General features: G+C 34.2%; 1 protein-coding gene across 1 annotated transcript; it reads right to left on the reverse strand.

Moving 5' to 3' along the window:
- Positions 1–33,384: 33,384 nt before the first annotated feature.
- On the reverse strand, positions 33,385–58,432 carry LOC107876619 (potassium channel KAT3). The gene is made up of 13 exons (XM_016723505.2): positions 58,036–58,432; positions 55,734–55,949; positions 50,239–50,400; positions 40,542–40,599; positions 37,877–38,194; positions 37,180–37,419; positions 36,997–37,095; positions 36,874–36,906; positions 35,990–36,175; positions 35,761–35,838; positions 34,982–35,042; positions 34,095–34,244; positions 33,385–33,701 (listed from the first exon to the last, which is right to left on the reverse strand). The coding sequence occupies exons 1-13, from the start codon at positions 58,242–58,244 to the stop codon at positions 33,598–33,600; spliced, it is 1,914 nt and encodes a 637-aa protein (XP_016578991.2). The 5' UTR covers positions 58,245–58,432; the 3' UTR covers positions 33,385–33,597.
- Between the last annotated feature and the right edge of the window lie 13,657 nt (positions 58,433–72,089).

Below are 72,089 nucleotides of genomic sequence, written 5' to 3' on the forward strand. Positions count from 1 at the left end.
CTTTTGTTGATGATGTACATGTTTTGAGTGTGGATACACTAGTTGATCCTATTGATAACCAAATGGACTCTTCTTGTAAGATCAATTTATGTCCATCTAGTGTTAAAGCCTATATGTTGAACGAAAGTACATCGTCTTGTATAATTGGTGTTGATCAACCTATTTGTGAAAATTATCCACCAATTGAGTATTTGTGTGATGTGATTAATCAAACTTAAGTGAGTGAAGTATTTGAAAAAGTTGGTCAACAAAAGGGCAGTGAACCCGAGATCTATTCTTGGGACAATCTTGTGCTTGAAACCGCTTTGAAACTTGATATTGAACTCTTAGAGCATGAGGAACTTGCTTGTTCCAAATCTGTCCGTGGGTTGGATCGTGCACTCTTTAGGTATAATGTCTTGTTTGAAAATGATATAAACACTCCTAATGAGTCTAGTGGTGAAAAAAATGGTATAGCTTACCTTGGAGGCATAGCCTATATGTTAACCCACTATGGTGTGACAACATTCCTCCTAAATATGGAAATCTCTTTTTGGAAGATGAGAGTACTCTTAAGGGTAAGGAATGTGTAGTCTTGGAAGTTACTCCTTCTACTTTGTGTGACTTTATTGTTGAGACTACTCATGGTGATGATTGGGAAACTAGTAATGAGTACACACATGAGGGCACCTTAGTAGAAGTCAACTTGAGTGATACTTTTCTCTACTCTCTATTTTCTTTCAATGATATGTATGCTATTGTAGAGAGTATGTCATTTAGTTTGGGTGAAGACCATGGAAAAGGGGAGTGTTGTCTAGACCCGTGTCTATGGCCACTCTTCCCGTTTGACCCCGGTGCCAAATATGAAAATAGTGATGTTGGTGCACCCAACTTGTTTCTTGGTCTACATAACAATCAAAGTGTCACTCTTGGTGAATCCCATAACCAAATTCTTCATACATTTTTAATTGAGTTTTTAATATTTCATTTAAAGGATCCTTGTTTATATTGCAAATATGTGCAACCTTGGCATGTTGAGATGATCTGTTATGCTAACCGTAACCCTCATACCATGAGGAGTTTGTATTTGTTTGTCCTGTTTTTGGTTTTGCAAGGTTTGGATTCGAGGTCGAATTCTTTTCAACAAGGGGAGGATGATATGGGACAAATGGTCATCTTATCATTTGATGACATCTTTAGAGGCCAACACATAGAAGCTCAAGACTTGGTCACCTCGAGGATACGAGAACATGCATGGAGGATCCATTTTTAGCATGCCATTAAACAAACCCGTGTGTGGAAGATTGAGTGGGGGCTTACATTTGATGCTAATTCGAGACTACAAGTTTTGAAGTGTGACCCCATGGTTTTGGAGTATTGAAGAATCACCTTTCATTAAGGGTATTTTGGGGTTTGCACATGTTAAAGAAACAACCCATGACCTCTCCTTTCATTAAGGGTATGTTGGTTCATAAGCTAGGCTATATATAGTCTCTTATTAGGTCTTTTCTATTTAGTTTATGAAAGATAAAATATTGAAATACTTAAAATCCTCTCTCTTGAGAATAGACCAACTTAGTGTAGTTTTAGTATAGGGCTTGGAAAAGCTAATATTGTTCTTTGCTTGGAAACGGTGGATCTTGAGGTGAGTTGATTCCCTTGGTGGTCACCGTAAGTGTGTGGTTTTGATGATTACATTCATTAGGGGTTTCTGAGTTTAATACACTCTTTAGTTCTTAATCTTATAATAATCTTGGTCTCACTATCTATCATTTACTTTTGTTGTTGTTATCTTATGTAGTGGACTATTTTGTGTCATTTATTGAATCTGAAACTTGTATTATTGTTGTTCATATTGTTCAACACGTTTTATAGCTATTTTGGTGTTGAAATACACCCTTGTATCTTGTATTCTTATTGTTGGTAGCGAATCCAAGTGTGGTGTCCATCTTGGTCCTCGAATCCTTAAGATTAGTAGACTGATTTGGAGTGTGTTTTTTGCCATCCGTGGTCATTCTTGTATCAATATGAGATCATATACACACCTCAAAAGGCCTTGAAGGGGCAAGAGCTTACCAATTTCCTCGCTGATCACCCTTTGCCAGCAGAATAGGAGGTTTCAGATGAGTTTTCTAATGAAGATGTACTATTTACTGAAGAACTGCTACCCTGGATAATGGTCTTTGATGGATCGGCACATCGAGATGGTGTAGGAGAATGTGTTGTGCTAATATCACCAGAAAAATTAATCTTGTCATTCTCGTTTGTTTTGGGTGAAACATGTTCCAATAATGTTGCAGAGTACCAAGCTTTAATTGTTGGTCTTGAAATGGCATTAGACACAAACATTCCACAATTGGATATCTATGGTGATTCTAAGTTGATCATAAACCAACTTTTGGGGAGTTATAAGGTGAAGAAGGAAGATCTTTTCCCATATCACCTGTATGCCATTCTTTTGCCTGAAAGGTTTGATCAGGTATTCCTAAATCATGTCCCAAGAGAAGAAAATCGCCTGGTGGATGCTCTGGCTAACTTAGCCACCACATTGGCACTCGGAGAGAATGAGTCAACAAAGGTGAAAGTATTTCATCGATGGGTTATTCCTGGTTGTCTCGATCTTTAAATAAATGGAAGCCATCATACATCTGTTCGAGCAGTAGAAGAAGAAGATTGGCGAAAACCAATAATTGAGTATCTCAATCATGGAAAGCTACCTGAGGATCGACGAAAAAGAGCAGGATTAAGAGAAGGGCACCACGAATCATCTTTCATGAAGGAATATTATTTTGTTGTTATTACGAGGGATTATTCCTGTGGTGTCTTGAAAAAGAAGAATCTCAATAGGCAATGGTAGAAGCACACTTTGGCATGTGTGGGGCACACCAATCAGTGCCTAAGCTTCATTTCCGCATCAAAAGGATGGGTTACTATTGGCCAACAATGGTAGCGGATTGTCTAGAGCATACCAAAAGGTGTCAAGAGTTTCAATTCCATGCTAATTACATCTATCAGTCTCCATAGCCTCTTCATCCAACTGGGGCCTCATGGCCTTTTGATTCCTGGGGACTAGATGTGGTTGGTCCTCTTCCAAAGTCGTCAAAAGGGCAAATGTACATCTTAGCTGCTACTGACTATTTCTCAAAGTGGGCTAAAGATGTGCCATTAAAAGAAGTGAAAAAGGAAAATATTGTTGATTTTATCAAGTCAAACATAATTTCAGGTATGGAATACCAAGATGCATAGTTATGGATAATGGAACGCCCTACAACAATAAACTCATGAAGACTTTATGTGAGAAGTTCAATTTTAAGCAGCACAAGTATTCAATGTACAACGCACCTGCCAATGGTCTTGCCAGAGGTTTTAACAAGACGCTTGGTAACCTATTGAAGAAAGTTATTACAAAAAATAAAAAGGATTGACATAAAAAGATCGGTGAAGTTTTGTGGGCATATCGTACAACCTTCAGAACTGCAACGCAAGCAACTTTGTATTCATTGGTGTATAGCGTAGAGGCAGTCCTTTTATTAGAACAACAAATTCCATCATTGCAAATTGTGATTCAAGAAGGGCTTACAACTGAACATAACTCTCAACTTCGTCTAGCAGAGTTTGAGGCATTGGACGAGAAGAGATTAGAAGCGCAACAAAGGTTGGAGTGTTATCAAGCCTGACTTGCTAGAGCTTTCAACTAGTGGGTGCGAACATGATCATTTCAAGTAGGTGACTTGGTCTTAGCAGTTCGAAGACCCATAATCCTCAACAAACGCATTGGTGACAAGTTTACATCAAAATGGGATGGACCATATGTAGTGAAAGAAGCATATTCAAGTGGCGCGTATAAGATTATCGATCAATATGGTGTAAGAGTTGGCCCCATCAATGGCAAGTTCCTGAAGCAGTACTTTCCTTGAAGGTTGGCTACACTCCTTAAGGCACGAGTATAAACTGCATGTCCACTCATGGCCCACATGAGTCTAAACTGTGAACGTCTCCAAAAATAGAGAAAAAAAAATTATTAAAAAAAAATAAAATTAACTCATCATTCTTGAACTACGTTATGACTTGATCCTTCCGAGGTACGTAAGCATCTTAGAGTATTTTTACTCTAAGTTTAGTCATATGAGTTAAAAAAAATTAAAAAGGGGGGGAAAACGCGTGTCATTGTTTGAGCACGGCAATAATACTTTGAATTGACATAGGTACCACATGAGAATAGACGTTCCTTATCTAAGCTTACCGCGGACGTGAAAAGGTGAAGAGACAAGCAAGGCAAAATGAATTTTGAGAATGCATTTGTATAAATCCGTAAAGGTGTTCATCATCATTTTTACATATGTGGTAGATCTTAAATTCTTCCTTGTAACAAAAAAAAATGGCTCATGATTCGAAAGCTCCTACACCAAGTTATGAATTTTCAATCATAGCCGCTCAAAGTAGCAAAATAAGCCATCAAATTCTGAAATAAGCTGACTTTGATGACTTATCTGTGTAAATACGTAAAAGATTTAAGTGTGGTTTTTAAATATGTGGTAGATCTGTGAATCTAATTTCCAACCAAAAAATGACACTTAATTCTGAGACACCTACATCGAGATACGGGATTTATCGTGACGCTGCGCAAAGCTGATAAAACTAGCGAACCAAGATTAGAAGATCGGTTTTGAGATAATATTTAGGATGATTCGGGTGTAATTTGATTATAATTCCCACGTGAGACGTAGATATATGAGTCTAGTTTTCAACATAGAAAATGACACCTAATTTCGATACTCCTACATCAAGATATGGAATTTATCATGACGCTGTACAAAGCTAATAAGACTACCGAACCAAGATAAGAAGAGAGGTTTTTGGAGCAATATCTGGGATGATTTGGGTGCAATCTGATTGTGATTCCTATGATACATGTATCTCTACGAGTCTAGTTTTGAACGCAAAAAACAGATCTTGATTTTGATGTTCCTATGTCAAGATATGAGGATTTTTGTGAGGCTGCACAAAACAATCAAAAAGTGACGAAAAGAACTGAAAGGCTGATTCCAGAAGGGTACCTGGGTAAATCCAGAGAACCTTTGGCCATGATTTTTACGTACACTATATTTACATGAGTTATCCTGCCAGCTGAATAAGAGCTTCGTGATTTCAACCCTCCTAGTTTGAGTCATGAATTTTTTTTACTATAGCCATTCAAAGCTGAAAAAAATTGGTTGTAACGAAGTTTAAAAGATTTAGACAAGTGTAAAAAAAATCTTTTGACTTTTGTGTGCATTATAGTTCTGAGAATTTTCATTCCAACAACACAAGTGACTCATAATTTTGAATTGTTTATCTCATGTCACAAATGTCAAGGCATATGAGTTGGGAAGGCAAGTAAAAGAACATGATGGTGTGTCAAGTTAAAAAAAACTACAGATCACGAAAGACAATAAAAAAAAATGTCACTTTTATTGCTACAAGAAAGACTGTCATTACATCGTGACAAGATCCAAAGTAAAACTAAAAAGGAAAAAGAGAGTATTCTTAAGCAAAAAAAAAAATTAAGGGAAAAGCTTATGGCCAAGAATCTGAAGGCGTCTTGTCTTAGTGATTTCCTTTAGATTAGCAAGCTCTTTGATTTCTGTTTCCGACAGTGGGCTGATTTTCTCAAGGGAATGAATCACGCCTTCAATGTTGGTGACACTCTCTTGATTTTTGGATAATTTCTTTTGATGTTCTTCAATAAGCAAAATGGTCTTCTTCTTCTTTGACGTCCTGGCTACTAACTCTTTTTCGGCTCTCTCAAGGACTTTTTGAAGCTCTGTGAAACGCTTGGCCATCTTGACTTGTCTTCATTTGCAGCACGAAGATGATGTTGCACAATGGAAAGCAACTCCTGATGAGCATCTCTAGTTATCTTTTGGGAACTAGAAAATTTTGCAACATCATAATCTCCAAACTTCTTTAAAAAGTCTGCAAGTAGAACCTTCAAAGAAGAGAGGTCGACGAAGTTAACCGCCCGAAGACCTTTAAGAATTATAGCAACACCTTTATCTAACTCCTTGATGTTTTCAAAGGATTCAACAGAGAATTTTATAGTACTACATTCACACAAGGTACACTATAATCCGAAAATGTAGGACAACTTGAAAGCCGAAATAGCCTTTTGTGGTTCGAAATATGGGGCAATTAGTTGTAATGGCCGAACCAAATCCTTGGGGATGTTTGAAGGTCTATTATCATTTGTTTCAGCCACCATATCAGTAGTTGAAACATTTTAAAAAGATTCAGTATTTTCGGGAAACTTTGCCGATGGATCCTTATTTAAAACTTGAGTCATGGCATTGTCAAGAGAAAGGTTGGGACTCTTCAACACACTTGGAGGATTTGGGATTGTGAAACAATCCTCGCCAAATATATCATCACCAAATATATTGCCCAGAAACGTCCACAAGACCCAACTAAAAAAAGAAGTTAATATTGAGTAAAGCGGCAAGTTCTGATATTAAAAAAGTAATCATTACCTAATGTGCCAAATCAGCCAAGGGCATTGTTGAACCAGTGACACCATTTTCAAAGATAGCAGTGTCAATACTTATGGAATCCAAATCAGCAAACTCATGATATTGATCGCTTAAGTCCTTATATTTTTTCTTCAAACGCTTCCAGTGTGGTTCTTGGCTAGCATTGCTTTCATTCGAACTAGAGGCGGCACTACCAATAGCAACTCCATTGAGTGAAACAAGTGGTTTGGATGCGTCACTACAAAATGGCACAATGTCCAGCGACTTTTCAATGCCCTTACCCGTCGGGCTAGAAGATTTCTTTCTTTTGTGATTAACGTTGATCACTTCGGAAGTGGATATTGCTACTGCCTTGGGAGCCGATAAGGGACTTTTTACTCTTTTATCCACATATGTATCCTTTCCCTTTGAATTATTAGATTTAGTAGCAACTTGGACAGATTGAGTAGGATTACCCGTTACCACCTTGGACGTTGAAGAAAGAGAAAGCTTGCCTTAACCATCCAGCAGAAGTTGGTCTCCTTTGGTTGATCAAGGGGCATCATTTTTCTTCAGACCTCTTAAAATAATGTGGGTATTTCGTCTTAACATAGCCTCCCGATGGGCTGGCCACCAATCCGAATATTCTCGAGTCATAAAAGGTCCATTGTCCAATGGACGCATTGATATTTTAAGCTTTGACAAACTTCCAAGACGAACACAAGAATCCCAAAGTTAAACCAAAGCTATCAACGAACAATCAAAATGATGCTTTGTCAAAATGTTGGGAATGCCTTGAAAAAATACAAATTGGCGACTAAATCGATGAGGGCTATAAGGCTCCACGATCAGATCATCATCATGTCTCAAAGTGACAAAACTTGAACGAAGGCCTATGAAGAAGTCACTCCAAGAATTGGACAATTTTCCATTATCATCAATTTGTACCTCTTTTCCTTGTAGCAAGACCAAATAAGGAATTTTTTTTACATTGACTTGTTGAAATAATTTGCGAGCAGCAACAAGGTCAAATTGCTTTGTCATTTTTTCTCCTGAAATTAGCCACATTTGCACCCCTCGTTGGGATGGTATACATGGTAATATGTTTCAAAATACTCACTTGTCCATCCATAAACATAATAGATGGGGAAGAGTGCATGGCAGGACCCCAAGTTTGAAGAAGTAAAGATCTCCCGGAGGCCGCGATAGATGCTTGCAAGAACTGGGACCAGAAAAAAATTCTCAATGAGCCATCAAGCTTGCGACTTTGAAGAATATAGCACGAATAAAACCAACATTCTTGTTGGGGAGTAAAAATTTACAGAGCTAGCATGCAGGGAAAGCTGCCAAATAAGTTTCATCTCTGAGTGATTATTCCACGCCTAACTCAACAAAAGGGGCATTCTCTTCTTCGGTTCGTGGTAAAAAATTCATGTCAATATTTCTCAACATATTTTCTTGGTCCTCGAAACCAGAAATTAGTCCAATCAAGAAAAAAGACATCATCAATGACATTTTTTGTAAGACGGTAGAATACCAAAAATAAGTGTGAGCAGCTTCTAGGGAGAAAAATTTTCCCTTTGTCATCCACATGTGTCAACGCCTTAGCCAAGGGAATAACTTCATCATAAAATGACCCATGAATATGAAGGCATCCGATGTTTCTTAAGTCCCATAAAGATATGGACAGCTCTCCAATAAAAGTAGAAACTATGTTGGTAGAAGGACGTCAATTCTCACAGAAGGCCTAGAGCACATTATCGTTATGGTCATACGTGAACAATAAAGCAAAAATAACATCATAAGTATTGTTGCGCTCTAAGGTCTCCTTATTATGGGAAATGACGTCTTCTATCCACTCCAGTATCCGGATGTATATCGAACCTCCCCAAAGCTAGAGGAAGGGACACGCCAACTACTAAGGCTTCCATTGTGACTAGGAAAGCTTGAAACAACACCATTTTTATGTGTAGAAGACTTGAGAACCTTTCCAGTCATAATTTTGCCCAAAAAGTTATCCATGACGTCCTTAGTTTCCATCATTGACCATTTTGTCAGATGGAGGGAAGTTTCTAGCAGCTTTCTAACAAGCAGAAAGGCGCCAATCACCGGAGGATGAAATTTCAAAGTGAGGGCTTTGGCATGTGAATCTGAGTTGTTTTCCACGATCACAAGGCAAGGGTATGGACTTTCATGGTCGTTGAAACAAGTCATTGTTGGAGACTAGAAGCACCCTACACCATTCTTGAGGATTAATAAAAGAATAGAGATTAACTGTTATGAACACATAAGTTAAAACAAATACAAAACAAAAGAACCTGAAGTTGAGTGTAAAAAAAAATGAATAGCTCACGATTGTAGTCATGCATTTCATATTGCAATCGCGCAAATTTGAGAAAGCAAGAGGAAATAGGCTATTATGAAAGTTACAGTTACCTGAGGAGCAGTTTGTGGAGTCAATCATATTGGGCAAGGTCACAACTTTACCATCCAACGATCAAGCACAATCAAACACTTTTTTTTTGTGTGTGTGGCCACCTAGTGCTTTGATGAATTTTCTCTACAAAGGAAAATATCATATAGAAGTTTTGAGGAGAATCTCAATTTCATATATAAGGGAGGTTGTAGCAAGATTGGAAGAAAAGATCCCTAGGAATTTCAAGTTTTCAAGTAGCTAAAAGAAAATTACCATGTTTTAAAGATTTCTTTGAAAAAAAAATTGATTCTTTTTGAGGACCAAAGGAAAGTTAATATTTGTTTGGTTCAAAAGTTCAATGCAAGAATCTTTACTAACATACAAGGGGCAGTAAGTTAAGGATTTACTCAATATGGTCATATTTCAAATCCATATGGAGGGGCCTCAATATTGTCTAGTGTGTAATGACTTGGATAAATATTAGAAATCATTTATTTCACGCTTAACCAAGAGAAGAACTTTCGCAACGTGAAAATATGTGGCAAAAATTTTAGACCACTCACAAGTGGCGGTCTGCCTAGAAGTCAACAACAAGAAACAAGTTCCTTTAAAAAAAATGAAAAATGAAAACACATTCATAGGTACTTCAAGTCTCGTCACCAAGTTTTCGGCCAACCTATAACATCGACAAGTCTCGAAGTAAGGGGCATTTGTAGACATACAAAATTCAACGGGTCAAATTCATACAAAAGTTGAATTTAATTCATGATCATTTGGGTTTATTAACTAATTTGGACACTAAAAATTAATTAGTCCATTTTGTTAAATTCAAGCCCAAGGTTCATTACACTTGGAAGCCCAAACTCATCAAGTGACGTGGCATCCCAGTCAAATCCAAGACCAATGAGACACCGCCACATGTACAAATGATGTGGATATCTCATTCAAATTCAAGAACCAGTCAAAAGTCACCAAGTGTTAAGATGACATGTTTCGGCCAATCATAAGCAACCAAGCCTACCTCCTATAACTATAAATAGGGGGTAACATGAAATGCTATGGGGGCAGAAAAAGGAACACTTTGACAAACATTGACAACGTCAGTATTGACTAGCAAGTTCTTGCAAAGAGCAATCAACGGAGTTCTTCCCGGAGATTATTCCAAAATGATAAAATACTTTCCGACGTCCCAAACGATTGAAACACATCTCTAGGAGTTCAAATAATACAATGATTCGGGAAACATGCTACTGAAGGCCCTCGAATCATTGCTATATTTAGGAGAGAAAAATCAAGAGAATAACAGAATTGTACCCGCAAGATTCATGTTAATAAAATTATTATTTTCTTTTATTTATTTTTGCTTCCAGTTGATTTTCCATGCACAATGAAAATTTGTTGCGAACAATAAAAAAAATAGGAGAGAGTAAATATTACATACCATGACGAAGGTTCGGACAGCTGTATGAACAATAAGGTTAGTCATGTTGCCAATTAAGTAGGCAGCAAAGCCAATGTTGAAAAGCATATAAAAAATGATGAAAATCTTTTCTTCAATATTCACAGCATGGAGATCACCATAGCCAACTGTTGTGAGGGTGACAATAGACCAATACATGGAATATGTGTATCCTAGCCAGATGCTTCTTGCCGTGAAATCAGGTATATTTACTCCCAACCATGTAGAATCTGAATTGTGCTATTATGTTGCCAGCCAGTAATAGAAACACCCAGCTGAATGAACTGCAAATAGTGTCACCTGTCATGCAATACATTCATATACAGTTAGACTTCTCTATCGTATTCATCCTTGATGTTGGAATGCGAAGGTTTTACAGTAGACAAAGCAATGGAACACCAATGTAGCAGAACAGATGCAAGAAACAAGTTGAACGACTTGGTCGATCACCACTAGCATTACCTGCAGATGTTGATATTCATTGACTTTGATGACATAACCAATGTAAGTTAAGTAAATTATGATTCTGATTCGACACATGAATTTCTTCTTACAAAATGATACCAAAAATAGATGAATCCTTGGAAGGAAAGGAATTAAAAGGAAGGAGGAAAACGTGACCAAATAGGAATGGGATCCCTTAAAGAAGTTACCATAAAAGAATTAGATTCCTTGGAAAGAAAAGCAACCCGACTTAAAGAAAGAAAAGATCTACATCTATAAATACACAAAAACTTTCATGAAGTCTTTTGCACACTCATAACTAGTAAAGACAAAATCAATGACTGAGAATTGAGGTGTAGCGTGAAAACTCTCAGAAGGAATAGATGCACACATATCAAAGTCTAGCTAAAGTTTAGCTTGATTGTATTAGGATTGTTCTTCAAGTTGTAATCGTTTTGATTGCATAGTTTCATTGTGTTATAAACCGGAATAGGAGTTAGTCATCAAGTTTGGATAACTTGAAGACTTGGGAACACAAGACTTGGGAGGTTTGTATGTTGATAAAAATTAGAGTTTATAATTTCTTTGGGGTTACAGAGTTATTGAATTCAATAGCACTGGGCTAATACGAGCCCAAACACAGACATGAAAAAACCGTAATATTCTTTGTACATTTAGCCCACACCACTACTAATTGTATTGTCTATACTGGTAATCTCAACAGGATGTGTGAACAACTCCCAGTAAGAACAAATGCATACATAGCAAAGTCTAGCTAGAATTTATCTTGATTGTATTAGAATTATTCTTCGAGTTGTAATTGTTTTGATGTCATAGTTCAAGTGTGTTATAAACTAGAATAGGATTTAGCCATCAAGTTGGAATAACTTGAAGACTTTGGAATACAAGCCTCGCTAGAAATTAGAGTTTATAATTTCTAGTTATTGTTAGGAATTAGAGTTTATAAATCCTTTGAGGTTTTAGAGTTTGTAATAGTTGTTTGAGAGGCTCATTGATTTAGTGAATTTTGGGTTTAATCCTATAGAGATGCAGGTTGTAGTTGTCTACACCTATTGTGAGTTGGGTGTTTTCCATGTGAAAGTTGATATTCTTAAGTTTACTGTTTTTATTACGTTGGTGGAACACGTTAGATAAGCGGATCCATTCGTAGAAAATAATTATCGATAATTTACTAAACTTGTAGTGCATGTAGAATATCACTTAATAATAATATTTCATTATAACAATCATATTTTATGTGAAACCAATATCAACGTTACGTTACATATATGTTTTCTATGATGCTGTTGTAATAGCCAAAGAAATCCAAAAACAAACAATATCCATATGAAGAGGTCTGACTATATATGAAGATGAATACAGTCATGCCTGTATTATATTAGTTTTCTCCCTATTTCAATTTAAGTTTTTTAATTTTACTTGGCACAAAATTTAAGAAACTAATAAAAAGTTTTATGTCTTGTGGTTTTAATAAAATTAAAGATGTATGTAATATATGATATATCAACATACTCTTTGAATCTTTTAATCTTAACATGACAAACAAAATTAATATTGAAAGTAAAAAATTACCAAATATAAATCTTTTAAATTAGAGAAATAAGATACTTAACATTGGAATTGAGGGAAATTTGAGTTTAAACGTTTTCATTGTACAAATTTTTTTACACTATAATGTCATCAAAAGGGAATCTATAATTAAGCCTTCTTAAAATGTCAGCATCATGATCTTGTAACAATGGAATGGAGGGAAATTTAAGTTTAAACATTGTCATTGTACAGTTTTTTTACACTATCATGTTATCAAAAGGGTATTTGTATGTAAGTCTTCTTAAAATGTCTGAATCATGATCTTGAAAATAAGATATATTATCACTTATCTGTTACAACTGATAAAAATGACCTTATTGAATAATTTTTTAAAAAAAATTTATAGTATACATAACTCAAACATATATCATATAGGTTTTAAATTACACACACTGAGAATACAAATATTTTTCTTACATTATCATTAAATTTTACATAGCAGATTAAATCACAATTTCTACAGGGATTACCAATTAATGTTTAACACAAATATTAGCCTACATACTTGAAGTGAACTCTATCATAATATATGATCAAGTAAAACCAATAAATGTAGTGTATATCTAAGACGATGAGCACTTACACAAATAAGTTTATTGTATCTCATCTAGAAATACCTGAATCGAGTGTCTTTCTCCAACCTGGAATGAAATACAAGAGATTAGATGATCAAGATGGCATTTGACCAAGCTTATAAGTTAAATAAATGACTTATAAATATTTTTTCAGCTTATTATGTATTTGAGAAATATTTAAGTGTTTATATGTCAAGTAGTTATATGCAGACCAGTGCTTATTATTGGGGTTATGAGGATATCTGCTTAATCTACAGACAACATACACTATATCAGGCCTGATAAAATTCATCAAATGCATTTGAATCCCAATAATCTGTGCATATTTAGATTGGGTAACTGGGTTATCATTATTCTTTTTCAATTTAGATTTAGCATCATAAGGAGTGGCTACAGGGGTTACCTCCTATCATTCAAATTTCCTAAGAATCCTTTCAACATAATGTTCTCGCGTTAACATTGTTCCATCTTCACTCCTTATAGCTTTATATCTCAAGATCATATTTATTTCACCTAGATCATTTATATCAAAGTTAGTAGACAAAAATAATTTGGTACTTTCCACAATATTTAAATTTATACCATATAGAAGCATGTCATCAACATATAAGCAAATTATCACATAATTATTGTCTACAACTTTAGTATAAACACATTTATCCACTTCAACATAAGAAAATTCATCTTTTATTAAAACTTGATCAAAATCTCCATGCTACTGTTTAGGTGCTTGTTTAAGGCCATAAAGAGATTTAATTAATTTACAAACTTTATTTTCTTGTCAAAAAGTACACATCTTTCAGGTTGAACCATATAAATTTCTTTTTCTAAATCATCATTTAAAAAAGCTATGTTTACATCCATTTGATGGATAAAAAGCTAATGAATCGATGCTAAAGCAATTACTATTCTAATAAAAAAAATTTCACTGGTGCAAATGTATCAAAATAATCAATATTTTATTTTTGAGCAAAGCCTTTAGCTACTAAATGATCTTTACACTTCTCTATAGAACCATCAAGATTCTTTTTGAAAATTCATTTACAGCCAATAGGTTTTGCACCGGAAGGTAAATCAGTTAAAAATCATGTATTATTTTTTATGATAGAATCAATTTCAAATTTTATTGCCTCTTTTCAAAATTCAGTATCAGAAGAAGATATAGCATCAAAATAATTTAGTGGTTCATTATCGACAAGAAAAGTTTGGAAGTCATTTTCATAAGAAAAATATTATTTTCTAGGTCCTTTACTCCTTCTCAATTCCTCAATATTAGAGTTAGTTTCATTTTCTCTTTCAAAAGGTTCATGAGATATTTTATCATACAGTGAAAAAATATTTTCAAAGAATTCAGCATTCTTTGTCTCAATAATAGTATTTCTATCAAGAACATCACTTTTCAAAACAAGAAATCTATATGCAGCACTGTGTTCAACATATCTAATAAGCATGCAATCAGCAGTTTTAGAACCTATTTTACTCGTTTTAAATTCAGGCAAAAGAACTTTAGCAACGCACCCCCATACTTTTAAATATTTCAAATTTCAAATTAGGTTTATAACCTTTCCACAATTTATAAGGGGTTTTTCCAGTTCATTTATGAGGAATTCTATTTTGTAAGTGACATGCAGATAAAATAGCTTCACCCCATAAATTATCAGGTGCATTAGAGCTAATTAACATGGAGTTCATCATTTCTTTTAATGTTCTATTTTTTCTTTCAGCTACACCATTAGACTAAGGTGAATAAGGCATAGTTACTTCATGAATAATTCTTTCTTTTTTACAAAAAGCATTTAAAGATGCATATTCTCCACCTCTATCAAATCTAATTCTCTTGATTTTTATACTAAGTTGATTTTTAACTCATCTTTATAAGAAATAAAATCATCAAATTTGTCATCTTTATTTCTAAGTAAATACAACTTGGTAAAATCTAGATAGATCATCAATAAAGGTCATATAATATCTTTTTCTGCCTCTAGTTATAGTTTATTTTAAATCACCCAAATCAGTGTGAATCAAAGACAATAATTCAGTTTCTCTATTAACGAAAAAATATGACTTTTTAGTAATTTTAGTTTCGGCACATATTTCACATTTATAAATGATTTGAGTTTAGACTAGATATTAAATCAAATGACTGCATATTCTTTTAATAAGAGAAATTGACATGTCCAAATCTAGCATGTTTCCCACAAATATATTAGGTTTAGTCAATATGACCTCATTATTTCCAAAAGTAACCTTCATTCCAACTTTTTCTAATAATTCCACAAGAATCAAATTAATTCTGATATTAGGAACGTGTAACACATTACTAAATGCCATAGTTTTATCAGATGTGAGTTTGAAAAGAACTTTGTCTTTTCCAAGAACATGAGTAGTTCTCGAGGTCTCAAGATAAATGATTTTTTCTCCTTTCCAACTTGAGTGTATGATACAAAATTATTTTTATTTATATAAATGTGTCTAGTATCACCAGAGTCTATCACCAAGATTCTCACATTGATTCAATATTCGTTTCTAAATGATCGACCGCAATAATTATAGCATCCATTTTAGTCAAATTTATTTTTGTCTTAATGGGATTGTCATTCTTTCATATATTCTGATCTGGCATTGAGATGTATTTTTTATGAATATTTTATTATTAACATTAGACATATAACTGTATTTATGTTCATGCATTTATTCTGCAGTGTCATAGCCTTTTGAAAAACTGACTAGATTGGAAGCAGTGAGAGCAACACCAACATCAGTATTATTAATGATTTTAGGACCAATATTAGATGTCATAGTTTTTTAGGTTGTTGGAAAACAATAATAAATTTCAATATCAATTGTAAAATTCAATATAGATAAACTTCAATAATGATAATATTTCTTATATATTAATATCAACAAGTTACAATAATAATAATAATAATAATAATAATAATAATAATAATAATAATAATAATTAACTGACTACTATAATATTTTAAGTGATATATAAAATACTTGAGTCATGTTAGGCATTGTCCTAACAAATTATTTTCACTATGTGAAATGCTTCCCATGATTAAACAAACACTTTCCTAATTAATTAGAAGATACCCAAGGTTAAGGTAGTCTTTCCTAATTAATTAAAGGATACAAGAATCAATAAAATTAACTATGAACCAGCAAGTTCTAATGATAAAACAAAAGGAACAATAAAATTGTAGTTAATTAAAATTAAAACAAAAGTAAAAGAAAGAACAGATATTAGAGGGAGTGAGAAACATATGCTGTTGAGGGATATCCTTGCTCAAATGAGAAAGTTCTATTTATAGCAAGTTGTGGCGGTGGACAAGAACAAATATTTAAAACGTAATTACCAACAATAAGCCACGTGACACTTGGCCAACAAGTTCATAATACTTGGCATACTAATTAATTGGCATGTGTCTGTGGGACTCACCACAAACAAGTTTTACTTCATCCTAAAGAAATTTTAAAATATTCATAATTATTAAAATATTAAATAATTTAAAATATATTTCAATCCCTCATATATTTTAAAATAATTTATAAGTAATCGAGTTTAACTTGCTGGATTATATATACAAAAGCTCTTAGATATAGTAAGAACATTATCCATAGAGTTGCTTAAGCTATTGTTGGTGTATAAGCATTTTATTATTAAATTAATATATTAAGTCATATATTAAGGAGTATAAATTGTGTATTATGAGTATTATTATTTACATTTGTTAGTGGAAGAAGGTGGTCATGAGTTTCTTGAAACTCCTATAGCCACTAAGTCTTTATTTGCCCATTATACTATGTAATTATGCTTGTAACTCAGGTAACATCCAACCATTCATGTACTCACTTTACTACACCACATTCTTCCTATTCAATACAAGAGTTCATACCTCACCTATAAATAAAGGTTGTCTTACATGTTACTGCATGTACAAGGAAATATGATAAGTGTGAAAAAGATTATAGTGTGTAGTAGTGAAAGAGAGAGTTGAGACAAGAAAATATTCTAAATCTGCAACTATATTCACTATACAAAAGAGAGTTATTTATTAGTGAAAGAAAAAGTTGAGACAAAGAAAATATTCTAAGTCATTAACTATATTAACTATACAAAGAGGGTAAATATATGTTGAAGGAAGGTGTTCTTATGGTGGAGTTTTGGAATCTTCAACTAATCCAGAGTTGTTTGAGTTGTACATCGTTGATGGGTTGTTGTATCCTGGAGGGGACAAGTCCCGAGATATGTTACTGGATCGGTGTAGATTATGCCGCAGTGGGCTTGAATCTCATTAAAGAAAGCGAGATATCCGCGCCAAAGCCAAGAAGAAAATCGTTTTACTTTTTTTATTTTTTGTTAATTTTATTTCAACTATAATTATTTATTCTAAATGTGGTATATTACATTTAAGGATATTCATGTTTTGTTACAGATTAAAAAATCACGGATATAAAGATGAGAGATTTCAGAAGATGGATGGCAAGAGATAGCTACGTAAAGTATCTTTCTACTCCTCAACTTAAGCGGAGGAAAGGTAAAAAAAAATTTCTACTTGTTGTGGAGGAAAGGTAAAAAGTTACCTATGATTTTTCATGAATAAAATTATACTTTTCATGAAAGTTTATTTTATTAAAGTCTCAAAATAGTGGGGGCTAGTGAAATGAGAAAAAATTACCATGAAAAATGTGATTTTGTATTTTTGAGAATACTTTGAAAAAAAGTTACAAGTGCATATATTAGTCTTGGAATAAATCACATGTTACTATTATTTGTATATTTATTGATGTCTTAGGCTCTAACATGCATGTTATCAAATAAATGATATATTGAATAGCCAACTTGACATTAAATATTTGGGTGAGATAAATTTTATTCTAGAAATGAAAAATACCTAAATCATGTGATAAACTTTTCCTTGACATGTCACATTATGGTGAAAATTTGTGAAATACAATTTTGTTGATTATATGAGTCATGCAACTCCTTTTGATTTAAATATATATATATATATATATGTAAAAGTTGTGTGAGGAAAAAAAGAAACTTTACTAGTCTAATAAAATATGAGATATGTGGCTAATTGCACTTGACTGAAATTGTGTAAAAGTACTTAAGCAGGTTATTACAAGCAAATTATGTATATTTACTTGAAAAAAAATATGTCTTGTTTTATTAAAATAAATCTTGTTGTATTTAAAAGTGTTTGTGATGCAAATGAAAAAAAAATTGGTGCTATTTACTGAAATGAAGAAATAAATTATGATTTGCTAAATCATTATAGAGGTTGAACTAACTATCTAATCTTCAACTAGTGAAAAAGATTATTGATCAATCACTTTATGTTGAGAAATTGATTTCTCTAATTTTGAGATATTGTGATAGCACCAAAATATATTGGTAGAGTATAAACCATTATTTTAATGGTAAATTCAGACCATAAGGAGAAAAATACAATATTGTGAGATCATATTTGTAACACCCCGGAAAACGGATCCCAGAGCGTCACACGATGCTTGAAGCTACGAGTAGCCCCAATCTAACCCTTTGAGCCATTTTCATTCAGTTCAACACAAATCAATGGGGTTTCCATAAATAACCCTCAAATATCAACAGAGTAATCATCATCCAAGAATAAAAGAATTTCAGAAAGATTACAAAATATGACTTATTAGTCAACTCCCAACATCTATACTAGTCTGACAAGCCTCTAAGAAAATCAATAAAACCAGTGAGCCATTGAGACATGCCCCAACTGACTCATACTCAGTTATAAAATGTAAACAATTCCGTGAAACCAACATCAGACATCACGTCCTCGGAACATGAGGACTCACCACAACAGAGGATGTAGAACAGCGTGCCCGAAGAATCACTGTCGAACCTGAAACTGAGCACCTAAACCTACATTCCAAGAAAATGCAGCCCACATCCGAAGATGCTGGTCGGTACCATGGAAAGGAACTGAGTATATGGGGGTGTATGCAGTTATATAAACATCATCATCATAAATATTTATAAGAAATATGTAGGATGTATGAAAGACTCACATAGCCCGAAGAAAATCATCATAATCATGAGAGGATGAAATAAGTACAATAACACATGTGAGTCATCATATAATTTGTCAATCACTTTCAGTTCATCAAGAATATCAATTCTTATAATGTAAATATCATTTAAATCTTTCGAAAGAATAACTTTCACAATTCCACTTTCAAATCACTTCACCATTCACCATAGACACAAGAAAATACACACACACTGAAAGATCCTATAACCGACATAAACCATGTGAGCTACATGGAGTCCAACGTACAACCCATGTTGGGGAGAGCTGCCCTATCCTTGCCATCGGAGTAGGACTATCGATATCAAATCCACACAAACTAGTGATAACTATATAAATCAGCCTCAGGCTCACTCCTACGGGGCATGTAGTTCTAAGGAAGTAAGGTCGCTTTATACCTCCCACTCGGTGCTAAAGATTTTTCCCGGACTTAGCTCAGATCATTTCAAAGATAATCCACAATAAAACAATTTCAATAATATATAAATATACATCGAGAGTCATCATGCTTCCCATCTATCAAAATCAATCACGTTGTGGATTTCTTTAACACTCGAGTTCAAAACAACTCCATTAAGACCAAAAGGTCAAATCATTCAAAATGTCTCAAATATTCAACATCAACGTGCTTATAACACACACTTTCTCAAAAAACACAATTTCCAATGGGGATTCACGACCCAAATATCAAAATCATGATAAATATCGTTCAAGATTCATGCTTTATATCTTCACCCATGTAAATTCATCTTTCAAAATTATAAACATCAAGATTTCATAATAATCATCATAATATATGGGTTCATGCTTCAAATTTGTAAAAATCAAATAAAACTCATGCCTTTGTAAAGAAAATTACTTTTGGGCACAAGAATGAAAGAGAGTTCTTGTTGAAAAACCCCACATACCTTGAATGATGAACTTTAGATCAATACTCATTTTTGAGATGTTAATCGTGCCTTTGAATGATGGTTCTTAGAGTTCTTGAACTAGGAACTTGGAATCCTGAATAAATTTACAGAATTAATGGTAAACTTTGGAGGTTCTTGAAGTTCTTGAACTAGGAACTTGGAATCTTGAATAAATTTGCAGAATTAATGGTGAACTTTGAAGGTTCTTGAAGTTGGATGTAGGAGCTTAGGGTTTTCTTTCTGAGGGATTTTGATGAAATATAACATATAATGCTTCTAATAGGCTTTAATATAGGGTTTGGATGGATTTTTGGTGAGGAGGAATGACCAAAACGCCACTAAAAATCAAAAAAATTCTCGAATCTGTCCTTTGGTGGACTGTTTTGATAGTCTGAAGTAGATCAACCATAACGTTTTGCTCCGATAGAAAAATTGGATGACACCAATTTCATTGGAAAGAGGACTCGCAGAGATTTCCGTTGATATATAGTAGATCACCTAGATCATTATGTACAAGGAGTTATGATCGTTTAAAGTTGGAGCAAAAATATGCCAGCCTCAATACTTTTTCTTGCACGTTTTACTGTTCACTACTATTCACGGTTCGATCGGAATGTTCATAACTCATCACTCGGGTGTCTGTTTTGGATGATCCACATATCGTCGATACTCTACACAATGGTGGGTCATAATCTAAGACATTCCGCACAAAAAATTTATAATTTATTCTAGAAGATAGAACCCAATATGTTTATGCACAAAATTCCAACGAAAAATTTCTTGGCTGGAAAAATTCGTCCTCGAATGAAGCTAGACATGCCAAGATTAGATAAGGAATAGAGCAAACAGCTGAAACCATTCGTTAGACTCATCACCATATCGTTTCTCACTCCGAATGCAATATAGAATGCATAAATTCAAGAAACTACAGCTAAACACATAATAAATGACAGCTTAACTGCTGCAACTTTTATCAAAAGTGCATGATTTAGGAAAGAACAGTACCTTCGGCTTGATCGGAGTTCGCAAAAAACAGGTGCGGGTACTTGGATCGCATATTCGCCTCAGTTTCCCAAGTTGCACCCTCAACAGATTGGTTTTTCCACAACACCTTGAATAAGGAAACTTCTTTGTTCCTTAGTCTTTAATTATATTCACTATACAAAGAGGGTAAATATATGTTGAAGGAAGGTGTTCTTATGGTAGAGCTTTGGACTCTTCAACTAATCTGGAGTTGTTTGAGTTGTACATCATTGATGGGTTGTTGCATCCTAGAAGGGACAAGTCACGAGATATACTGCTGGATCGGTGTAGATTATGCCGCAGTGGGCTTGAATCTCCTTAGAGAAAGGGAGATCCGCGCCTCAGCCAAGAAGAAGATTGTTTTAATTTCTTTATTTTTTGTTAATTTTATTTCAATTGTAATCATTTATTGTAAATGTGCTATCACTACAAAAAAATGGGTTAAATTGCGAGGGCTAATTTTATATTTTGCAGGGGTTTTAAAACCCCCGCAAATTTCATTTCCGGGGTTCCCAAAACCCCCACAAAATGGGCCGTCACAATCAATTTGCGGTAGGTTTTTTCTGACCGCCATAAATAATTTGCGGCGGTCGACGTCCGTTAATCTAAATTTAATCTTTTTTATAATAATTTTTTATTTACAAGTTACGGCGGTTTAAAACCTCCGCTATTTGTTTTTTAAAAATAAAAATTTACATGTTGCGGCGGTTTAAAACCTCCGCTATTATTTTAAAATAAAAAATTAGTGGGGTCCATCAATGGAATATCAAAATCCTACAGCGTTTTCCATTTTCATTTCTTAGTCACCTATTTTACCTATAATTGAGCATCAATTACAATATAATGTAACAACTATTTTTCCTTTAAGATATATAGTGGTAGTCTTACATTAATGTTCAGTATCGAGACTCTGCCTTTCCCTCTTTCAAGTTTTGACAGATACATATATAGTCTGTAAACAGTATCTAATCATACGGACCAATGTCCTCTTAACATGAAGCAACCAATATACTTAAATGACAAAGAAAACAGATGTTATTAGGAACACCATATTGGTGCAATATAAGATATTGGTGCAACTACAGGTAAAGATCAATTTGTAACATCATGGTGGAATGAATGGAAAGTAGTGTATAGAAAGTAGAAAGGTATAAGAAAAGAAAAATGGGAAAGAGAGGTAATCCAACAGAGTACAGTTTCCCTGGATAGTGGATTCACTGCAATGCATACATAGAGTCACTTTATTAAATTCTCTTGCCTGCTAGACGCCTACTAATTTTAGACCTTTCATTGAAGTAAAGAGTTAACAGATAACACTGCATTTGCAACTTCCTGTTTCTCGCTACCTACAACTTTATCCCCACCTATTAACATTCTAATTTAATACCATTACTCCAAATTTGAAGTTTGTCCTATTCTCTTTTCTGTGCAATGCATGTGAAATGCTAGACATAATAACAACAACATACAGTCCTACAAGAAAGATTTTTGAAAGGAATGGAATATACTCAATACACCTTATGTTGTCTGGAATTAGGATAGAGATGTTTTTAATAGACTATCGACTATGTATGTGAGAATGTTAATATATAAAAATCAGTAAAAATTATTAGTATAATGGTAGTATCTACAAAAGCGTCTTAGTATAAGAGATGTAGGTTTAATTCTTAGTGTCTTCCTTTTTCTTTTCTTTCTTCTATCCCAATATAAAAGAAATTCTTTCTTTATGCACAAAATATACAAGACATGTTGTCTCACTGTTTTACATAACTCTCACTGTTTTACAATGATTTATCTCAATAAGCGTGAAAAGGAGAAATTAAACCGTTATCAGTAAAACGAATTACTAACTTTGACTAATAACTCAAAACATTTTAGAGACGTTGGGTCACGCTCTCCATCACCCTTTGTCCCCAATATAAACAACACTCACCTTCACACTTTATCAAAGGGCAAAAATCAAAACACTAAACAAAAAGAATGGAAAAAAGTTTGAAACTCCGTTTCTCCAAAGTTATTGCTTCCTTCAATTCTTGCTGTTTCAAAGACCCTTCTTCTCTCCCACAAAATCCTAATTTCTATCCATCATTACATATTACTAATAATACTAAGCTCAGTAAGTGGCAGAAAGAAGAGAAGTTTCACGTGATTTCCAACTCCTTCATCTCTGAAGATGAAGAAGAAGAAGAATGTGAAGAGGAGATACATTTGGCCTTAAAGCCGCCAACTACTCCTCCGCGATTCAGTACTCATTATGTTAAGAAGAAGGAGAAGAAGAAACGGAGATTTAAAAAGACAAAAATGAGGATTTTTGCTGATTCAGTACCTTGTGATATAGATATCGGCAAATCTGAATTTTGCTTTTTCTGTGAGCGCTTGAACCTTGGCATATCTGTAATATATTGGCAAATATCCATATTTTAGTTACAATTACAAAATAAGAAGAGTGTTATTCATGAAATCCTCAGAAGTTTTCTGTTCAGGACAATTCTTAAAAGTTTCCTGCACTACCAGCCTATGTCTTGAATCGTAGTACTTTCAAACATCACATTAGAAATGCAAGCCTTCCTTGGAACAAAGTTTAACAATTAATAGTAAACTTTCAAGATTACATAATATTTATGGTCTTCAAAAGTTGGCATGCCGATACTAACTGTGAAGTGATTTTACTTGAATGACATGATAGTATATCCTAGCAGGATGTTGATTCCCATATCTCGCCGTTTAATGATAGTTGTTTTTCTAACCTTTAATGCAGACAACTGAAACTAAGACTTTGTCTCAAAATCAAGAAAGAAGAATTGATGAATTAGAAGCTCAGCTTAATGAAGCTGAAGGGCTGATAATTGATCTTAGAGCAGAATTAAATGATGTGCATGAAAAGCTAAATGAGATGAAAAATAAGCCTCCCCATAACCTAAGACCACATGTAGAAGAGGATTTGGTTTGTTGCAGCAGTATCATGGCTAAGTCAAATCTAAACAATTTAGAGTTGTTAAAAAATAAGGAAGTAGAGAATTTATACTTCATACTACACATATAGAAAAACAAATGTAGCACGCATGTTGTTGCTGCAGTAGTCACAGACCCAAAAATATATCGTTAACATAAGAGTAGAGAAGGAAAAATTTAACTATTAGACACTGACAGTAAAATACGAGTAGCAATTTTCAATATAAGATCATGTACAGAAACCATATCAGCAACAGTAACATATTCCGTGTAGTCTATGAAGTGGTGTATGGAGATGATAGAGTGAAAGCATGACTTACCCCTAAGTCATACGTAAATGCGGTTTCTTTCGATAGAAAACACAAGAAAAATAATTAAAAAATATCCCTAAAAGGAAGCAACAAAAGTACAATAAATAGACAACATTAACAAAAAAATCAAAAAAATGTGTGACTATCTTAACTAAAAACTAGTTAAACAAAATACACTTTTATTTTCTTTGTTATCTCTATATTGCCGAATTTCGCACTAAGTTTGAAGAACAAACTCGTTCAGGAATTTCAGAAAATGCCACGGCATTAAAGATTGACATTCAAGAACAAATTGAGTCAGGAGATCTAAATAAGGTTCATGGTGGAAGATATGCATAAACAGCGGAAACAAGAAAATAGAATCTTTGCAAGTAAGATAGACAACATACATATCACAAATTTATTCAAATGTAAATCGAGGAATACCTCTTGAAGTGTGTGATATATAATTCCATGAATATCTTTGATCCACAAATGTCTGCTATGATATTTAATAACCATACTTAAGACTCGTGTGGACAAGTCAGGTTCTCAGAAAACTGAAGCTATGTTCTTTGTTGGAAAGGCAAGTGTGAAGAGTAGACTTAGGGGAAGGTTAAGCTAGTTTATGGTAAAAGAAGGTGTAGCACAATTGATAATCGAAGGCCAATGGTGAAGCAGTTTTAGGAATTATCTTTGAAAAAATGGTGTGCTAATCAGGGAAATCCGAGAATTTAGCTAAGAATAAGAAGAAATTGAGAGAGAAAAAGAGATTAGTTGTTATTCAATGCATGTAACAATCAGTACAATGGTTTATATAGCTAAAAATCTTAAATGGATAGTTGTAACCGCCTTAACTAACTTTGGGACACAGCTACTGTAGCAGCTACAGTAAAACAGAATTTTAAACTACCACTATCATTTTAACTATTTTAACTAATCAATGCCAGCTCAGCGCAAATTCTTGGTTTCTTCTCTTCTTTATACTCCATGTTGTATACTTGTAACAATACCCCTTCCTTTAGTAGATCCTTGACCTCAAGGATTAAAAGAGGGAAATCTCAAATGAAACTCAGAAGAGAATTCCCACGTAGCCTGATCTTCATCCAAGTTACACCCCTTAATAAGCAATTGTTCCACTATTTTGTTACCTTTTTTAACCAGTGTTTTGTCTAAAACTCTCCCAGGGGTGGAGTATTAGGGACTGGATAAATCAATAACAGGAGGCTGTGTAATGTTCACAGGAACTTTATGAAATTTCTTGAGTTGAGAGACATGGAATGTAGGATGAATAAGCACCTCACTAGGCAGCAGTAGTTTGTAAGCAACAACACCCACTCTAGCCTCAATCAAGTAAGGACCATAATACTTTGCGGAAAGCTTGTTAAAAGGCCTTGTTGACACTAAAACTTGCCTGTAAGGATGCAACTTCAAATAGACTCAATCACCTACTTCAAAGGTTCTATCAGATCTATGTTTGTCAGCCAAATGTTTCATTCTTTGCTGAGCTCTGAGAATATGAAACCTTAAGAGCTGGATGACAGCTTCTCTGGCAATCAATGATCTATCAACCATTTCAGACTTTGATTCACCAGCTAAATAAGAAATATGGATAGGAGGTTTTTGACCATATAGGACCTCATAAGGTGTGCATTTCAAGGTAGTGTGATAGGTAGTGTTATACCATCATTCAGCAAAGGGAAAGTAAGACACCCATTCCTTAAGACACCCATTCCTTAGGCTTGTCTGAGCAAAAGCACCTTAAATATGTCTCTAATGTTCTATTCAACACTACAGTTTGCTCATCAGTTTGAGGGTGATAGGAAGTAGATTATTGCAACTGAACTCCCAATAAGCCAAATAACTCCTGCCAAAAGGTGCTAATGAATATAGGATCCCTATCACTTGTCAAGGTAGCTGGCAACCCATGTAACTTAAAAATGTTATCAAGGAAGCTTTGAGCCATAATTTGAGTTGTGTAGGGATGCTTAGACTAATAAAATGACCAGACTTGCTTAATCTGTCAACTACCACCAATATCACTTCTTTACCTTGTACTTTAGGCAAGCCTTCAATAAAATCCAAACACATATCTATCCAGATCCTATCAGGAATAGGCGGAGGTTGTAATAACCCTGGATAAGCAGTAACATCATATTTGTGTCTTTGTTAAATATCGCATTTGTTAATGAAATCTCTGATGTCAGAGACAAGTGACTTCCAGTCCTGGAATCTTCTAATAGTTGCATCCATTCCTGAATGTCCCCTTTGAGGAGTAGCATGCCATGGGTTAATTATATCCTTTCTTAATTGCAAATCATTTCCCACGACTAATCTATCTTTCCACCTTAGTTGATTATTAATCCATGTAAAGACTTAAAGGAATGAACTTGTAGCCTGTTAATTACCTCCTGTAATGTAGGATTAGCTTGCCAAGATGCTTGAATTCTTGAGTATAAAACTTCATCATGTGTCTACAAAGAAATAGCTAAAAGCTCAACCTCAAGTTTCCTAAAGAGAGCATCAGCAGCCTTGTTCTCAAAGCCCTTCTTATATTCAATAGTGAAATCAAAAACCATCAGTTTGGTTATTCTTGCAACCTGGAAATTAGTATGGATATGCTGCTCTAAGAGATATTTTAAGGCTTTTTTATCAGTCTTGACAACAAAAGATCTTCCTAATAAGTAGTGAGACCACTTGGTGATAGAAAAAATCAATACCAACTATTCTCTATCATAAACCGACATAAGTTGATGTTTTGATGCTAAGGACTAGCTGATAAAAGCAATGGGGTGCCGTTTTTGCATAAGTATAGCACCAATACCTATCCCACTAGAATTAGTTTCCACCAAAAAGGTCTTAGTATAATCAGGTAAAGCTAACACTGGTGTAGATGTCAATGCCTCCTTAAGCTTCTCAAATGCAGCAGTAGCCTTATCTGACCATATGAATCCCTCTTTCCTTAAAAGTTCATGGAGTGGTTGACAAATAGCACCAAATCCTTGTATAAATCTTCTATAATAGCCAGCTAATCCTAAGAACCCTCTCAACTATTTGAGATTACTAGGAATTGGCCAATGTTGAACTGCAATAATCTTCTTGGGATCAATAGCAACCCCTTTTACACTTATTAAATGACCAAGCTATTCCACCTTCAACGCACCAAAAGCACACTTGAACCTTTTAGTATACAATTGAAATTGTTGCATCAACTCAAAGACTGCTTGTACATGAGCAACATGGTCACTCCAATTCTTGCTATAGATCAAGATGTCATCAAAAAAGACTAGGACTGATTTCCTCAAGAATGGCTTGAATACAAAGTGCATAAGACTTTGGAAGGATGAGGGGGCATTAGTTAAGCTAAAAGGCATAACTAAAAACTCATAGTAACCCTCATTAGTTTTAAATGATATCTTGTGAATATCTCCTTCAAACATTCTCAGTTGGTGATATCCTTCCCTGAGATCTATCTTTGAAAAAACCTGCGCACCTCCTAATTCATCCAAAAAATCTTCTATAATAGGGATAGGAAACTTGTCCTTAATAGTTAGTTGATTGAGCTCCCTATAATCTACACATAACCTCCAGCTCCCATTTTTTTTTCCAACCAAAACTACCGATAATGCATAGGGGCTAGTGCTATGTTGTATCACACCTGGATCCAATATTTATTGCACCAACTTTTCTATAATATCTTTCTTAAATCTGGGATACCTATATGGCCTCTTACTAATAGGATTAGTGTAATGCCCCGCAATTTGGGCTACAATATAGACCATGATTTTAATGCATTGCTAATCCCGAAGCCATAAAATCCTATGCCAATACAGAATGTTAATTATTGTGTAGAATGTAAATCCGCTCAAGATTGAATTTAGACCATAGAGGTCCTTCAACTCAAGGACGAGTTGAAACTATTTCGATTGACTAAGTTTTAGTGGATGTTGTAAAGTGTGTCAGCTTTCATCAACCATAACTCTCTGTATATGTCTATTTAGGAAGCCTACTATGTGTCAAATGATAGGTATTCAATTTAGCTTTCCAACGATACCAATTTGGCTAAAATCCGACACCTGAGTAAGAAGTTATGGCCCTTCAAAGTGATAAGCGTCGCCTAACCAATCGCCCATGGCCACTGGAAAGCATAGGAAATAGCCTAGGCGGCGCCTATGTAAACATAAGCGATAGCCTAGGCAGCGCCTATGCAAACATAGGCGATAGCCTAGGCGGCGCCTGTGTGAACATAGGCAACGGGATGGGCGGCGCCTATGTAAGGAATTCTAGTGATTTAAACACTCAGTGTTGAGGACAAAGTGGTCCTTTTCCACCCTTACTTAGCCCTAAAACACGAGGCTTAGTTCCAAGGACCCCAAAATACATATTCTTTCATCAAAAGTGCTCAAGATTCTCCTTAGGGTTTCAAAATAAAACCCCAAATAGTTCAAGATTTGACCGTAGGTTTTCAAAGATAATTACATATTTGGAATCAACAATCCGCAAGCTTCAAAAAACATCTATTATCCTTGGAAATAGAGGTACATGGGGTTATCCAAAAATCTCATGGGTGTAATTTTTATGAACATGCATGCTTTTAAATGGGGGTTTTCAATCAAATGCTAATATTTTGCTTTCAATACGATTTCTAAGTCGTTTTCTTTATGTCATGGGAATTGTTTGCCTATATACTTCAATGGTTGAAACCATGCATATGTGATTTGAGATTTTCCATGGAAGTTTGATAAATATGAATGATAAATTATTTTCAAATTCCCATGATAATGTTTTGATACTCCATATTATATTGTGATCAACAAAAGAGAGTATGAATTTGAAATAAATATTGTTCACCACTTGTAAATGATGAAGCACCTTGGTTTTTACATGATTATGCATATGTGGATGTGATATTGATGACTTGCAAGTCGGGTATGATGATACCCTACAGAATACGACATGTGATTGATTTTACATGAGAAAGGTGGATGCCCAAAGAAGGCGTTTGAGACACAAGGGCTCATCGCTGGAAAAATGTGTCTGCCGACACGAAATATTGCTACCAGTCTAAGTGATCTTGTGTACTTGACTTCATGTCATTCCCAAATTAGGACTATAGGTAGGAGCCCGAGCCAAGTGATCTTGGGCACTACCATTGGGTCGAGACTCCATGCTGTATGATCTTGTGTGTCTCTCCCTCACTTATACTCTAATCTCGGTGGTAACCGAGGTTTGACAGTTGGTGTAAATTATGTAGTGTATTCCATCTAGCTCAGTTGCATTTCATTAATGTTGAGAAAAAACTATTGCATTACACCCATGTGCTTTCAAATGATTTGATAGGAAATTTCTTTATAATGGCTCTCAACTATATTTTGTAAAAATATTATGTTTTGCTTTGATATCTCTGTGTGCCAGTACTTTTGTGCTAACCCCCTCCCCTCTCCAACCTCTCAGGTTCAGAGGCCCAGTCTAGGGGTCAAGAGAACCAGTAGATCATTCAGACAAAGTTGCAGAGACAAGTGGTGCGCCTTCTATGTTTCGGAAGGTCTTATGTCCTGCAGTCCTTTTATCTTATATTCAGTTTTAGGGTCTGCTGGGGGCCTTGTCCCAGTTTTTAGATAGATATTGTTTTAGTCATGTAGTAAAGATTTCGTAGACAATTTTTGAGATGTTGATTGAGATTGTGGGACATTATTCCCCATTATTGTTTTCATATGATTCTTGACCATGTTTCTGTTATATTATGTTTCTTCCGCATTACTTTGATCATATGAATTAGGTGCATGATTATCAGACAGATAGGGGTGTTTCGGGCCTTCATGGTTTGAAATGCTCGTCACGGCCAGGCCCTGGTTTGGGTCATGACAATTAGCAAATTCCATCAATGGTATTCTGTAATTCAAGGGACCCCTATCTGGTGGAAAGGTTGAGGGAATCTCAAATATGCTTTTAAACTGATCCAGTAAAGGAGTTAAAAGAGAAGGTACTGCATCACCTTGGTCAGCCTGAATGTGACAGCAATGAACCACCTCATAGTTAGCAAGAATAAGGGACAACATGTAAACTTGAGCATCCACCTCACAATGCTTGATTAAGGCCTTACTGCTGGAAGTTTTCAACTGATTAGTTGCCCCTCTCAAGACATGCCTCTTCCCCTGATACTTGAAATCAATAGTTCTATTTTGGAAATCAAACAAAATCCTTCCCAAGGTGTTTAACCACTGCACTCCTAACACAATGTCTACATTTCCTAAAAGAAGTAGTAGAAAATCTGAGGAAAAAGTAGTTCCTTATAAAAGCCATTGCAGATTCTTGCAAATTGTTGTTGTTGTTACCTTTCTCCCATCAGCCACACTAATAGCTTGTTCCACTATATTATTAGCCGGACATCCTAACTTCTTGGAAGCTTCTTGATCTATAAAGTTGTGTGTACTACTAGTATCAATTAAAACTTGCAGAGGTTGTTTTTCATAGTACCCGGTCACCCGGATAGTTTGATAGCCATTCACCCCGGTAAAGGCTTGTAATGAGATAGTCATCAACTCCTCTTGTTCCAAGATAATTTCATAGTCTGCATTATTACTTTCTAATTCATCCCCTGCACCTTCTTCCACCACATCAATTAAGTAAAGTTGCTTCTTAGAGGCACACTTATGTCCTAATTCATATTTCTCATCGCAGAAAAAACATAAGCCTTTAGCCCCTTTTTCATTCAATTCTGTAGATGTTAGTGTCCTTCCAGTGCTATTTCCACTTGTTTTGAAATTCTTGGAAGTGTAGCCTTCCCCTGCTTTGTTAAAAGCAGTGCTTGCTCCTGTTGTTCTCTGGAACACAAGTGGTTTAGAATATGCAGGAGTAGGTAATATAGGACCTTGTATTCTCCCACCATTTTTTAAACCCCAAGAACTTGCTTGAGCTTGAAATACCTCATTTTGCAATCTTGTAACTTATAGGCTTGCATCAATGTTCTTGGAAACTGCAATCTCACAGACTTATTCAACTCAGGTGTCAATCCATCTAATTAACAAATAATTTGGTTCTCAACTGACAAATTGACAAAGCTTAATAGTCTATCAAATTCAGCCTGGTACTCCTTGACACTACCTGTTTGAGTCAACTTCTTGAGTGTTTCCATAGCATTCTCAAACTCTTCCCCAAATCTTTCATTTAAAGCTAAAACATACTCTGACCAACTCAATTCCATACTTGAGTTTCTAGACTTCATGTAGGACCTATGCCAGGCTATAGCCTACCCTTTCATGTGCACAGAAGCTATCTTAACCCTTTGGTCAAATGGAATATCATCCACCAAAAAATACTGCTCTACCTTGTATAATCAATTGCGTAATTTTGAACCCGAGAATTTGGGGAAATCTAACCTAGAGAATCGAGTGAAAAATATACCATGATTCATATTCTCCTTGGGCCTGTGATCATTGGGGTAAATCCATAGAACAAGCTCGAGCAGTTGAGGATTCTGGCCGACCTCCTTCTTTGTCCCTGTTAACATCCCCTAATCTTGCTAAGCTTTTCTTCAACTCACCTAATTCCTTATCAGCTTGGGTGTTTCTGTCCATGATGCTAGTCATTCCTTCCATCAATTTCTGAAGCTGATCTAGCATCTGGGACATTTTATCCTCTATGACTTCAGTAGATTTGCTTCTGTTAACCATTTATGTCCAAAAATCGAGTGGCTTTAATACCAATTGATGCATAATTGATAATTGAAGGCCAATGGTGAAGCAGTTTTAGGAATTATCTTCGAAAAATTGGTGCGCTAATCAGGGAAATCCGAGAATTTAGCTAAGAATAAGAAGAAATTAAGAGAGAGAAAGAGATTGGTTGTTATTCAATGCATATAACAATCAGTACAATGGTTTATATAGCTCAAACTCTTAAATGGATAGTTGTAACCGCCTTAACTAACTTTGGGACACAGCTACTGTAGCAGCTACAGTAAAACAGAATTTTAAACTACCACTATCATTTTAACTGTTTTAACTAATCATTGTCAGCTCAGCTTAAATTCTTACTTTCTTCTCTACTTTATACTCCATGTTGCATACTTGTAACAGGAGGCTGGGCTTTGGCAACTGAGGAAGACACATATGAACATGAACAACACAGCTTCCTTGCTAAATTATCGAAAACAGTTACACTGAAGGAGCTAATGACAAATTCTAGCAAGTTATTGACTAAATATGTCATTTTCTCCATGCCTTTATTGAGATTAGAACTAATCAGGACTAGTTATGGTGAAGCTAGAACACACTAGCATGAAATAAACAACATTTTAATAAAAAAACAAGGCAGAATCCAGTAGCTATAGACTGTTTGAACACGGAAAAGAACTCAATATAGTTACAAGTCAATTCATTAAAATGCTAGCTACAAGCAATAACTATGAAAAACAAATAAACCAATTCATTAATGAATGGGATAGAACAAAACTCAATATAGTTATAACTCACTTGGGTTCTTTTTATGTGTACACAAAGATAAGAGAGTAGTAGTAATTTATGTGTTTTGTTGAGAAGAAGAAATAAAACTGCATGTCCCAATTTATGAGTGAAGAAAACAAATAGTAAAAGGGGAAGGTCAAATGGATTCGGTGGTCGTCCACTGTTTATTATTATGGCAATGTGTCCTTTCTCTCTTCGATAAAAGTGTGAATTCAACCATCTATCCTAACAGAAAAAAAAAAGAATTGGCTAGAATCAGTGGTAGAGTGCATTGTCGTACCAAAAATTGGCTAAAATCAGTGAAATTGGCTATAGAGCTTGAGGGTTTCCATCTTCCCGTGACTACAAAGCTAAATGACAAAATTGGGGATTTGCTATCGATTTGGGAAATGAGAGAGGGAAAGTGAGAGGGAAAATGAGGAAGCTGCTATAGATTTGGGCGCTGCTATCAATTGGGAAAGTGAGGGAAAATATTTTTCCAATTAAAAAAAGGGAAACGAGGAAAAAATTTTGCTATTTTTTTCGATTATAGTGGGGGTTTAAAATCCCCGTAAATTTATATTTTTATGGCATTATTTTTTTCTATCGATAGCTGGGGTTTAAAACCCCTGCAATTTATAGCAGGGTCTAAAACCCTCGCAACTTTATAAATTTTAGCAATAGTATTTTAATCCCCGTATTTTATATAATATTATAGAGGTTAAAATAACCCCCGTAAATAAACCCCGTAATTTAACTTTTTTTGTAGTGTATATTACACCAACAGGTATTATGTTCATCTCATTACCACATATATTCTCCGTCCACTTCAATATACTCTTACGCATTATTCATATCTAATGATATGGCTATGGACACACATTATATATCTTCAGTACATTGATTTGTTCCTCTATATATAAGATTATAGTACTCAAAATATATACAAGTGATCACCCTCTCGCAGAGCAGCCAAATCCTCCACTTGAGAGCCATTGGCCATGACAATAGTGGTTCCTTTTCTCCCAAACTTACTTTCTGCATTCACCAAATTATATATTCTAGTTAGACATGATTATGAAAAACTTTTTGTTGATTCGAAAAGATTAAAGATCATACAATACAAAAAAAAGGTAGTTACAAACTTTGTGCTAATCTATTGCTATATAACTTGTACCTAACATAATTTTTTGATATTCTGTGGCTAATCCGATGCGAAATAGGATTAGCACCGGATTCTGTTATTTGGCCGAAGGATTAGTATGTCGCTAATCCACGGTTTTTTAGTAAGCGTAAATCTCATATGAGAGGACAAATGGAAATGAAAGGGTACTAGACGAATTCAAAATGTTACAGGATGAATTCGACAGAATTCAAAATGTTACAGGATGAATTCGACAATTGATCTTTCAAATTGAATATACTAATTACCTGCTATAGTTAGGAGATTTTCAACTGAATCAGGAAGATGGATTAGTTTTCCTCCATTTCCACCTGATTTTGGTTTATGATTCGGGTGATATCCGTGAATTATCACTCTTGTAGGAGGTTTCTTTGACAGGTCAGTAGTTGTGGCTACATCTGCAGTATGCAAAATGACGGATTAGAATCCTTCAAGTTAATTAAATCACGGATAATTAATATTCCATCACATATTATTAATTTCCCTAAGTCATGCAACTTATAAGGGCACATCAATTTTCTTAATAAGTCAAGAAGAAGAAAATGTTAATGGCAGTTTAGCAGCAATGAATGAGCCAGTTAAACACTACACTCAAAACCGTACATAAATTAAGATGTGAACTAATTGTTAAGATTCAATTGAATCCATTGGTTGAAATATCATACCACGCAAACTATAATTTAGGGAACCTCTTGCAATCTACAACTGGTTGCAGAACTGATAATTAATCTATATCTTTTTAAAACCAAACAGAATCGACTAGCAAATTACACCTCTCCATGATTTATATCTCCAAAAATTCAAAGAATTATATATGAGAAATAGAGCTACAAAATCCAACTGTGTTGGAGTTTGATTTTAATAATGATCTCTGTCTATGCAGGATAAAGTTGAACACCAACATCCAAAAGGAAACACTCAAGTGGCAGCTGTCTTAATCGGAAAAGAACCAAAGTTTCAGCAAATCGAGTACCAACATCAAAAACATCTGGTGTCACTTTGATTTTCTGTGCTTCACATTGCTTCTCTATTTAGTCATAATCTTCTATTTAATAGCAACTTTGACCATAATTTGAGGAGGTACTGGATGCTTATCTCTTTTTTATATGAATGCAAACTTCCTTTGCGAGCTTACCATTTTCTTGATGGACTTGACCGGCATGGCCCTTAGCTCCGTCTTCATCCAGTGAGGCTTCCTGCAAAACAATGAGACAACATAAAAAAGTTGTTCAAAAGATTTGGACTCTGCATCTGCATTGCTTGCAGTTATAAACTTAGCTTGTTCTGCATGTTAACTATGCCACTAAAGAATAGAAATCTTAGTAACATTTTGGCCGTAGGTATGGACTTAAATTTGTTAGTAAATTTTATTTAGATACTCGAATTATGATATGTTGTGATGAGTACTTGAACAATGTTAGAAATTAAAGTGTTTCTATTAGCAATTCTGACTATAATTTTGAAAATATTTATGAACGTATTTTCAAGCATCCATTAGATATATAAGTTAACCACTTATAATATGTCACCTCCTTTAATTATATGCATAGCCTCAATACGCTATAAAATCTCATGCTTGTCTCAAGTGATGCTCAAGTATATGATTAAAGGAGGTAACATACCTTATGTGACTATGTAATGAGGGCTCAAATGCGCACAAAACATGATGCTAATATGTCTAATAGAAGACGTTATTATATGTTCAGGAGTTCAACGGGAACATGTCATATTTTGAGTACCTACATGAAATTTAGTAATAAATTTAAAAGATTATCGATGTATTTAGCCTTTACATTTTTCACTAACATAGCAGCACATCCTCAAATTAAGTAGTGTATGAATTTAAGCTGATCATATTCAGTTTAATTGATTCCATATACAGGTTTTGCAAGTTAATTACAAGAAAATAAATACCTCGTTAATTAAGTCATCTAGAAATTCTGATACTAGCGGCATCTCTGCTAGCTCTTCATTTTTCAATCCCTTCAAATGCTGATATATAAAGCCACAAATTAAGATCAACAAACAATAAGTGTGAAAATCACATTTCTTCAACAAATTAAGTGACTTTCTAAAATAATCACTATTACGCTAATTGAGTGACTACCGGAGAAATCTATACAAGGGAAAATGGATAATGCACCTGAATAAAATTAGTGAGGATTATTTTTCCATCTTCTTGAAGTGGCTGTACCAATTGCTTGAAATGATGATGACTAATACGAACAACCTGGGAAAGCCTTTTAGTTCTCACAGTGAAAGGCTGAGGGATATTGAATATCACACCTATTTCTCCGAACATTTGTTGAGATCCCAACTTTGATAGAAACTGTCAACACCAAGAATAATTGATTTTTTTTTTGTTAGAAGAATTATTATTAGACATATATAGTCAATTAATTATGAATAATCTAAGGCCTCTCGATTATGCCAAGAGTTTTATAGTCATATTTGTCACTCAGCGGTAGAGCTACGTAGAGCAAAAGGGTTCAATTGAATCCCGATTGTTGAAACATTGCTGTGCTAATAATGCAAAAACAATTTTTTTTGGTTCTAATGAATAATCTTGACACAAGGAAAGATGCAAATGTGGAGTTACGATTTGAATATCATGGATTCTGGATACAACGTCAATGGTAGTAATTGGATTTTGAATTTAATTTTTGTGCATATATTATGAATGTTTTAATCATACAAATATAAAGTTTATATAAAGCTACTAAGGTCTACCGAACCTGTTATATACTACCTCTATCCATAGGAAGATTCTAGTGTACGCTGGTAAAAAGGATCAAAAGTTGTTTTTAAGTCACACGTTCAAATTCCCTGTTCAATTCCAATTTTTAGGGGGAGATACGTTTTACCCAAACAATGCCGAATCACTATTTATTTTTGTTATTCGGCATACATAAATCATACATATCGTACATGGTTATACATATATTATACATCTTCGGCTATTTTCTCTCATCTCAACTAGATTTTTATAATGTTAAACTTCAAAAGAGAGGAGAAATAAGTACATACTTGTTCCATTCCGTTCTTGTATGTTACAACATCCTGCAGTAGTAAGTTAGTGAATGTATCTTTTATTTTTCTATATATCTAGTGCAAATTCAAACTTGACTAGAATGAACGAAAGGCACGTACCACAGCCCCAGATACGAGAATGTAGAAATCTGTTGGTATCTCATTCTGAATAACTATATCCACTTTTGGAGGAAAATATTCTGCCTTTATTTCTGATACCTATAGTATAAAAATAGAAATAAGAAAATAGTATATTACTTTGTGACATTCGATCAAACACACATAAATTGAGATACAAATTACCAATTGGACTATAAAGTCGTCGGAGACTCCTTTGAAAAGGTGGGTATTTTCTAGAGTGGTACGAAAGAGCTGCTGTGAAATACTAGATCTGATAGCTTTGGGTAAATCTTCTAAAACTTGTTCTTGCTGTAGTTCTGCAGTCTTGAATTTCAGGGTCAAATGAGCCAGCATTTGCTCTTTTAGCCCTTCTGGAAGTCTATTCTTCTTTGCATACCTCAAAATCTCATTGATTGCATCCCTCTGCATGCATTTATTAAATAAAAAATATGTCGTTCTCACTTCTACTTCTATATATAGTTTAGCACATTTGTTATTGTTACTATAGGGTCCAGAAGCACCAGGAAATTTTACTTATTATATTAGTGTCAGCTGGAGAGTCGGTGAACTTTTATTGCTCTCCGTTCAGCCTTGTCCTAATAGGTTTTATGCTACGTCCATTTGAGCTTGATCTGTTTGTTTAATTGAGACCTTAAAATGCAATCGAATTCTCTGGTTCAATTGTTGTTTTGTTTCTGTATTTCTGATTTATTCACTAGGTTAGTTTGGTTGGTTCTTTGCACCCCGTTCTATTGTTGAACTATATTTTGATTCATCTTATTTTTTCAAGGACTTCATAATTGCGCCTGAGAATTCTTTTTTAAACTTACTAAAAGGAAAAGAATGTCACAAAAAATAGGATAGAGTAAATATTACATACCATGACGAAGGTTCGGACAGCGGTATGGACAATAAGGTTAGTCATGTTGCCAATTAAGTAGGCAGTAAGGCCAATGTTGAAAAGCATGTAAAAAATGGTGAAAATCTTTTCTTCAGTATTCACAGCATGGAGATCACCATAGCCAACTGTTGTGAGGGTGACAATAGACCAATACATGGAATATGTGTATCCTAGCCAGATACTTCTTGCCTTGAAATCAGGTATATTTACTCCCAACCATGTAGAATCTGAATTGTGATATCGTGTTGCCAGCCAGTAATAGAAACACCCAGCTGAATGCACTGCAAATAGTGTCACCTGTCATGCAATACATTCATATACAGTTAGACTTCTCTATCGTATTCATCCCTGAGGTTGGAATGGGAAGGTTTTGCAGTAGACAAAGCAATGGAACACCAATGTAGTGGAACAGATGCAAGAAACAAGTTGAACGACTTGGTCCATCACCACTAGCTTTACCTGCAGATGCTGATATTCGTTGACTTTGATGACACAAGCAATGTAAGTTAAGGAAATTATGATGCTGATTCGACACATGAATTCCTTCTTACGAAATGATACCAAAAATAGATGATTCCTTGGAAGGAAAGGAATTAAAAGGAAGGAGGCAAACGTGACCAAATAGGAATGGGATTCCTCAAAGAAGTTACCACAAAAGAATGAGATTCATTGGAAAGAAAAGCAAGCCGACTTAAAGAAAGCAAAGATCTACATCTATAAATACACAAAAACTTTCATGAAGTCGTTTGCACACTCACAACAAGTAAAGACAAAATCAATGACTGAGAATTGAGGTGTAGCGTGAAGAACTCTCAGAAGGAACAGATGCACACATAGCAAAGTCTAGCTAGAGTTTAGCTTGATTGTATTAGGATTGTTCTTCGAGTTGTAATCGTTTTGATTGCATAGTTTCATTGTGTTATAAACCGGAATAGGAGTTAGTCATCAAGTTCGGATAACTTGAAGGCTTGGGAACACAAGACTTGGGAGGTTTGTGTGTTAATAGAAATTAGAGTTTATAATTTCTTTGGGGTTATAGAGTTATTGAATTCAATAGCACTGGGCTAATACAAGCCCAAACACAGACATGAAAAAATTGTAATATTCTTTGTACATTTAGCCCACACTACTACTAATTTTATTATGTATACTGGTAATCTCAACAGGATGTGTGAACAACTCCCAGTAAGAACAAATGCATACATAGCAAAGTCTAGCTAGAATTTAGCTTGATTGTATTAGAATTATTCTTCAAGATGTAATTGTTTTGATTCCATAGTTTGAGTGTGTTATAAACTAGAATAGGATTTAGCCATCAAGTTGGGATAACTTGAAGACTTTGGAATACAAGCCTTGCTAGAAATTAGAGTTTATAATTTCTAGTTATTGTTAGGAATTAGAGTTTATAAATCCTTTGAGGTTGTAGAGTTTGTAATAGTTGTTTGAGAGACTCATTGATTTAGTGAATTTTGGGTTTAATCCTGTAGAGATGCAGGTTGTAGTTGTCAACACATATTATGAGTTGGGTGTTTTCCATGTGAGAGTTTGTATTCTTAAGTTTATTGTTTTTATTACGTTGGTGGAACACGTTAGATAACTGAATCCATTCATAGAAAATAATTATCAATAATTTACTAAACTTGTAGTGCTTGTAGAATATCACTTAATAATAATATTTCATTATAAAAATCTTATTTTATGTGAAACCAATTTCAAGGTTACGTTACATATATGTTTTCTATGATACCATGTTGTTGTAATAGCCAAAGAAATACGAAAACAAACAACATCCACATGAAGAGGTCTAACTATATATGAAGTTGAATACAGTCATGCCCCTATTATATTAGTTTTCTCCCTATTTTAATTTAAGTTTTTTAATTTTACTAGGCACGAAATTTAAGAACCTAATAAAAAAAATTTATGTCTTGTGGTCTTAATAAAATTAAAGATGTGTGTAATATATGATATATTAACATACTCTTTGAATCTTTTAATCTTAACATGTCAGACGAAACTAATATTGGAATCAAAAAATTACCAAATATAAATTTTTTAAAATAGAGAAATAATATACTTAACATTGGAATGGAGGGAAAATTGAGTTTAAACGTTGTCATTGTACAAATATTTTACACTATCATGTCATCAAAAGGGTATTTGTAAGTAAGCCTTCTTAAAATGTCAGCATCATGATCTTGTAACATTGGAATGGAGGGAAATTTGAGTTTAAACATTGTCATTGTACAGTTTTTTTACACTATCATATTATCGAAAGGGTATTTGTATTTAAGTCTTCTTAAAATGTCAGAATCATGATCTTGAAAATAAGATATACTATCGCTTATCGGTTACAACCGATAAAAATGACCTCATTGAATAGTTTTTTTAAAAAAAAAAAATTTATAGTATAAATAAATCAAACATATATCATATAGGTTTTAAATTACACACTGAGAATACAAATATTTTTCTTACATTATCATTAAATTTTACATAGCATATTAGATCACCATTTCTACAGGGATTGCCAATTAATGTTTAACACAAAGATTAGCCTACATACTTGAAGTGAACTCTATCATAATATATGATCAAGTAAAACCAATAAATGTAGTGTACAGCTAAGACGATGAGCACTTACACAAATAAGTTTACAGTATCTTGTCCAGAAATAGCTGAATCGAGTGTCTTTCTCCAATCTGGAACGAAATGCAAGAGATTAGTTGATCAAGATGGCGTTTGACCAAGCTTATAAGTTAAATAAATGGCTTATAAATATATTTTCAGCTTATTATTATGTATTTGAGAAATATTTAAGTGTTCATATGTCAAGTAGTTATAAGTAGAGGCGGACATATCCATAGTTTAGGAGGTCACTGACAACTTCGAAAAGAAAGTAGGCATATATATGTGTTACTGTGGATATATCTTAAATAGCGCACATATTTTAGTACTAACGTTCCTAGTAACAAACATAAAAGGATTTCACTGGTTCTTTTGGATTGCAGCACATATAGTGTAATTTTTTATGTATTCGGGTACAAGAATCTGTATTTAGGCACAACAATTTCAACACTAGTTCAAGTTTAAAATAAGAACAATATGAAGTACAAAAATACCCTCAACACAAGATCAAAGTGATCTTTCTAAGAAATGTGTTTTATTTTTTCAGAAATTAAGATGAAACAGAAATATAAAGCCAAGTCCCCCGACTTCACGGAGTGTCCTTAAGGAATAATTTTCCTCACTGTACCCGAGGTTTTGGAATCTTTGTCCCAGGATAAAATGACTTTCAATCCAACTATAGTGGTAACTCAAATAATTGGATTCATCGAACTCACTCAACGATTTGATTGATCACAAAGAATGTTTTGAAGGCAAGAAGAGTTTTTATTTCAGAAAATTTTTCATTCATTTCTAAATCTGTGGATGAAAGAAGGTTTATATAGCCATCAGATGCCTCTTCTGAAAGGTGGCAATAGTTCACTTAAAAGGTGTATCTTTTGGAAGAGTCATGTCTGTTCATTCGAAACATTGTGTTTTTTTCTGAACAGACACAACTATCTGAACAGTCACACTTTTTCCAAAACAATATGTCTTTTGCTCAAAGGTTGTGTCCCTCTATTTTCCATTCACACCAATTAAACCCAACAATCCCCCACATGAATGGGGAATGACTATTTTTTAAAAAACTTTACGGACAAGTATGTGATCATCAAGCAAAGACTAATTGAATCTGGATAAGTGGGTTTCCCTTTGAACTTTCCGTAGTGAACATGCATCGAATGCACTCGATCAATCGGTAGATTTGATATCTTTGAACCGTCGAGCTTTAATGTATACCTAGACAACACATGTCAGCCTTTTACCATTTATGGTTTTCACAGTTTTGTTCTTTTCAGCCATGAATACGTCCTGAGTTCATGAGGGCTTAGAGAAGAGGCCTTTACTGACATTCTCCTTGAAGTGGCTTCTACTTCGCCCTCACATAGGTGATTTCTAATGTTCAATACTATAGATTAAACTATTTGGTTAAATCTGCTAAATTTAGATAATCATTAAAAGACTTTTCACTTTAAGTCTTATCCTTGCTTACTAAACATTGTCTACATCATGAGAATGGGTTGAGTAATTGACAATGTTGAACATGTCAGACACAACTTTGTTTGATCTCCTTGAACGTAACTTTTGAGATCTCCAGTCTGCTAGGTAGAGTTACCGCCATGCTGATTTGTCCTAGGCCTTAAACCCATTTCCTTGGATGTCCTTTCTACTCCTTCTCTAGATAGACCTTTTGTAAGTGGATCCGACACATCATCATTTGACTTAACATAGTCAACAGTGATAATTCCACTAGAGAGAAGTTCTCTAAAGGTATTATGTCTCCGTCTTATGTGACGAGATTTACCGTTGTACATCATGCTCCCTGCCCTACCTATAGCCTCTTGGCTATCACAGTGTATACATACTGGTGCCACTAGTTTGGGCCAATATGGAATATCTTTCAAGAAATTCCAAAGCCATTCTGCTTCTTCACCGGCTTTATCCAATGCGATAAATTCTGATTCCATAGTAGAGAGAGCAATACAAGTTTGTTTGGATGATTTTCAAGAGACTGCTCCTCCACCGATAGTAAATACATATCCACTTGTAGATTTTACTTCATTCGATCCGGTGATTCAATTGCATCACTATATCCTTCAAGTACTACAGAATATTTATTATAATGCAAAGCATAGTCTTGAGTGTATTTTAGATACCCCAAAACTTTTTTCATTGTCATCCAATGAGTTTTGTTGGGATTACTTGTGTACCGACTCAACTTACTAATAGCGCATGCTATGTCCGGTCGTGTACAATTCATTATATACATTAAACATCCCAATACTCTTGTGTACTCCAATTGTGAATCACTTTCACCTTCATTCTTTCGAAGTGCAAAGCTCACATCCAATGGAGTCTTCGCAATACCACATTCCACTCTTGTGTACTCCAATTGTGAATCACTTTCACCTTCATTCTTTCGAAGTGCAAAGCTCACATCCAATGGAGTCTTCGCAATACCACATTCCATATACTTGAATTTGTCAAGTACATTTTTTATATAATGAGATTGTGACAATGCTAACCCTTGTGGAGTTCTATGGATTTTTTATTCCTACGATCACATCCGCAACTCCAAAGTCTTTCATATCGAACTTACTCTCGAGCATTCGTTTCATTGCATTTATGTCAGAAATATCTCTACTGATGATCAACATATCGTCCACATATAAACACACAATGACTTGGTGATTTGGAGTGTCTTTAATATAAACACATTTATCACATTCATTTATTTTGAATCCGTTTGCCAACATGGTTTGGTCAAACTTTTTATGCCATTGTTTAGGTGCTTGCTTTAGTCCATACAATGACATAAAAAGTTTACACACCTTTTTCTCCTTTCCTGGAACCACAAAACCCTCAGGCTGTTCCATGTATATTTCTTCCTCCAATTCTCCATTTAGGAATGCGGTTTTCACATCCATTTGATGGATTTCAAGACTATATACCGCCGCCAAGGTAATTAACATTTAAATCTATGTTATCCTTGTTACTGGCGAGTATGTATCAAATTAATCAAGGCTTTCTTTTTGTTTGAAGCCTTTTACTACAAGTCTTGCCTTGTATTTGTCAATGTACTATCCGCTTTCATTTTCCTTTTGAAGATCCATTTAGAACCTAAAGGTTTATTTCCTAGAGGAAGATCAACCAATTCCCATATATGGTTGCTTATTATTGAATCAATCTCACTGTTGACTGCCTCTTTCCAAAAGGCTGAGTTCGAAGACAACATCGCTCCTTTAAATATTTGAGGTTCATTTTCTAAGAGAAATGTTACAAAATCTGATCCAAACGTAGTAGAAGTTCTTTGATGTGTACAACGTCTTGGATTCTCTTCATTATGTACATTCTCACTTAGTTCATCTCGAGGTCGTTTAGATCCTCTACTAGACTGTTCATGTCTAGTTTTATAAGGATAAATGTTTTCAAAGAATTCAGCATTATCTGATTTAATTACCGTATTTTTATTTATATCCGGATGTTCAGATTTATGAACCAAAAATCGATATGCTTTACTACTTTTAGCATATCCTATGAACACACAGTCCACAGTCTTAGGTCCTATCTTAGCCCTTTTAGGCATAGAAACTTGGACCTTTACTAGACACCTCCACATTTTGAAATATTTCAAGTTGGGTTTCCTTTGTTTCCATTTCTCATAAGGAATTGATTGTGTCTTAATATAGGGAACTCTATTGAGTATACGATTGGCTGTAAGGATAGCCTTCCCCCATAAGTTTTGCGGTAAACCAGGACTTATAAGTAAGGCATTCATCATTTCTTTCAAAGTTCGGTTTTTTCTTTCCGCAATTTCATTAGATTGAGGTGAATACGGGGCCACAGTTTGATGGACAATTCCATTCTCTACACATACTTCGGCGAAAGGAGATTCATATTCCCCGCCCCTATCACTTCTTATCATTTTTATCTTTTTCTCTAACTAATTTTCTACTTCAGTTTTGTATTGTCTAAACGCATCTATTGCTTCATCCATACTATTTAGCAAGTAGACATAATAGTATTTAGTGCAATCGTCAATAAAAGTTATGAAATACTTTTTCCCACCACGTGATGGTGTTGACTCCATATCACAAATGTCAGTGTATACTAAGTCTAAAGGATTGGAATTTCTTTCAACAGACTTATAAAGATGCTTTGTATACTTTGATTCCACACACGTTTGACACTTTGATTTATTGCACTCAAAGTTTGGCAAAACTTCTAAGTCAATCAGTTTTCGTAATGTTTTGTAATTAACATGGCCTAAATGTTCATGCCACAAATTATAAGACTCAAGCAAGTAAGAAGAATTTGAACTTTTATTGATGGGATAGCCTTTTCCTACATACACTTCTCCTTTGCTAATTATAATTTTTTCAGAAACGGTTACACATTTGAATCCGTTCTTGTCTAGAAGTAAAACAGAAATCAAGTTCCTATGTAACTCCGGAACGTACAAGACATTGTTAAGTGTTAAGACCTTTCCTGAAGTCATTTTCAAGCCCACTTTTCATGTTCTTTCTACCTTAGCCATAGCGGAGTTAGCCATGTAGATCATTTCATCTACTTGAGCCGGAGCGAATGACGAAAACAACTCTTTGTTGGCACACACATGGCGGGTGGCACCAGAATCCATTCACCATTCGCGAGGATTCCCCACCAAGTTGCATTCTGAGAACATAGCACACAGATTATCAAATTCTTTATTAGACTCAACCATATTAACTTGGTCCTTTTTCTTTTCTTTCTTAAGGCACAACAATCCGTGGACTTATGGCCAATTTTGCCACAGTTAAAACACTTTTCATTGAATTTCTTCTTGGGTTGATTGCTTTCTTGTTCAACTTTCTTCCTTTTCTTAGAATTATTTTGGTCATCTTCTACAATATGTGCTCTATTAATTATAGAATTCCCTTTTGATCTTCTCTCCGCAGCCTTATTATCCTTTTCAATACGCAGTCGGATAATAAGGTCTTCGACATTCATCTCCTTGCGTTTGTGCTTCAAGTAGTTTTTGAAATCATTCTACATAGGTGGTAACTTCTCAATGATCACTGCTACTTGAAATGCATCATTCATAATCAAACCTACAAAACAATTTATATGAGTAGAAATAACATTTTCAATTTGTTTAACTAAGGTATTTTTCAAAGATATATACCTTCTACTAAGAGATCATGGATGATTACTTGCAATTCCTGAACTTGAGAGACAACTGATTTGCTATCTATCATTTTAAAGTCCAGAAACCTTGCAACAAAGAATTTCTTAATTCCCGCATCCTCTGTCTTATATTTTCGTTCTAGTGCCCCCCACAATTCCTTCGATGTCTTAGTTCCACTGTAAATATTGTAGAGGTACCACTCAAGATATAATTCCTACAAAGGAAGTTTAAGTGCTTCCAAGCCTCTACAATCATGAAATGCTCTTTGTCCGAGGTTCCCTCGGGTACCTCAGGAGCATCCTCACTAGTGAACCTTTGAAGGCATAGAGTGGTGAGATAAAAGAACATCTTTTGCTGCCATCGCTTAAAGTCAATGCCCGCAAATTTTTTGGGCTTCTCCGTTGGTGCTATTGGTTGCGGAGCATTTGCTCGACTTGTTGAGGTAATACTCGTCGCCCCCACAGTCGTAGTCGCATCTTGCATTTGACTTTCGTTAGTCATTTTTCTGTCACCGCAAGACAATAAAATTTAGTATTTTCAGAATACTATTTATAAAGTTAAACAACTTTAAACTCTTCTTCTTGTTTCTAGTTAACAATGAAGTTTTTATGACTTCCAATCGTCAACCGAATGATCTTTAACTTGTGATGAAGATTTTATGTCTTCGAATCACTAGTTAAGTTCAAACGGAGTAGAAAGCTTAAAGCGTTAATCTCCAAAAATAAGCAATACAGATTCTACAAGGATTATTCCTTATGATTGTTATTTTTTATGTATTCGGGTATAAGAATCTGTATTTAGGCACAACAACTTCAACACTAGTTCAAATTTAAAACAAGAACACTATGAAGTACAAAAACACTCTCAACACAATATCAAAGTGATCTTTCTAAGAAGTGTATTTTATTTTTTTCAGAAATTAAGATAAAACAGAAATATAAAGTTAAATCCCCTGAATTCACGGAGTGTCCTTAAGGAATAATTCCCCTCATTGTACCCGAGGTTTTGAAATCTTCCTCCCAGGATAAAATGGCTTTCAATCCAACTTGATACAAGAAAACCAAGGAACACATGAAATTGGCTCAAAACAGTCCAAACATACTCCAAAAACAGTCCATTAATTCAAAGAATCGAGGACCCTTTTGAAGACCACTCTCAGATTCAAGAATGAAATACAAGAACGATAATATAACTAGGTGTTTGACACCTTTTGCAGCCAACAACAAACTAAGTTAACAACACAAGATGAAACAATAATGGGAACAACAACAACAACAACAAAAACGGCTTCACAATACAAGATACAAAACGGATACAAGATTAGAAATGAAAAAAGGATAGATAGATAGACCACATGAAGGTATAAATAATGTTAAGAACCCAAGAATGGTAACTCTTGGACCCTTAACACTACACACAACAATAAACCTATCTCTTACAAAGACACAAGATTGGAATCCACCTCCCAAGCATCAATGTTTCCAAGCAAATGCAAACACAAGTGATTCTACACTTGTCTAAGCCCTAATTTCGGTTTTAGGTGCCTCAAAGAAAGATGACTTGTCTTTCTTTGTCTTGTAAGACTTACAACTTCATTCATCAACTAAGTAAATAAAACCCTACATGTTCCTTATATATTATAAAATGAATAGAAGTTAAAATGACCAAAAGGGCCTTCAAAGAGTAGACTGCCCATAAAGTTTAAGTTATGGGCTGATTTTGGTGTGTTTAGGGTCTCTTTTACACTTAAATTGCACACACCAAGTCTCGAGACCAACGCGCACCCTTATAAGTTCATATCCGTGATTATTCTTGTATCACAACTATAGTGGTACCTCAAATAAATGAATTTGTCGAACTCACTCAACGATTTGATTAATCATAGAGAATGTTTTGAAGACAAGAAGAGTTTTTATTTCAGAAAATTTTTCATTCATTTCTAAACTTGTGGATGAAAGAAGGTTAATATAACAATCAGATACCTCTTCTGAAAGGTGGCAATGGTTCACTTAAAAGGTGTATCCTTTGGAAGAGTCACGTTTGTTCATTCGAAACATTGTCTCTTTTTCTGAACAGACAACTATCTGAACAGTCACACCTTTTCCAAAACAATGTCTTTTGCTCAAAGGTTGTGTCCCTCCATTTTCCATTCACACCAATTAAACCCAACATATAGTAGGGTCACTTGGGTTTAATTCTCAACTTAGCATTTTCCTAAAGAGAAAATAGTCAAAAGCACCTTTGCCCCAAATCCCAACTATACATATACTTTGCGGGGGTCCTATGATCCCCTGAACTATTTAAAACACAAATTATAGCACCCCTAAAAGCTAACATGGCAAGAGAGTGTATTTCACTTTCTTTATACTCTCTTTAAAGAGAGTGGGAACGAAAATTATTTATTAAAAAATTATTTTTAATATTTCTTTAAATAAATATATATAAGTTTAATTATTATTTTTCTTTATTCATTTTCTTTCTTCTTCTTCTTCTTCTTCTTCTTCTTCTTCTTCTTCTTCTTTCTCACAAACGAAAAACTTCAAGAATACATCAATGGCATCCAAGACTAATTTATCATCTTCCTCATCTCCAAGCACAAAATCGATTGGTTTCGACTTTAAGATCGTCGAAAATTTTAAAATGAGTATTGTTCATTGTTCCAACTCCAAGGTCGTCGAAAATTTCAAAATTAATATTGTCCATTGTTTTAGACTTCAAGGTCGTCGAAAATTTCAAAATTCTCTATTGTTTCCGACTTTAAGGTCATCGAAACTATTAAATTCAGTATTGTTCATTGTTTTCGGCTTCAAGATCGTCAAAAATTTTGAAATTGGTATTGTTCGTTGTTTCCGAATTTAAGATCGTCAGAAATTTAAAATAATGATATTATTCATTATTTCACACTTCAAGGTTGTCAGGAAATTTCAAATTTGACATTGTTTATTATTTCCGACTTCGAGATCGTTGAAAATTTTAAATTCGATATTGTCCATTATTTTCCACTTCAAGATTATCGAAAAATTATTTACATAGAAGTAGCTATAATAAAGTTTGAAAAGAAAATGAGATGAAAAGTAATGGTGAAAAAAAAAATGGTGAAAAGTGATAAAAATGAAGACGAAAGTAAATAAAAATTAATTTTAAACAAAAAAAAAATATGTGTAAAAATGTGATTGATGCGTGTATTGCACCGCCTCCTCTAAAACTGGGTATATCATTTTTTGGATGTAATAATTTCACTTTAAAATAGTTAGGGGCATAGGACCCCCGCAAAGTATACGTGTATAGTTAAGATTTGGCATAAAGATTGAGGGGCTTTTGACCATTTTCTCTTTTCCTAAATTTTACTTCCTCCGTCCCAAATTGAGATGACATATTGATTAAAAATAATAATTAATAACATACTTAGTTTACCATAATAAACCTATTAAATGATGTTTTGCATTTTAATTTGAAGAAAAAGTAATTAATGCAAAGGGTAAAACATGAAAAAAAAATTATCTCTTCTTAATTAATGAAAAAAGAAAAGTAAAATGAAAATCAAATTAAGAAATTTGAAACAAATAATTTGGGATGGAGGGAGTATTTTATTTGACATTTTATTAGTCACATCTGAAATTGTGCATATTGGTTATTTTTTTCTTTAGTTATCAAGAATTCCACTGCAAACTTTATTGTAAGTAATTGATATGTATATGTTATTAATTAGAAGAAAGATTTAAAAGAGTTTAATTTCTGTTACAAAGGATTCTACGTTAGATAAACTTGATCTGCTATTGTAGATTATCTAATTTTTTTTTTTCCAATTTTATGTAAAAAAAATTAGGTAGAATATTTTGTACATTGATATACAAAACTTAAATTCATTTTTAAAATATGTTTCTAATAAAGATAGTACTCCCTTTCTTTCAAAATAGTTGATCCTTGTTGACTTGACATTCTCCGAAAATATTTATTAGTTGTTTGCTTTACTAAATTGGTCTTATTAATTATGTTTTAAAAATATAAATTTGAGTGTATACACTTTGTTTTGTCATTTAATAATTAAAATAATATTGAAATAACATACTAAAATCTTCTTAATTTCATAAATGAAACAACTAAATTAAAACAAATATTTAAAAAAAAAACGCCAACTATTTTGAAACTAATATCCACGCCACTTTCAATTCTTGGGTCTCCCCTGTTTTAAGCAAAATCGGCCAAGACTTTCAAGTAAAAAAACATTCTGATTTTTCAGCTTATAAACATTATTGATTTAATTAAATCTTTTACTACTTTTTCATATTTTTTTCTAATTTGCAATACCTTTCGGAAACGAACTTCCGGATTTCCTTTCACCGCTTATCCGTCATTCTTCCTTTTTCATAAAAAAAAAAGTACTTTAAATTTATAAATTTTAATTTTAAAAATTGAGAATATTTTAACTATTTTAACAGAAGAACAGCTTAATAGCACTTCTATTACCAATTTCAGCATTCTTATTTAAACATATAACTACTTGTTTATAAAATACTTAGCTATTAACCATAAACTAACACAATGAGCATTGTACAGGAGTAGGTACCTTGAGAAGAATTTACTAACACGGCGCAGTCGCCAGAGTCTTAGCAAGTTGAGGAAGCCAAAGACTTGTGCTCGGCTCGTTTTCCCGCTGATGATCCGGTATATGGTTTGAAATGGTAGAGTTGATGCTACATCCATTGGAAACCGTAGATGTGTAAGGTACCTTTTTACAAACACAGGGAAAAAAAAAATACTGATTGTTATATCCTCACTGGCTAAAAAGGGTAGAATAAGAAAGTTTTACTGTCACTTATAAATTTTTCGGGTTTCATCTTTTGTATATCTCGAATCGAAGGCAAGGTCAAGTACTTTTTCAACTGTAACTTTCTTCTGGTGGCAATCAAATCATCTCATTTTAAGTAAGGCAAGGTCAAGTCCTTTTTCAAATGTAACTTTCTTCTAGTGGCAATCAAATCATCTCATTTTAAGTAAGAATTGAACCAAAAAAAATTCATAATTGAACCAAAAAAAATTCATACGAACAAAATGCGAGAACTTGATATTATGTTGTCACGTTAAAAACTTTACTAAATATTGGGACCAAATAAAGATAGATAAGTGGGGGGTTACTATCAGAACTGTTTTATAAGGGCATCGGTTTATGCCAACACTTTTTAGCTAGTATAACAAAATGCTATCATATAACATAACAAGAAATGAGATTTTGTTATGAAATAACTAAGAGTAACACAAGAGCAGAGAGATAATAGATAATAATTTTTATTTCTCTTCAGGAATTCTTGAGGGTGATTTACAATGAAGGAACCTTCTATTTATAGGTAAATTTATTCCTAGTTTCTCACTAAAAGATACATACTTCAAATCCTGATAGATATCAACTAGATCTTGAAAGATTTTGATAAATATTCACTATAATGTAAATATATTTATAACATTCCTCCTTGAATGCCTAATTGATAAATAATGTGCCTCGTTAAAACCTTACTAGAAAAAAATCAAATAGGAAAAAAATCTAATGAAGGAAAAAAAAGTACACATCTCTAACAATATGCATATAGGCTGCCTCATTAAAAATCTTACAAGGAAAACCCAGTGGATCAAAACCTCGTAAGGAAAAAAGAGTACAACACGTATTAACTCTCCCTAGTGAGAACATCCTTGAACCTTTGCATCCCAATCTTGTGCACCACCTTCTTGAAAGTTGCAATTGGAGGAGACTTGGTGAATAAATCAACCATATTGTCACTTGAACGAATCTGTTGCACGTTAATATCACCATTCTTTTGTAGCTCATGTGTATAGAAAAATTTTGATGAAGTATGCTTCGTTCTATCTCCTTTTATGAATCATCCATTAAGATGTTTTATGCATGTTTCATTATCTATGTATAAAACTGTGGGTACATTGTCAAATAAACCACATTTTTCTCGAATGAGATGTATCATGAACCTCAACCATACACATTCTCGGCTAGCTTTATGAATAGCTATTTCATAATAGGAGTTGGGGCTTTCTTCGCCAAGCAGAGCGAGTCGAGCATAGCTAGCTCGATTCGTTTCACTTTCACTTAGATACGTATCTTTTCGTTCAACTCCGCCAGCAGCAGAGGCAATTCGATTCCCCTGGCTGGAAAAGATGGTCCGGAAGCTTCCTCTCAACCATACATATTCTCGGCTAGCTTCATGAATAGCTATTATCTCATCATAGTTCAATAAAGTGGCTAGATAGACTGTTTTGTATATCTCCAAGATATGACAGTACCACTACATATTAGCATATAGCTTGTTTGAGATCGAATTTTATGTGAGTCAGATAAGTACCTAATATTAGAATGACCGATAAGATCGGGACTGTAACCTTTAGAATAAGATAAGCCCATATCGGTAGTCTCTTTAGGTATCGTATATATGTTTGATCTCATTCCAATGTCTCCTAATAGGAGCAGAACTATATCTTGCTAACAAATTAACCATCCCTATACTAAATTTGGTGGATACTTATTTAAGGGTAGACGATTGTGTGTTCCCTTAAGTTCGTAGAGAGAATTATTTGTGAGGAAAGCACACTATGGCGGTCTCATGGGCTATTTTGGGGTCGAGAAGACCCTCAGAATTTTGGAAGAACAATTTTATTGGCCTAGAATACACAAGGATGTGGCCCGAATTTGCGGTCAATGTGTTGAGTGCAAAGGAGCCAAGTCATGGCTCTAACCCCACATGTTGTACACCCCATTATTCACCCCTTTGCGCCCTTGGCTTGACATATCAATGGACTTTGTATTAGGATTGCCAAAAACTTGAAGGGGGAGGGATAGTATTTTTGTCATGGTGGATTGGTTTTCCAAGATAACTCACTTTATTCCTTGTTCTAAATGTAATGATGCGCTTAGTGTAGCTTCTTTGTTTGTTGATGATGTTTTAAAACTTTATGGTGTTCCGAGGACCATAGTGGGTGATAGGGATTCTAAATTCCTAAGCTACTTTTGGAAGTCCATGTGGGGTAGGCTCAGTACTAAGTTGTTGTTTTTGACCTCATGCCACCCACAAACTGATGGCAAACGGAAGTAGTAAATAGAACCTTAGGGTCTATGCTACGGTCTATGGTTAAGGAAAAAATGACTTCTTGGGAGGAGCACTTACCGTTGATTGAGTTTACTTATAATTGTATTATACACTCATGCACGGGGATGACACCCTTTGAGCGTGTATACGGCACCAACCCCCTCACCCCTTTGGATTTAACCCCTTTGCCAAGTGATCTTGTGATAAGATTAACTGGAAGCAAATGGAAGGTGAGGTTGCGGTTGGAGAAGGAAAACCAAGAATTTGCGAGCCGAACCAACAAAGAAAGAAGAAAACTTATTCTTAAATCGGGAAATTGGGTGTAGGTGCACCTAGGAAGGATAGATTCCCATCTAAAAGGAATGCTAAGTAGATGCCGCGGGGTGATAACCCATTCCAAGTATTAGAAAGAATCAATGACAACGCCTACAAGATTGATCTACCCCCGGAATATCAAGTGCACAACACTTTCAACGTGTATGACCTCTCTCGGCTGGAAACAGTAGAGAATGACAATGATCTGAATTTGAGGAAAAATTTCCTTCAAGATGAAGAGGATGATACGGGAATTCCTAGATCGAGACCTTTCACACGAAGTCAATCGCGTGAGTTACAACGACTCCAAGCCTTGTTCACATCCTTGGCCGTATGTGAGGCCCTAGTGAGCCCATCTAAGGGCCTATACTTATTAAAGTGTGAAGAGGCCCAACAAAACATCCCAAAACACCCACTTAATGTCAAGGGTATTTTGATCTTTTGTCCTTCCTTTGTAATTGACCATATAAACCATTTATTAGGGCTAGTCTTTTAGTTAGTTCATTCATATTTTGGAAGACAACAAAACACTTGTAATATTTTGGAACTTCTCTCTTCCATTGGAGAAGCCCCAATTTAAAAAAACTCACTAGTAGAGTGATGCTAGTGTTATCTCTTGGATAGAAACTAAGATCTTGGGGTTCTTGAGTTCCTCTTGGTTCAAGTAAGAACTTGGTATTGATATTCACTACTCTCAGGGTCCTTTCTCATTTTTAGGGTTCTTAAATCTTTGAATATTGTATGTCAAGTTTCTATCTCTTTTGTAATCTTGTTAACTTTGTGTTGTTGAGTCTAAAGTCTAGTGAAGCCGTGTGGGGCTCTTTCGATTCACTAGCATTATTGCCTTGTTATTCATCTCATTTTCTTGTTCAAAACACAGACTCAAAGTCTAGTGAAGCCGTGTGAGGCATATTTCGATTCACTAGCAACTTATTGTTCATCTTGTTGTTCTTGAGTTGATTGAAATCTCTTGATACACACTTAGCTTTGTATCAATTGAGCAAGCAACTTTATGAATGCCAAACTACAGATTGACAATAAACGTACAAGTGATCATATTATATCAACGCATCTTAATAGATCACATAACTGGTGAACGGGCCCATATTCACCTTTTAAATTTTCAGATTTTAAGGGATCCAATCCTAATATTAGTTGGTCCAACTTATCATGAGAACAAACGACATAAACAATTCTTGAAAAATCTTTTAGTTCTTCAATACATGTCTAATACTCAATATGCACATTTTCGGAATGTAGCAATCGTTTATGTCAATTTATGAACTTTTATACTAGTAAACTTCAAGTTTACCATGACATGTATCTTTTTGCTTTAGTAAATTTCAGATTTACTATTACATGAATAAATTTTTGAATTTACTACTTCAGAAGTAAATTTCAAAATAACTCTTCTCAATTATTCAGCCTCTTTCGAAGGTGGGTTGTTATACCATCACAATTAAGTGCACATTTACATTAATAAACTTCTCATTCTCCAGGAATGGAATATAATCGTGTCTTAAGCCTATCAAATTCTGATAGCTTATAACCTCTTTCGTGATATTGCTACTTCAGGAGCACATCGAGGCATACGTGTCTTTCAAAGTATATCATATATTGCTACCACATTTACTTCAAGAATGAAGCAAATTGTCATCTTTCCCACTTATCATATATTGTTACCGCGTTCAATTCATGGAGTGAAGCATATTTAATAGGACACATGTCATGACATTTCACCAAATACACATTATTTTGCCTTAGCCATCATATATCATCAATATGGTGCATTGAGATTCAAACCCAATGTCTTACCCTCTTAATGAGATGAGACTTAAATTCTCATCATATCTTTTAACAATATTGTTTTTCATGAACAAATCTAAAGCATAAGTGGTTCCAAAACCAACAATTTTTCCTCAATCCAATAATAATTATATCATTAGTAGTAAAAGACAAATAACATAAGAAATTACTAACATTGAAATTACCTTATATTGTTATAACAATTTATTTAAATAAAAAATGGTGACTAGCTAAGGCAAAAGCAATTAGCAGCAAATCACATTCATATAATGTAGATTTTTTTTTCTTTAAAAATTAATTTCAAAACAAGCAACAGTGGCCGTATAGATGCGGGTTATATATTCCTTTTACAAACTCATTATTATCGTTAGTCATCAAATCCAATTCCCAATTTACTAAAGTGATTCATCGCGTAGATATATATCTTACCATACCAAAGATTCAAGCTTACCATCGGACTAATTAAAGTAGAGATGTTGTGCTGATAACGTGTTATGAAATAACTAAAAATAAAGAGAATAGTAGAGAGAAAATAAATAGTAATTTTTATTTCTTAAGGGATTATGAGGGGTGATTTACAATGAATGAAACTTTTCTATTTATAGGAGAAATCTACTCTTAGTTTCTCACTAAAAAACAAATACTTCAAATCATGATAGATATCAACTAGATACTTCAAATCATATAGATACTTCATCAAATCATGATAGATATAATTAAATCTTGATAGACATTCACTATAATGTAAATACATTTATAATAGATTTCAATTTGTTTTTTTTTTAAAAAAAAAAAACTTGATCGTTACAGTGAAATATTAATGACTTGACTGTTATAGAGGGGTCTACTGTACCTGAAAGCAATTTTCTTGTGTTCTTCAACGAGCAAGTAAGTAGATTTGTCCAAGTACGCAACGAAGAAAGTAAGAATAATGTCAATAGCAAAGAAGGCATCGACCACTAAATCAACAGGCAAGAGTGCTCCGGTCGATGCCTTGCTGAATGCTAGCTCAAAGGGAGATGACCATGCGGAGTACACCACAAGTACAACCAGAAATGTTTGCCACAATCTACATTTGTCATACGTTAAACAAAGTAAGCGAAAAGTGTATCTGTCCTCTTGGTATAGTGAATATGCCTTTGAATCCAACAAGCACAGAATACTGCAGCTTAAGAATATTTGCACTCTTCTACCATTTCTTTTTCCTCAGCTTCGATATAGTTTTATTTTTTTTTGACATTGAGGTTGAAAGTTGAAGCAAAAGTTGAGAATATAGGTATATTTGTTGATGTTGCCTACGTAGGTCGGAGGAGTGTATATGGGCAATTAATGATGAGAACTTGATGAAGAGAAAAATTGTACTTGAAGAATCTTATAACGAAAATATTTTATACACATTGTATGATGTTTAAAAGAAAGTAAACATTACTTTGAGGAACGTCAAAAAGAAAATTAACAATAACTTAGTTCAAGAAAATACTAGTTAATCATATATAATTGTGAAAATATATTGTGGCTTCAGAGATGTTCAAATTAAGCGGACTCGAATTTTTTTTAAAGAAATAGAAAATACTTTTAAATATTATTATTTTAAATTTATAATATATTGTGCATAAAATATCAAAATGATCTTTGAATTTTATCATCTTCAAGAGGTCATGTACTAATATTAAAAAACTAAAAGTTATTACTAATTATAAGACTAGAATAGGTATGATGTTTAAACTAATATTCGGAAAATGAAAACGAGATAAGAAGTAAGTTTTGTATCTTGAATGAATAAAGTGTCGAAAGTCTCGATGAGATCCGTTTAACATGGTTTTTGATTAACATAAAGTCAAAGCACTGCTCACTATAGCTTCTTTAAAGGCCCTTAAATTTAGGCTAACCATGTCACTAAACAATAATCTGTTAATCTATACTTCTCCATTCCAAAATAAATAAAATGTTGAATTTTTTTTTAATGTCCAAAATAAATAAATTATTTATTCTTTAAGAGACAAGTTGAATTTATTTTTACAATTTTACCCTTTTATTTAATGAGATCCTTAAGTAATTCACATTTTTTAGGGGAGTAATTTAAAAATAATTAAAAGGGTAATAGTGAAAAGTAACCTAGAATCTATGTCCTAAAAAGATATTTCTTAAGTGGTGTGTCATACTCAAACAATTCAATTATTTTAGAATGCAAATAGTATGTTATTTAATTTTACTTATCAAGTTTGAAAAATCAAGAAATAATTTTTATTTATTTTAATTAATTTACCCTTGTAATAACTATAGTCATTACCCAATGTACTTTTTTAAATCATTGAATTTATTATTTTCAAAGAGTGATATAGTAAAATTATTATTTTATTTATTGTTTCGTGTGTTGGGGGGGAGGGGGAGGGAGAAGAACTGAGGGAGTACTCCCTCTGTTTCAAAATACTACCTTCATTATTTCTAGTGTGGATGCACTCCTTGTGAACAACCAAAAATAAGAAGTGTTTTTAGTAAATTATTCTTAGCTACGTCTTGAAAAAGAAAGGCTAATTAATGATTCTAGGGTATGAAACAAAAGTAGATTTGAAAGAATAAGATCAATTCGTTTTTGAAATCTTAAAACGTAACAAAATTAATTTTGAAATAAAATCAAACAGTTAAAAACACTACTTATTTATTTTAAAAAGGAGGGAATACGTGATATTGAGAAAACCATTCATTTTCCTAGAAAGTTACCTTTGGAAAGATTTAAATTTACACCAAAAAGTCTCCCTAACAAAAGTAAATATACACCAAAAACTCCATACAACTCTCACCCGTGATCAAATTAGTTCTAACTTCTAACCACCACATGCTAAACTTAGTGGTGTCAGCTCTCACAGAGGTGAAGCCAATATCTTATTTTTCTCTCTTTCGGCGATTACTCATTTCATTTCAAGTTATTTTTCATGTTTCTCTTTATAGAACCCTGAACAATACATTAGACAGAAGGGTTTTAAAATTTGTATTGAGTTAACTAATACAAACAAATTAAAACTAAAAAAATACTTATCTCATAAAGTCACATTTCTTCTTGATTTCAATTTTTTTTTTCCAACAAAAAAATAATTTTCTAAATAATAACTACAATTAGTTGATGACGATATGAAGAAATAAGCGACGATAATTACCTGTATCTACGATCATAAGGAGCAATAACAAATCTCTTAAGCCTAACAGAGCTTTCACCCATCACTGTTCCAAAAGCTGGCAACAGACTGCTTGAAAGTGAAGCTAAATTTCTTATTTCACCGCTCGAATGCCGCCGGAACAATAGTGGCGTCGGAGACCTCGTCTCCGATAACCCCATCGGAGACCTTGTTGTTTCCGATGCTGACATTTTTTAGCTGACGAAATAGACAGAAGAAATTTTTAGAGGTGAGTTTGCTAGGAATATGAAGGAGACTTTAGTTCTTTTTTCTTGTTGGTATATATATTATGACATGTTGAGGTAAGGGAAAGTAGTGTTAAGCATCATCCAGTAGTTAACCAAAAAAAAAAAAATAGCATCATCTTGTAGAGTAATAATATTTTAAAATACAGATAACTTAGTTTTTATAATAGTGAGAGAGAGAAAAGAGTTGACATTTATGTATAAATAAACATTATCTTTGATCTTTAATTGATGTACTAAACTGGAAAAGTTGACAAGTCCAAGAAAAGAAATATATATACACACATATATAAAAAGCTAGAATGGAGAAATTTATAGGTAAATTTTACTATGGAAGTGGCTCAACCAACAAAAATTGAATGAGGCTCCACTCTATTTTTGCCACTTAGATAGTAGACCCATTTGCTACTTTTCATATCATTTACTTTTTTTTCATATTTCATTTTCTTAGTTTTTTTCATACTTAATTAATATTTAACTTCTAAATACACAATTAAATGTTTGATGTATTTAACTAAAAAAACATTAATAAATACACAAAAAAATTTGATACGCTAATAAAATTGTTGAAATAAAAAATAATTTATTATTTAACAATTAAAATGCATATAAAATTATATTTAGAATTCAATTATTATTATTTGAGTGAATAAAAAATATATTAATTAGTCCTAATCTTCATCTTTTTAAGCAGTTATGAAGTATTTAATAAAGAATATCAATAAACATATTTTTTTTGTTAAAAACAACTGAAAAGACTTTCAAAGTTTAAACTGTTAATATTAAAAACAAGTTTATCATTCAATATTTTTTTAATAGTAAAAGATTAATTCAAAATACAAATTAATTTTTGGTTGTGTGGTTTCCCACTTTAACATATAGATCTACCAGATCAGATTATTTTCAATAAATACAAGTTATTTATTTAGATAGAATGTGTTGATTAATTAATTGACCAAAAAGATCACAAAATTTCAATAATTTTTAAGCTAAATATATATTCAAACAAATTTTAATTTTTAAATAGCATTTCAATTTTAACTTTAAATAATACCTATTTTCTATTTATTACCAAATCCATGTTCAAAATGCCTACTTAGTTGCATAGCAAAATGAAAAGGAGGGACTAAAATAATTTTGTCCCATTAAAACTTAAGTCCGTAGAAATCATCGAGTCTCTCAATTTATTTTTGCTAATTCATTGTTTTAAAATAGATTTTTTCACTAAAGACAACTATTGAGCTATATATGAGCAAACCTCATGACTAGTTTCATAATTTTAGCCGAAAAAAAAAACTCGAAAACTTGATTTTTTGAATTTTAAATTTTAGAACAACAATTTCAAATAATAATAATTGAATTCTAAATTTAATATTTATATGCATTTTAATTGTTAAATAATAAAATTATTTTTTATTTCAACAATTTTATTAGCGTATCAATTTTTTCTATATTTATTAGTGATTTTTTTAGTTAAATACATCAAATGCTTTATTATGTATTTAAAAGTTAAATATTAATTATGTATGAAAAAGACTAAGAAAATGAAACAAGAAAAAAGGTAAATGAGATAAAAAGTAGCAAATGGACTCATTATCTAAGTGTCAAAAATAGAGTGGAGCCTCATCCAACTTTTGTTGGTTGAACTTCTTCCATTGTAAAATTTTCCAAATTTATATACCTTGGCAAAACTTCTTTTACTTGATAGTAACTATTGTAGACACGAAGATGACGATTACTCTTACAATTTGATAATTCAGTCTATATAAATCTGACTAATTAAATAGTAGATGTATTGTTTGTGCACAACCAATAATTCAAGTCAATATATATCTTTTGGGGCTCTTGGCTAGCAGCACTCCAAAGCTCTCACTTCAACATAATTCGGATTTTTGCTACTTCTGAAAAGTGGGAATTAGACCGTCGAAAAAATGTATGATCTTGGATAAAAAATTTCATTTTTCAATTTTAGACAATGCTTTTCTGGAGGTAATCTGAAATATAAAAATGATTTTTTTGAGGTCATAGTTTTTATGTGTTGCTTAAAAAATAATGCTTTTAAAGGGTAACCTATAAGATACAAAAGTCATGTTTCTAGCACCTAATGTCATGTTTCTAGCACCTGATATGCCAATGCTTTGTATAAACATAAACTACACTTCTACCAAATAAGTCATTCTTACAAAGTGTACATGGTCATTGTTAAATCCTCTAAAGCAATATTTGGTAAGCGTAATCTTTACTATTGTATATGTCACAATTTATAATAAAGACAAATGTGATTTTACAAGCTCTCGACTTTTTTTTTTTTTGAAAATTGAAATGTGACAAGTAAAAATGAACGCAAAAAAATAGCTCGATTTTTAGCCACTTAAAAATGTGATCTAGACCAATAAAAAATGTGAATCAGAAATTACATTTTTCAATGTAAGATAATTTTTTTTTTTTGGGAGGTGATATAAACTAGTATTATCTTTATTTTGAGGCAACATTTTAATTTCTGTGTGTTGCCTAAGAAATAACGCTTCTAAAGTATGACGTATAATTAGGGCTGATTACAATTGACTAGGTGTCTGAATTAGAACCACTTCAAGTGGTTGTGGGAGGGTTGATCCTTCTTTTATTTCCGTGATGCTTGATTTATTTGCTTTCCATGCCGAAGTCCTCCATATCATTGTGTCATGATTTTTCGTATTATTTAGGACTATGATGCGCTTTCCATTTGTCTTCTCATGATAGATTTTACTTGGATTCTACTTGGATACGGTGGATATCTTTTAATTCTTGATGTCTTTCTATTTCTGAAGTCCGCTTCTTTTATCTTTTCATTATTACCAGCTGCAGAGATACACTTGTTAGTTTGTTATTATTAAAACATAAACTTGGGAGTCTTAATGAGCCGACTCCAATGACATTGCCTTTAGGGAAGAAAAGTTCTCCTTCTTTCTAATCATATGTCTGAAACATCTTCTGTCAATGACCCATATTCCTTTTCTGTAGCTCTTGCGGATCTGTTCCTGCAAAATAAGAAGATTAATTTTGTTTGGGTACCCAAGTGATCTTGGATCCTTCCGGGTTAGATGTACTTTTCTTGGGCTCTTTTCTTGGGCTTCCAAACCTACATACTTTTAGGCTTATGCCTGTAGCAGTAGGATTTGTGCCCTCTCTATCCATAAGTAAAGCAGACGGGTCCTAAAAAAGAAAAGGAGGTCCTAGCCGATTAAGCGACCTTGAGAAGAAACTCAAATTCCTTTTCAAGGAGTTTGTTCCTACGAAACTGTGTCTTGGGGTCTTTTTAAGATTTTTTAATTTGGTTTTTGTGTCACCAAGCTCTTCATGGAGCAAGACATTTTCAACTTGACATGCCTCAATTTCTATTTGCCAATTTCATCGTTCTTCTAGGATATTTTGTTTAAAACAAACATCATAACTTTTCTTTTATTGAGCAAGCTTATTATATTCATCTATGATTTTTTGAAGTTCATTGGTTAGCATATCCCAAGTACATTCAAGAGTATTACCGTTATGACAGTTATGTGGCCTTACCTTACTAGGTTTACCTGTTGCCATAAAGCACATGTTTACAACCTCTATTTCTTCTTCGGTTTCATCTTCATCACTTCAGGCCCCAAAATTTTGATTCTTTCTAGATGATTATCGTTTTAATTCTGGACAGTTTTATTTGAAGTGTCCAGGTCTTCCACAGTTGTAACAGAGATCATCATTTCTGGTAGTGTCATTGTTTTTGCCTCATTGGTATCTTTGTTGTCTCTGTCTCATAATCTTCTTTATCCCATGGTTGATGAGGTCTATTCCTTTGCTATCAGCATTTTCCAAAATTCCTCCTCTTCGATTGGAGTAAAATTGAAGGCTACTATTTTTTTTTCATCTTTATGAAACCTGTTAATATAATTTTTCTCCTATGAAATAAGGTTACCTCACAGTTCATCATATATCATGTTATGAAGGTCTCCATCTTAAAAAATGACAGCCTTGGTTTTTCAAGTATTTGGGAGATTTAGGACCAGCTTTTGGACTTGCAGGTTGTGAGGATAGATCATCCCTAGTGACTTCAGTTCGCACATGATTTTACTAAATCTAGCAAACATTATTTCAATTTCATCATTTTTCTTCATTTTTAATAATTCATATCCATTCACAAGAGCAAAAATTTTTGACTTCTTGGCTTTGGTGGTTCCTTTATAGGTTACCTCCATTTTGTACCACATTTCTTTTGCTGTCTCATATGTTGAGATCTTATCGTATTCTTCTCCGCTAACTGGACACAAAAGTAAGCTTATAGCATGTGTCTTAGTTTGAATTGCCTCTTGATGTTCTTAGTTAATATCAAAATTTTCAAGATTTTCCATATCAATACTACTGGATTCTTTATCCTTGTCCTTTTGTTTCTCGTTGAGCCCTAGAATTGGCTTAGGACTCTTTTTGATGACAATCCAGGCTTGGTAGTCATTTGATTTAACAATGATGGTGATTTTTTTTTCAGTATAAGTAGTGTTATCCCTTGAAGTATGGTGGTCTTGTGGAGGAGTGAATATCTTGAAGAAGAGCACCGGGAATTTGGCAATTGGCCACTTGATCATTGCTTACTTACGGTTAGGCAATGCTATATGCGAGACCTTCTCTAATACCAATTAAAATTAAAGAAGGGTGAATTAAAATTTTCTTCTGTGAGTCGACTACTGACTCCTCACAGTTGACTCTCCTACAGATCAAAATACTTTACAAACAAATTAAACTTAAACAGGTAACCACGTAAATAATAAAGTATAACATAAACAACACAAAGATTTATCCTGATTTGGCACACCAATCCAGTGCCTATGTCCAATCCCTTTGGGTTTCAAGTTTCCTTTAGATCGTTGAAGTTTTGGTTAGAGTACAATGATAGAAAACAAGTTTTGAAGACTTATTTCTCTCTTTAGATCTTGTGACACAGCTTCAGTTGATGTTACAAAGATGACTCAATCTTACTCTTTATATAACAATTGTAAACTAACATTACAGAGCTTTGTGAGACTAAGAATGAGACACTTTAAATTTTCTCCTTGAAGTTGCGTGAAAAATATTTGTCTTTGGTCTTTTCCTTTATAGTCTTCGGTTGCTACCTTTCATAAGGAAACCCAAGGGATTTCTTCTCAATCAAGGATATGAATTGATTCCTTGATTGATGGATGTAGCCATATATATTATCCATATCATATATGTCTATATACGACTTTGAATTATGTCCATATCATATATGTTTGTGATTTATTTTTCCTTATTAATTTTGATGTCTTTTTGATGTACTTGTGATATCTTCTCTTTTTGATTGATTTGTTCTGCCGTGAATCTGGGGATTACAACCATGATTGTGGGAGGGTTGATCCTTCTTCTATTTCTATGATGCTTGATTGATCTTCTTGCCATTCCGTGGTCCTTAATATCATTGTATGATTTTGGGTTTTCAACTATGATTGGGGGGTTTTGATTATAAATGCTTGGTTATAGTTTTTTTCATGTTTTAATTATGCTTTTATATGCATTAATGGTGGTTTTGGATAATTTATTTCATGGAAATTTTTCTTCGGTAATGGACTTTGGTTTTGGAAATACTATGCCCCCAATGTGTTTGATAAATGTCTTTAATAATGTTTCCGCTATAATATTAGTTCTTCTTAATGGAACTTATGCATGGTTTAAACTTGGAAATGGAACCCCAATTGATATGAATGGTTTAAATGGTTTAAATGGATTGGAAAGGCCTTAGTGGCCTTGGTTTTGGTTAATTGGAAATCATGAAGGGTACATGGAATCTCTTTAAACTATATATGGTTGGCTATGGACAAAACTTGCAAGTATAGTCAGTATGACAATACCACAACTACTGCCCTTGGTTAATAAATGGTTAATGGATTGGTTGGTTGGTTGGTAATGGTTTTAATTAGGAAATAATGGTAGGGTTTGTAGCAAAGTTGTAGAAGGTGGAGATCCCGGGGGGACTAAAACTGGAACTCATATTTGTCGATGTGAGGCTTGGTTCAAGTGACCATGTGTATGATGTTACACTTTGTATTTGGGGGATGTACTAGTTATCCCAGATTTTTATTCCCTCTTCATGTGGCTACACGCACTGGGCCCTTTTAGTAAGGAGAGATGAACCTATATAGCTGGTGGGTGGTTTAGAAAGATAAAGCTACACAACTTAGGTAAAGGTTTTAATGAGATGCTAAACCCGATTCCCTTTTCGCGCATGAATATATATATATATGGTTTGTGTGCATATGGATGATTTTACTTGGTTTTATAAATGCCATTATTTTATCCTTATCCTAAGTTCATGCTAGCATTCACCCTAAGTTCATGCTAGCATTCACCCACTAACTCGTCTTTTGATGGTTGTATACTCACGCTATGCAGGAACTAGTCGTTCTACTCCTCCTACATTGTGATTGACCCGAGAACAACTGTTGGATTGAAGTGGTGAGCTTCCATCCTTCAGAAAGGCTCTATTTCATGTTATGGATATTCTTAGACATTTTGATTTATCTCTGGATATTGGTTTGGCTATGGTTGGGGGCATGTCCTAACTAGATATTCTTAATCTTTTGGTTAGAGGCTTTGTGGTACTGCTATGGGTTGGAATGGGCGGGATGGGTATTGGTGTTAGCCTTAGCATTGGTATTAGTATTGGGGCTGATACCAGTTGACGATATTGTTGGTTGTTCCATCGTATTTCATTTTGGGATTAATCATATTTGTTTTGGAACTTATTTGGTTATGGCCTAGTTTATGGCCCTTGGTTCGGTATTAGTTTTTCTTGGTGGTTTGATTGGCACTGTTTGGTAGATGGGATGACTTGGTGGGGTTGGTCTTGTATTAGACCTATCCCAAAGTCAGTCCTTGTCCAGTTATGCTATCTTGTTATATGTTCAGAGTTCAGCTGACTTAAGGTATGCTATTAGTGGTTGGGTTGGGTAATAGGGGGTGGTCCGCAGTCTTAGTTGGACTTGGGATGCCCATTACGACAAGGCCCCTAGTCGGGTTATGTCACCTTCTTACACACGAAGAAAATAGGAGCAACCCATGGAGACATATTAGGGCAGATAAAATCCATATCCAAAAGGTCTTTAAACTGCTCTTTGAGTTCTTTCAACTTAACCGAAGCCATTCTGTAAGGAGGAATAGAAATAGGATAAGTGTCCGGAAAAAGATCAATCCCAAAATCAATTTTCCTATCAGTAGAAATACCAGGAAGATCATCGGGGAATACCTCAAGAAACTCACAAACCACAGGGACAGTCTGCAAGGAAGGACCTTCGGATCAAGAATCCTTAACATTCACTAAGTGATAGAGGCACCCTTTAGAAACCAATTTTTGGGCTCTAAGATACGAAATAAACCTTTCTCTAGGCGCTAGGGAACTACCTTCCCATTCAATTATCGAATCATTAGGGAAATGGAGACTAACCATTTGGGTCTGACAATCAAGAAACCCACAACATGAACACAACTAATCCATCCCCAAAATCATATCAAAGTCTAACATGTCCAACTCTATTAGGTCTACCAAGCTCTCTCTACCATAGACAGACATCACACAACCTCTATAAACCCTTCTATCCATAATGGAATAATCCAAAGGGGGGGACACAGAAAAGGGGTCCAAAATACATTCAGGATCAAAACCAAAATGGATAGGCAGATAAGGGACCACATAAGAGACGGTAGACTCAAGTAGACAATATACATCACGAGTGAAAAGTTTTAGCATACTAGTAAAATCATCAGGGGATGCCTCAAAATCCTGGAAAGTGGCAAGAGAAAATAGACGGTTCCGACCAGTGTTGGATCCAAAAGCAACAGTAGCACCCTTTGGTGTAGGAGATGATGAAGTAGCAACAGGAATCTTATTTACCCCAAAATCAGCCCTAGAAGGACAATCCCTTTGCATATGGCTGATCTTCCTATACTTAAAACATTTGTTCATCCCTTCTTCAAAAACACCACGGTGCACCTGACCACAGAATCTACAAGGAGGAAACGATGGAGCTAACTGAGCCCTACTAGCCTGAGGCTGCATACCTGGTTCTCTAAACTCACTATCATACTGAGAACGACGATCACCCGATGGCTTCGAATAAGGAGAACTAGCCATAGAGTAGGAACTAAAATTGCCCTACTTCTTATTAGACCACTTTCCACAATCTCTACCACTCTGTTGCTGACCTGTATCCTGATCCAAATATTGAAAATTCTTATTCTACCTTTCACTCATTTCCGCTTGGTTTTTCTTTTTCTCTTCCACTTGTTACATATACACTACAGGTATAGAGATGTCTATTTCCTTATTCAACAAGGTAGCCTTGCTCCCCAAGATCAACTTACAAGACAACCCAGAAATGAACTTCCTTATTTTAGCCCTCATTCTAGGAACCAACTTATGAACATAACACAATAGCTAATGAAACTTCAAGGCATACTCCTTTACTGTCATCCTACCGTGCTTTAAATTCATGAATTCCTTATCCTTCGCCTCCCTCAACTCCTGAGGAAAGAAGCAAACAAGAAAAGCACTAGAGAAGTCATCCCACAAAGCAGACTCAATATCATCTCTCCTAAAATGCTCCCACTCTTTATACCATTTGTATGCTACATCCTTTAGTTTATAAGCAGCGAATTCTGCACCCTCCATATTAGAAACATGTATCACATGGAAAATCTTTTCCATCTTATTGATGAAATTTTAAGAATCTTCCTTAACCTTAGGACTAGTAATGTTAGAGGACTCAAACTCATAAATTGGCCAAATCTAGTGTCCTCGGAGGATGGAGTAACAAAAGCAACCCGATCAGTCTAGGAGTCCACAAACTCAGGAAGCAAATGAATCAACTGGAAAAACTCAACATTAGTCATGCTAGCTTGAGGTACCTGAGGAGGGATAGGATGAATTAAAATAGCTATATCAGTGCAATCTGAAGCAGTAATCATAGATTGGGTCTAAACTCCTGGAGTAGGATGAGCTCCATCCATATTATCCTCAGACGAGGTAAAAGAGCTTCCATTAGCATCAGATCTTCTAGGAGGCATGATATGAAAAAAGAAGATATGGGAATAAGAGAAGATTCAACATCTTAGACTCTATAGCCCAAAATAGAAAAACAAGAAAGAGAAATATTCCTAAATGCCTCGTAGCCTCTCCCTTAAAAGTGGGGTAGGCTACACACCCATAAAAGAGACTATACTTAACACAACTTTATGGAAACCCAATAACACAAAACCTAGGCTCTGATACCATCTTTGTCATAACCTAAACTGAGGCCTAGACGTGACGAGCATCTCAAGTCCACCGAGGATAGAAGACCACCTATTTGCCCCTAACCAAAAAACATATTAACCCTAATATTGGATGAATTTCAAACATATAACAAGATAGGACAAGATAAGATTCAAAGAATAAAAGGTATATCTATAACCGATAACCATCGACCAACCAAAACAACCGGCCAATATCACGGAAGTCCACAGTAATCCAACAAAGCCTCTATGTAAAGAAAACCAAAACCAGTATTAGTCGGGACATGTCCCCGACTCTAATAGATGACAGTAAAAATAATAATGTTAATGATAATGAAAATAATCAACTCAAATCTAACAATGAAAACTGGTGAAATGTCTAAGCCTTCTGGAGAATGGAAGCTTACTACTTCACCACAATGAATTGACAAACCGAGATGATCTACCTAACTCTGCGTAGGAAAAGTAGAAGTATTTTTGGTACCTGCATCGCATTTGGGATACAATATCTTGAGACGATTAGTGGGGTGAACACTAGCACATAACTCGGGGATAAGGATAACATAATATCGTGATCAACAGTTCAAAATCATTCAAAACCAATGCACATAATCAAATGCATATACATATATACATCACATATTGGGATAGGGAACAAGGATTAACATGCATTTGAAAAATTTAGCCTGGATTGTGTAGATCAACTGTCATAACATAAAAAGGAACCACCGAGCTATATAGGCCCATCTCTCCCCAAATAGTAGGGCCCAAGTACGTATGGGCACACAAACCAAAGGGTATACATTTGCACCATGGAGAACTCAAACCTTCTGACATATCAAGGTGACACAAGCACCAAATTATGTAGTATAATATGGGGAACTCGAACCTCTCAATCATGTGATAATAATAAGGGGGACGAACCACCCAATCATATTGACCCCTGCATCGGCAACTACGGTTTCTAGTGTTGGTCCTTCTGGACCTCTACTTTTATGACTTAGCTACACAACTCTCATTAAATCCCAATTAAAATAAGTATCATGCATTCCCATTCATTGAAACATAATACACATTCAAGGCATACATTATTGGTATCTTCATACCAACTATACTAGCAAGGTAATATCAACATGCCGAATTGGTTATCATCACTTGGAGGAATTCACAATCCCCTTTGGTTCAATTGTAAATTAGCTTAGGGAATTACACAACCCTTAAAATTCAATTAAAAATCACTATGCTTCAGTAACCTTTAACATTATGAGATAGTTTAAGAATAGTTCAATGTACATATTTTTTATATTCAAAACCAATTCCATAATAGGGGGTTGAGGTCATGTCATAACCACTTCAAAAGTCACAAGTTTAAGGAAATCTGAATACCCTTGTTTATTCACCATTTCCATGCATCAATTTGATTTTAAAACCACCGTTATAACATAAGCCATATAGGGACAAACATAAAACGTCACATAAAGAATAGTTGTTCAAAAACCCTCAACCTATGTTTTCTAAACCAACATCAATACCGTATGAACAACACATTGAAACTCGTGATTTTTAGAATTTTAACATTTAGGGAAAGAGTAACATACCTCAAATACCAAGTTTCACAAAAAGAGTTCAACCCTTGAGCCCTTGGATGATCTACTCCTCCGAAACCCTAAGTATGGCTGCTTAAGATACTTGAGAAAGTTTTTGAAGTGTTGATTACATTATGAATGAGAAATAACCCTCTTAAGTTTCTTATGACCGTGGTATTTTATCACGACCCAAACCAAGGCCCTGGCCGTGACGAGCATCCCGAACCATGAAGGCCCGGACACCCTTCTAACTTGAAATCATATACACCATTCATACCCAAATGAGGAAATGAAAAAATTTCAACAAAACATGATCATGGTCATAAATTTGATATAAATTCGATAATAAAAAATGACAATCCAAAACCATCTAACAACATCTGGAAATCATCTGTGAAATCTCTACTACATGAAAATCTGACAACTATCTTAAAATTGGGACAAGGCCCCTAGTAGACCAAAACCATAATCTATAACAATTTTCTAAAAATAAATAAGCCTTCTGAAATTTAGAAGGCTCACCAACTGAACACTGCATCTCTGACTGATGAGATCTACGGCTTATCTGTACCTCTAGACTGAGCCTCAGAACCTGAGAGGTAGGGGATGGGGGTCAATACAGTTGTACTGGTACACAAAGTAATCCAAAATAAAGCTTGTATATATATATAAAATAGTTAGAGAGCAAATTGTCAAAATATCATACATAGAATAGTTTTAAAATACATGGGCATTTTCTGAGATCATAAATAATTCTTGTCAAAGTAATGTCTGATCTTTGTATTACTTCTGAGTTTGGTGGCACTCCCCGATAAGTCTGAAATTCTATGGGCTATATGAAATCCGCCATTGACTCGGCGGGGAAGCCCCCAACCCAAGTGTGCCACAAGGGTTGGAGTGTCTGAGTCTGATACACTACAGGGCACTAGGTTAGCGTATAATAAATAATATCCCTGGATCGGTAAATCACGGTTTTGGGCAATGAGTTATCTGAACTCACGCCTTCTTCGGGGAACCACCTAACATCTATTTATGACCAATTTTAACCTGTTCTGAATATGAGTCAGTCTGAAGTCTAAATCATGAAAATCTGATGAAGTTTGATTTCTGTGTTAGTCTGAGTCTGTTATGGCATTATCTGATTTGGTATCGTCATACCAAGACTTGCAAGTCATAATTCTGAGCCATAATGCATTAAGCATTATCTTTCATAAAAACATAATTCATACTACCCAAACATGCAATTTAACAAAGAGAATTCATGTTCCAAAAATATAAGTCAAAACTATGCAAAATTCCCATATTTTCAATAAACAAGTGGTGGTCATGTAATCTTTAACAAACCATGCAACTCTTCTCATTATATGATTATGTTCAACATTCATTGACATAAACAATCCTCCCTCTTTTAAAATCAAAATCATAATCGAAATATATCATTATTCAAGATATTTCATAACCTGCTTTTCAAGATGCATTCAAGACAATTCATAGCATATCATAAGTAAAGGAAAAATTGTAACAAGAGAGAAATTTTTCATGAGTCATGCTCTCAATTCAATCATCAACCCTAAAACACATGCTTACATATATATATATATAATTTCAAATCAATTTGGGGGAAGGCCTAAAGACCAAAACAATTCCATCAAGTATTCTAAAACATGATTATATTCATAAATCTAAAAACCCCTTTCTTAAAATCATGATTTCTATGCCCATGAGATTTTTAGAAAAATCCTGTATACCTCTATTTAGGAAATTGAAGGATGCTTCTTGATGCCTATGTCTTGGGGATTCCAAATCTCTAATTTGTTTTGAAAACCCACGGTTCAGTCTTGAGTTATTTAAGATTCTTGTTTAAAACCCTAGGGAGAGTTATTGATGGATTTTGGTGAGAGTAGATGTATTTTGGTGTAATAGGGATTAAATCCCATGTTCAAGATGTTAAGGGGTTCGAAAATACCCCAAATACCCATAATGAGACCGGTATTAAAATATAACTAGGAGCCCAATTTCATGGGCCACCTCAACGCGCCACTATTGAGGTGGCTCACTGGAATGTGACGAATGGGAATTTGGCCCACTCCGCGATGCGCCACCATCGAGGAGTCTCACTAAAAATTGACCATCATCATCTACACCCTCTCCGTGATGCGCCGAGGATAGGAATGACGGTCTTTTACGACTATAACTTAAATTAGCCATAACTCCTTCACCGAGTGTCCGTCTTGGACGAATCTTATGTCAACGAAAAATTTATTCGATCATCTATGTAATGAAAAGTTAAAATCTAAGAAATTCCACAGGAAAATAAGTAATAGTCGTTCTAGAAGCCAATGCTTGATACTTTAGGGACAAAAATTTAGCTAGGAAAAACTTTGGGGCGTTACGTATTTTTAATTGGATAAAGAGGAAATAGTCCAAAGTGCCCTCAATTTAAAAGCTAAAATTTAGTCGTTAGTAACTACGGGTCACTATACGACCTGTAGGGTTTCATTATGACTCATCACCATGAGTTATAACTACGACAGTATCCATGGAACCCACACACTGTTGACCATATGACTCAGCTAGTTTGACTTGTAACGGGACCATACGACTCATAGGGTCCAGTCATAATTAACACAGAACCCATTTGGGGTAAACACTGGACATCCTATTATTTGCACCCAATGACTCATAACGAGTCCTTATAATCTTAGTAAGCCACTCGTACTCAGAGTAGAACTCAGTCATACACTTACTAATTCGATTTTGATTGGCTCAATTGGACCTATCAAGACTTCTTACGACTTGTAGGGAAAGACATAGTCATGGCAGTGGGGATAAAATTTCAGATATTTTCCAGGACCAAAAACCTGGGGTGTTACGTGTAAAAAGCTATGGTGTCTCACATACTCTACTA

Source organism: Capsicum annuum, unplaced genomic scaffold, assembly GCF_002878395.1.
Source record: "Capsicum annuum cultivar UCD-10X-F1 unplaced genomic scaffold, UCD10Xv1.1 ctg4748, whole genome shotgun sequence".
Classification (NCBI taxonomy): Eukaryota; Viridiplantae; Streptophyta; class Magnoliopsida; order Solanales; family Solanaceae; genus Capsicum; species Capsicum annuum.

What these genes read in the sequence shown, in the direction of transcription:
- LOC107876619 (XM_016723505.2), bottom strand. Translation starts at nt 58,244, where the DNA reads ATGTCAGCATCGGAAACAACAAGGTCTCCGATGGGGTTATCGGAGACG. An exon ending in TAGATGACTTAATTAACGAG is followed by an intron (nt 35,043 to 35,760) that starts GTATTTATTTTC and finishes ATTGTTTTGCAG; the next exon opens with GAAGCCTCACTGGATGAAGA. An exon ending in TCAAGTCCATCAAGAAAATG is followed by an intron (nt 34,245 to 34,981) that starts GTAAGCTCGCAA and finishes TGCATACTGCAG; the next exon opens with ATGTAGCCACAACTACTGAC.